We start from the raw sequence: 72,089 nt of genomic DNA, 5'->3' as shown, positions 1-72,089 counted from the left end.
GCCCTCCTGGCTCGACAGGCTTGGAGACTATTGACTAGGCTGGATAGTCTATGCGCTCGACTGTTAAAAAGTAAATATTATCCAAATGGCAAACTTGAAGATACTGTTTTTCCTGGGAATCTTCGTCTACATGGACTGTGGTTAGTCATGGACTTGATTTACTCAAGAAAGGCCTGATCTGGCGGGTTGGAGATGGAAAGAGCATCAGAATCTGGAGGGACAGTTGGATCCCGAGACCGTTTTCATATAAACCAATTTCACCACAAGGATTATGCAGATTGAGGTTCGTATCTCAGCTTTTGAACGAGAATGGCTCCTGGAATGTTAACATGCTACAGTCCTTCTTTTTACCCTGTGACGCTATGGAAATCATGAAAATTCGAGCATGTCTGAGAGGTGGTGCAGATGTGATCGCATGGGGGCCAACAACTAATGGAGTTTTTTCTGTAAGGTCAGCTTATGATCTGGCTTTTGATGAGTCTTGTAGAACTACAACACAAGCTTCCAGTACCGCACCTGATGGAAGGCGAGCTTGCTGGAAGTTGATTTGGAAGAGCCTGGTGCCACCGACGGTAAATAATTTCGCTTGGCGTGTCTCAGTGAACTCATTACCCACTTGGAAGAATAAATACAAACGAGGACTGGAGACTGAGGCAACCTGCCCTGTTTGTGGGCGAGAGACTGAAGACACTTTCCATGCTTTGTGTCGATGTCCCATTGATGTACAACTTTGGCGTTGTATGTCGTCGAGTTGGAGCCTGCCAAAGATTGGGGAGGTACGCAACACAGGAATGGAATGGCTACTTGAAGCTTTACACCCACTATCTGATATTCAGAGATGCATGCTGTTGACGACCTTATGAAGGGTATGGCACAACCGGAATGAATTAACACATCTGAAAGAACCAACGCCTATGGATGTTTCAAGGAGGTTTTTAATGAGCTATTTAGACTCTCTGTTGGTGCTGCAAAACTCTGAATGTGATCCAGCAAAAGGTAGACAAGTAATTTCTTACGAAGATTTCATCAATACCTCACACGCGACAATCCGCACAGGGGCAACACTGAAATGGTCTAAACCAAAGGAGGGATGGACAAAATTGAATATAGGTGGCTCTTGGTCTGATGGTCGAGCCGACGCCGGTATGATTCTTCGGGACAGCAGTGGCAAAACCATTTTCTCATCTTGTAGAGAGCTATTCTCTTGTAGGAATGCTATTGAGTCGGAGCTTTGTGCGTGCATGGAGGGGTTGTCGATTGCCATTCAGAGAGCGGAGCTTCCTATATATGTGGAGATGGACTCTTTAGTAGCAGTTAATATGATCAATGAGGAGGATAGGGATAGATCCATCTTTGCTTCTTTGGTGCGGGAGATCAAACTTCTGTTGAGTCTTCGGACGACTTTTGTGTCACATATTTCTCGGGACCAGAACTTTGTTAGTGATTTCTTGGCTAAATTTGCTAGGACAGAAAGTAGAACTATAATTTGGTTAAACTCTGGCTTATCAGAGGTACTCCATCTTTGTATTGCAGACTGTGGTGATTCTGCTATTTGAGTAATACATTTTTCAACCGCAAAAGAAAGTAGCTGAAGAGCCCGGTATGTGATCTTGCGTGAGTAGTTGGAGACCCCGTATGTGCGAGTAGTAGTTGGCAATCCTCGTATGCCCATGTTACCGTGTAGCAGCAGAAGAACATGTTGGGATCGTGCTCGAGTATAGTAAGAGACCCTCGTGTGTGTGAGTACCTAGTTGCAGAGGTGCACACGGTAGTTGGAGACCCGGTATGCGATTTGTGATCGGACATTGCAGTCTCTCAATATAGGAGCCTGTTGATGCTAGCGGGTGTGTGTGATAGGTAGTTGCCCCAGTCGGTTGCGATCCATCAGACATTGCCTCACTCTAAGACAATAGCCGGATACTACGTGTGGGCGCATGATTGGTAGTTGGAGACCCCAGCCGCTTGTGAGCCATCGAAAGTTCCTCTCAACACAGGAACCTCCTCTCAATACAGGAAGCATAGGCGCGCGTCGATGGGTAGTCGGAGATTGATAAGTCTGAGACGTATATATATATAAACTAGCAAATATGTTCGTGCGTTGCAACAGGAAAATATTTATCTTGCTCCTTGCCCAATAAGCATAACTCAAAACTTTCGATAGGTTTTTTTTAGGAATGGAGGATGTACCCCGGCCTCTATATCTGGACGATTCATGCAGCCATATTATTAATTATTCATAAAGATCATACAAGATGATACATCAATAAGGTTGAAGCCATCATCTTGGCAACACCGTTGCTACTCCTATCCCATTGATTAAGGCATGCCGAATGTTCAGGCTTAATACCAAACAGACATCGCACCAAAGCCTAACATCTAAAGCCGGGTGTCCCATCCAAGACACTACCTAGATTGGGTCCCACACCAGTCTGACACACTCCCAGTGAGCAGCGCACGCTGCAAGGGTCGTCACCTCCATCATCCCTCGGTCCATCCTCAGAGTAGAACTGAAGCACCGACCTTGCCAGGCCTCTCTGCCATCAACGCCACCATGACGCCAGACAACTTCCTCCTCCTGCGCGATTCCATCTCCGTGCATCAGACACCGAGTCTCCACAGCGCCACGCCGCCGAGATCCACCACCATCAATGTGTAAGATGAAACACCGCTCCACCAAAGACGTCGTCCTCTGGTCCCTCGATCCCGTGTGCACCGCCAAGAATGACGCCCCCAAGGGGGAAAACGCCACCAGAGAGCCGTCATCATCCGATCTACTGATCTAGGGTTTCCCCTGGAGGTAACAGAGAGTGGCCTTGAACTTCTCCACGGTGATGCCTTCAGGAAGAGAATGACACAGACAGCGTCGCCATCGCCGGCCTTGGCAATAGCCAATAGCAGGTTTTCACCCAGATATGATCGAAGACCTCCATCTCACGTGCACGGGTCGCCGCCATCCTTGCCAGGACCTGAATGATCCAGGCCGCCGCTGCCAGATCTCAGCAAGGAGAAGTCCCCCACCGAGACCCGCCGGCCAAGCAGGGGAGGCCGAGACGGCGCCCGCAGGACCAGATCCGTGATGGATCCGAGTCCGCGCCGCCATCCCGAAGCCACCCCCGCGCGCAGCCGCCACGGCCTGGCCGCCCGCTCGCGCCGCTCGACGCGCCCTTGCTGCATCAGCACCAAGACTCACTACTAGAAAAAGGGCTATAGATGATATGGCCACTAATGGCGCACCAGACATGTGGTGCGCCACTACTATATAGTAATGGCGCACCATGAGTCGGTGCGCCATTAGTGTGGTAGACACTAATGGTGCACCAGACCCACAGTGCGCCATTAGTAACAATTTTTTTTCCAAAAATTCTCATGGCGCACCTCCAACCCAGTGCGCCACTACTTTTTTTTGCAAAACTACTAATGGTGCACCTCAAGCTGGTGCGCCATTAGTAACAAGGGTTACTAATGGTGCATCTGTCTGTGGTGCACCATTAGTAACCTGGGACCAGCTAGATATTTTGGACAGCCACACCTACATACTCACTTTCCCCACTTCATTCTCTCCACCTCCTCCTCCAAGCTTGTGTCGGCTGCCTCCTCCTCCTCACCTCATTTGCACCATAGATTTATCAAAATTAAGTGGTTAAATTACCTTTTTTGATAGGTAAGTAAGGGGAAAGCTATCTTTATGTTGTAGATCTACTTTTTTTCTCCCTAGCTCGCTCGAACAACGTGCACATGCACTTTTTATGGCCTTGCTAGATCTATGTATGTTTGTGGTGTTGCATATGTTTGTGTTTGCAAGTACCGGTATTTGAAATGCGATAGTTGCCAATATTTTGCCGGAATGTTGATTCATTTCCGTTTCGGCGAGAATTTTGGCACTATGCATTCTTTTTGGTCCTATTTTTAGGGAAAGTCATGCCAAATTTTTTCTTGGTTCTAAAATATCATTTTGCTCTACCCCGCAGGCGACCATGGTCCGCATGATGACCGAAGGCATCGTGAATAGGTTTTTGAGCTCCGCGAAGGCCGAGATGCTTCAAAAGAACGAGATGGAGATAAGATGTCCGTGTCGAAGATGCAAGCTGAAGAGTCTTATTACGGACCCAGATTCCGGGCAGGTGCGGGACCACCTACTCTTGCGTGGTTTCATGGATGGCTATCGGTGGCAAGGTGATGAAGATGACTATGAAGTCGTCCATGGGGGTCGGGCAAGAAATGAGGGAGGGCAGCAAGACAACCACCGCGGCGAGGGCGGGCGAGAAGACGAAGAATCTCCAGGACATGATCACGACGATGATGCTGTACACAGTCATCATGTAGAAGATGCCGGACATGATGATGAGGAAGATCAAGACGAAGGGCATGATCATGAAGATGAAGATGCCGGAGCAGACGACGATGGAGGCTGGGTGCAAGACCCTCATATTCAAGAGCTGCTTCTCAAGCAGACGGATAACGCAAGAGCTGCCGCCCGAGAGAAAGCCAAGCTGGATCAACTGGAGATAGACACGCTTACTCCATTGTATGAAGGATGCAGGCCCGAGGATACCCGCCTGAAAGTAACGCTCATGGCTTTAGAGATGAAGGTAAAACACAAAATGACCGACACATGCTTCGACGAGAACATGTCATTCTGGCACGAATGTCTTCCCAAGGGGAACAAGTGCCCGACCAGTTTCAAGGAGGCGAAGAAAATCGTGTGTCCTCTGAATTTACCGCACGTGAAATACCATGTGTGCATGAACAATTGCATCATTTATCGGGACGAGCACGCGGAGTCTACCATATGTCCCGTGTGCGCGTCACTCGATACAAGAAGAGGAAGAAAACTCCTTGAAAAGTGGTGTGGTACTTTCCGATCACTCCTCGTCTGCAGCGGTATTTCACGGACCTAAGGTAGCAAAGCTCCTATGTTGGCACGCGGATTGGGAGGAGAAGAAGCGAGAAGATGACGGAAATGATCCGGAGATAAATAAAAAAGACAAGATGCTGAGTCACCCTAAGGATGCGAGCCAGTGGCAAGCGTTGAACTTCGAAGACCCAGAATTTGGGAACGATCCAAGGAACATCGTGCTGGGCGCGAGCACCAATGGAGTCAATCCGTTTGGCAGCCAGAGAAGCACACATAGCACCTGGCCTGTGTTTGTGTGGATGTACAACCTTTCCCCCTGGTTGTGCATGAAGAGGAAGTACATTCACATGAGTATGCTAATTGAAGGGCCGAAACAACCAGGGAACGACATCAATCTGTATCTGGGGCTGCTGAAAGTGGAGCTAGACACGCTGTGGAAAACGCCAGCCAATACGTGGGACGCCGCAGAGAAAGAATATTTCCCTATGAGAGCCGCACTGCTCACGACAGTGCACGACTATCTCGGTTACGGATATCTCGCGGGGCAGGTGGTCCATGGATTTTTTGGATGCGTGAGGTGCATGGATGACACAACGTATCGCCAGCTAGATAGAGATCCCGGGTCTTCGAAAACCGTGTTCATGGGACATCGAAGGTGGCTTCGCGACGATGACCCGTGGAGAAAACGCAAGGATCTGTTCGATGGTGAAACCGAACCCCGAAGACGCCCGCGTATGAGGAGCGGCGAGGAAATAGATGAGTTGTTGAGAAATTGGAAAGATTGCCCACTGCAGGGAAAGAAGCAAAAGGTGCCAGAGCCGGGAAAGAAGCGAAAGGCGCCAGAGCCGCTGCTGAAGGTATGGAAAACGAGGTCTGTTTTCTGGGACTTGCCATACTGGAAGATCCACTGTGTGCCTCATAGCCTTGATGTCATGCATATCACGAAGAACGTGTGCGAGAGTCTGCTTGGTACCCTGCTCAACATGCTAGAGAGGACAAAAGATGGGCCAAAAGCAAGGGCAGACTTGAAATCAATGGGCATTAGGGAGGAGCTTCACGCTAATGATGATGATGATGAGGCGAAGCAGGACACAGAAAGTCATCGCAAAGGAAAAAAGGCTAAGAAGGTCGGAAATGACTACCCTCCCACATGCTTCACTCTAAGTCAGGAGGAGATCGAGCAGGTTTTCACCTGCCTCGTAGGAGTAAGACTACCTTACGGTTACGCGGGGAAGATAAGCAGATACCTAGACCTAGCGAAGCAGAAGTTCAGCGGGATGAAGTCTCACGACTGTCACGTGCTGATGACGCAGATACTTCCAGTTGCAATTCGTGGAATCATGGACGCGCACGTCCGTGAAACGCTATTTGGCCTATGCAACTTTTTCGACGTCATCTCTCGAAAGTCGGTTGGCGTGAGGCAACTCAGAAGGCTACAGGAAGAGATCATGGTGATACTATGCAAGCTTGAGATGTACTTCCCGCCCGCATTCTTCGATGTTATGGTGCATCTGCTGGTCCATATCATGGAGGATATCATCCAACTCGGGCCGACGTTCCTGCACAGCATGATGCCGTTCGAAAGGATGAATGGTGTCATCAAAGGATGCGTTTGCAACATGTCACGTCCAGAGGGAAGCATAGCCAGGGGCTTTCTGACCGAAGAGTGCATCTCCTACTGCACGAATTATCTAGGCATCGAGAACCCCGTTGGTCTGCCCGTCAACAGGCACCTCGACAGGCTCGCTGGATGGGGTCACCGTGAGGGTCGCCGCGAAATGCATGTCGACTTCGAGGGTCCACTCGCCGACTTTGAAAGAGCAAACCTAGTCGCGCTACAACACATAGACGTGGTCGATCCTTGGGTGGTAGAGCACAAAACCTTTATTGAGAAGACGTACAATGACCGAGGCCAACAGAGGACGGACGGAGATATAATCAAAGAGCACAACTCATGTTTCACGCGTTGGTTCAAGCAGAAGCTTCTGTCGTACCCTATACATGAGGATTCTTCCGCGGAAGAACAACTCATATTCGCCTTGTCACAGGGCGTTGAGCACAACCTGATGACCTATGAGGCGTACAATATCAACGGCTACACATTCTACACCGAGGACAAGGACATGAAGAGCGATGGTTATCAGAACTCCGGGGTAACGATGGAATCCTACACCGGTAACAACAAGGACAGATACTACAGAAGGATCGAGGAGATCTGGGAGCTGAGCTACACTGGAGAGAAGGTCCCAATGTTCCGTGTCAGATGGGCCAAGAGCGTCCTAAAAGAAGACCGGTATTTCACCATGGTTATACCCGAAGCCAAATCCAAGACCGCGGGCGCAAACATCACCGCGAAAAATGAGCCATGGGTACTAGCTTCCCAAGTGGACCAATGCTTCTTCATTACCGACCCGTCAAAGCCAAGTCGTGTTGTCGTGAGGAGAGGCAAAAGGAAGATCATCGGAATGGATGGAGTAGCCAATGAGCAAGACTTCGACAAGTACGGCGACCCGAAGATCGAACATGATGACGACGATGAAGTAGAAGCAGACACCACAAGAAGAAGCAGGACCACCCTACCTAAAGGACGTCCGTTCCAAAGAAGAACTTCATTTGCGAAAAAGAAGGGCAGAAAGATTGTGAACAGATAGCTAGCTAGCTAAGATCGATTGTATTTAAATCGTAGTCTTCATTTCTTGATTGCATTACATGGGCACTTTTTGAACTCGTGAATATTTTTAAATTTCATGGGCACTTTTTGAATTCATGAATATTTTTTCAAATTTGATGAATATTTTTAAATCTCGATCGCTATCCCCCTCCATCTCTATCTCGATCCCCCCCCCGCACCCTCCCCCGCTAGCTTCACCGCCGCTGAGCACCCCCCGCACCCTCCCCCGCTAGCTCCACCGCCGCCGACGACCCACCGCACCCTCCCCCGCTCCACCGCCGCTGCCGACTCACCGCACCCTCCCCGGCCTGCTCCACCGCCGCTGAGCACCCCCATTTGATGATATTTTCAAATAACAAATTTGATGATATTTTTTCATATTCATAAAAAAATTATTACTGTTTTTATAAAAAAAATATTACTGTTTTTATAAAAAAAATATTAAAAAATAGCAACAAATAATAATAATAATAATAATAATAAAACATACTAATGGCGCACCTCTCGTGTAGTGTGCCATTGCTATCTAAAAAAACATTCTAATGGCGCACCGCTCGGGGGTGCGCCATTGCTATCTTAAAAACATTCTAATGGCGCACCGCTCTGGTAGTGCGCCATTGCTATCTAAAAAAACATTCTAATGACGCACCGCTCGGGGTGCGCCATTAGTAATCTTCCCCCTAGCTCTAACTCGCTCGACCCCTTCGTCCCTCCCTCTCGCCAGATCCAGTTCCTTCCCCCCCCCCCCCCGCGCGCTGCCCCGACCCACGACGCCGCCGCCCCCGCGCCCCCCACCACTGCAGCTCCGCCATCGCCGACGCCTCCGCGACCTCGCCGTCGCCGATGGCCTCCCCGCGTCGGCCCCTCGCCGTCTTCCTCTTCGACTACGAGGACCCGGACGAGCTCGGACGCCCTCGAGCCATCCCTTCAACGTCGCCGCCGCCACAGACCCCGACCCCAACCCCGACCCCGACCCCTCCGGCGACCGGCCGCGCCCGCCCAAGTACCTCTCCTCCTTCCTCCTTCCTCCCTCTCCACCCTTCCTCCCCATTCCATCCCTCCCTCCCCTCGACCGTGTCTTGTGTCTCAACACTTCAGGTTAATTGCTTTGCTATGACTTGTGATCTCAGGTTAATTGCTTTGCTATGTGCCACAGATAGCTCATGTGTTGCATTTGCCATGGCTATCATAGACAGACAGTAATGACTGTGTTCCTAGGTTTAGACAGACAATGTCTTTTCATGCCATTTGTTCAACATCAGATAGCATTTGTCATTTGCCACATGTTCAGTTCAGATGCAATGATGTAAATTGACATATGGAAGTAATCTGTTAATCTGAATTTTGTTACTGATGATGACAGGAGATTTGTGCACTGTAGTTTGTTAATCTGGACAGCTCAGTAGCTAATGCATTCAGTTAACCAAAGTTTAGTTCTTGTGTACTGTAATTTGTTAATCTGTTACTCCATTTGTTACTGAATTTTTCTCTTGGGGTTTAGTAGTGAGATAGAACATGCATGGTCCAGCATTCAATTGGAGTATTGCCTAGGTTCAATTAGGTTCAGTAGTGCTACTAGGTTTAATATCGTTGCTCCTGTGCTATACTTTGACAACCTGGAGTGCATTAGGGAGTAGTAGCCAATTAGGTTCAGTAGTTAATTGATGGTTTGATACATGATACATTTCATGCACAGGGTGCTAGAGCTGCACTTAACTTGCTAAAATCATCCCCTTGTTCTTACTGGTTATAGAAATTCATTACTTGTCCTATGTTTTCTGTCAGGGTATTGTTCAGGAAGCTTGCTTGAGTTTGTGTTCTTTAATTTGTAAATCTGCAGTTCTAGCCACATTTAGGATAAGTTGTTGTATATACTGTCATAAAGTTCAGCAAGAACAGGGCATCAACAGTGCTACTCTAGTATCTAGTTGGGGAGGGACAAATGGACAGGGAATTACTTGTGATGCCTCTGAATTACTTGTGATCACATTGAGAAAGACTTGTAAAGATGATTATCATCTTTTACAGAAAACAATTTCTGTAAACACGTCAGTAACTTTGCTAGTTTGCTGGGTTTTGTCTCCGACCATCGTGTTGTGATGAATTTGCAGGTACCCTGAGAGGCCCTTGAGTTTGCTGGAATGTCGATTAACTTCCATTTCGGCAAATTCGGGTACTCCATATGTCCTATTTTCAGCAAAGGTCATGCTGAAATTTTCCATGAATTTTAGCATGACTTTGCTAAAAATAGGACATATGAGGTACTTGTGACTAATGCATGGGCCGGGGTCTTAGTACTTAATTAAGTAGGATCAACTGCCCCTTTATTCTTGCTGCATTAAACCATAGGTTTTAGGGTGCCTCGGTGTCGATAAGAACCTAAATGATGAAAGCTTAGGCTTTTAGGGTGCCTCGGCATCGACAAACCCTAAATGATAAGACCTTGGCTTTTAGGGTGCCTCGGTGTCGATAAGAACCTAAATGATGAAAGCTTAGGCTTTTAGGGTGCCTCGGCGTCGACAAACCCTAAATGATAAAATCTTAGCTTTTAGGATGCCTCAGTGTCTACAAACCCTAAATGATGAGACCATGATCTTGTTCCTTGACAATAACCAACTTTTTGACCATTTTTTTCCTATTTAGAGTGAAACATGGCTCACAACGATGAGGCCAGCGGTTCGGGCGGTAAGCAATTCTGGGAGTTGTCCCAGGAGATGGAGGAACAACCTCACTGCTATGAGGACGCCGCGGAAGACACCGATCCTGACTACACAACCCCTAGTGGCGTCGGGGATGACAGCACTGATGGTGCCGCCGAGGATGCCACCACTGATGCTGCCGCCGAGGATGCCACCACTGATGATGGCAGCGCACGCACAGATGGCAGCCAATCGAAGAGGCAACGGAAGGACCGGCGCCCGAACGCGCTCTGCACCGTCAAGGAGGAATTTAATCAAGTGGACTCCAACGGGAATCCAACGGAGCCCAAACAAATAGTCAAGGGGTACTCGGTTCAGCTCGGGTGCATTCTCCGGAGCACTGTCTCGATCAACACCGAGAACCTAAGGCATAAGGACCGAGGGAATTTGCGCAACCTCCTCTTCACAAAGCTGCACGAACGATACAAGTTCCCCGCTAAATTTGAAAACACACACATCTCAGGGAATAAAGTGAACAGTGCCGCCCTCACGAGGATGAGCACAGCCCTATCTACTTGGAAAAGCGCGGTGAAGAGTATGATTGACAAAGGTGATAGTTATGAGAAGATCAAGGCGAAAAATCCTTTGATCAGCGAAGATGACTACAAGGAGTTCAAGATCAAGTGCGAGAGCAGCGCAACCTCCGAATCAAGTCAGTGGGGGGAAGAAATGCGGGGGTTGAACTTAGAGGAACACAAACTCGGCCCCGGTGGTTAAAGAGTGGCGGAGCCTATATGGGACAAGGAGGACGCGGAGCGTGCCGAGCAAGGCCTACCGCCCCGCTTCGAGAAATACCGTGACAAGCAGACCAAGAACTATGTCAGGGCCCGGTACAAGGAGGACCCGGTAACAAAGGAGCTTACCACGGATCCGAAGACCAGGGCGCTTGAGCTTGTTCTGGCGCAGGAGACTGAAAGCAGTAGCGCGGGGTCGTCTCAGAGCACCCCTTGGGACAGCACTCTAAATAGGGCGTTGAACGTAATGAAAAACAAGGATAAGCTCAGTAAGCCGTCGTCAGCTGGTCGTGTGGTCGGCAAAGGCTTGTCCACAAAATGGTCATCATACTATAACGCTGGTGGGCGAAAGGAGAGAAAGACCAGCTCGGAAAGCCAGTCGCGCGAGGTTCAAGAACTCAAGGCACAAGTGGCGCGGATTTCGGAGATTGTCCAAGAGCAAGTGCAACAACAACTGGGATCGACGCTCACCGGCATTATGCCTACCTTGATTCATGGGATGACGATGTGGATTGCGAGCGGCCAATAGGGGCCGCCCCCGATTCCCAGCTTCACGGCCAGCAACTCGCACAACATGCAGGCGGCGCCATTGGTGTCTCTGGCGGAGGCGGTATTGGTGTCTCCGACGCCGGCACATGCATTGGAGCTTAATGAACCCGGGTGTACGCCGGGCGGCACCTCGGCAGCAAGCGGCCCCTCCGTCAGTTGCACGCCCGCCGTTGGCGGTGCCTCGACATTAGCCGAGCTCGACGCCATCATCATGGTAACTAATTAAGCCTCTCAGCCGAGGACTTCATCTCCTTGCCTTTGACTGGGCATCCCTGACGCCTTACATGTTTTCGCAGGGCGCCACCCACGTTCCGTGCACTCTCCTGCACTTCGTGAACGACGAGTTGGTCGATGTCGCCAAGGGCAAAATCGTTCAACCGGGCAACCCCATGTTCCACGGTAATCTGAGGCCACCCACCGTGTATAGGGTTCAACTGGTTCGGGTGCTGCCAGGCTGCGATGAGTTGTTACCTCTGATTCGACCCGCCGGGGCCGACGAAGATGATCTGTTGACCCTCAGCGCCTGCCTAAGCTAGCCCCTGCTTTGGCCGAAGATCCAGATTCGTTTGGGGCGGGGGACATCACCCCAAAGACAACACCGCCAGTCGTGCCGGCGCCAAATCATGGCAAGACCGCCGCAACGCTACCGGACATGCCGGACATCCCTATGGCACAGCATCCGAACATGCATATGGCACAGGATCCGGATGACAACGACAACGACGACGGTACATTTACCAACGTCGATAAGTACTTTGCCGAACATGGGTACGATGAGGAATTCTTGGGGCATCCTTCTCAAGAAACCAACCCTACAAAGAGGATCGCGATCTAGCTGGTACCGCGGAGAAACCCAATTGCAACAGGCGTCGTCTGGCATTCAGTTCTCAGGAGACGCCTCCAGCTGCCGACTTCACCGAGCCTCAGATAGCCGAGGTGCGAAATATTATCAGCCCCAACACACTCAAGAAGGCGGTCTGTGAGCAGAACTCGGCCCCATTACAGCAGAAGAAGAAGGGACGGAAAAGAAAGAGTAACAAGGGTGCGAGCCAGCCGACACCGAGTACGATCCGTGCTCAGGACGGGCCACCTTCACCTAAGGATATCTCGAGGAGGGTGCATGTGGCGGGTAGGCTGATGCTACCGACTAATATGCTCAATGCTGCAACCGGTGCTATGCGGAGTCTGCATGACAGTGTTCTTTCTTTGGAGAAGCGGCGTCTCAGAGAGAATGACGTGGCATACCCGGTTTTCGTGGCCAAGGCGCCAGAGGGCAAGGGCTTTGTGGATAATGCCATCGGGGGTACGATTGTCTTGTGGTTTGATGACATCTTCGCTATGTTTAACCTTCATCCGCTGCACTACACCTTTGTTCGGCTATTTTTGCTGAGTATGGAGATGTGGATCATTAGAGACAAGACCCCGGACATCGTGATAGTCGACCCCTTCTACATGCGTGCCAAGATCTTGGGCAGCGCCGGGACCGGCAAGTCGCGAGTTCTTACCTCGAAGGCGTCATTCTGGCAAACCCAAATAAGGATAACTTCCTCATGCCTTACTTTCCCGAGTAAGTCGTCCCCTCAACCGCCCCGTAACATATGATTTCTTAGATTTCGATCGTTTTTTTAACATTCCGTGTTTTGTGCAGTGACACACATTGCACACTCATCCTCTTAAGCCCGAAATATTCCATGGCCACGTATTTCGACTCGGACCGTCAGTCGAAGAAAGACTACACAAATATCAAGAAAGTTCTTGATGATGTTCTCCCCGGCTACGCCAAATCTGGAGGCACCTTCACCAGGGCAATTCGTAAGTACGGCAAGCACGTGTTCACCCACAATACGATGTTCTACTGTGTCAAGAAGCCGCCTGGCGGTCAGAAGGATGCCTACTACGCCCTCCATCACATGCGGGTGATCGTACGGGACCATAATCACCTTCTGCTACCAAATAATCTCAAAGATTGGGCCGCGAGCTTGTCGGCAATCCAAGACGCGGACATCAGAAAAGAATTCTTTCGCATCCAGTCGGAGTTTGCGGAAATCATCCATCAAGATGTTCTTCATACCTCGGGGCAGTTCAACCTCAGAAATCAACCGTCCAACAGTGAGATAGACACAACGCTACAAATGCAGGCTGACAACGCCCGCGATTTCATGACCATCACGATAGACGGCGGCTTCATCCACGCTCTGGTCCCTTGAGTCGAGTCCAAAGTAGTGATGCTATGTGTAGTTCTGAAACATCGATTGGCTCATGTTGTAATTAAACTTTAATTAACTTGTATGTCTCTTTGGTTTGGATAGTCGTTCAACTTAGATGTAATCGATGCTATTAATGTCTTTCTTTTCTCTTCCGATCCTTTTGTTGCATACTTATATATTGCTTATGTATTGTATGTTAATTGCTACTAACGTTTTGTTTGGCTAGTGCATAGAGATGTCGTCATATATCGTGTACAAGGGTAAGGTTCTCGGAGTCTACGACGACTGGGAGGAGTGTCGGAGATAGGTTCACCGTTTCAGCGGTAACAGTTACAAAAAGTACACCACTAGGGCGGAGGCGGAATCTAGATACGCGCGCTATCTAGCGGGAGAGAGGAGGGAGCGTTGGAGGAACCGGATGAAGACCAGTTTCATCACGATTATGCTCATCGTGATGATCGCGGCTCTCTTCTATGTGATGGTAGTTTAGATGATCGATATCAACTTGTAATGTGAAGACAAACTCACTACACGCGGTCTCGAGACTTGTAATGTTCTATCTTTGTTCGGTCTTTTGAATTCGGAGACTAATATGATGATTTGTATTTGGAGACTAATTGTAACGCCCTCGATGCGGCTATATCTCCCACGTGTCGAAGCACGACTTAGAGGCATAACCGCATTGAAAGAAATGTCGCAAGTGAGGTAATCTTCACACAACCCATGTAATACATAAGGGAAAAAGATACATAGTTGGCTTACAATCGCCACTTCAGACAATACATGAATAAAGCATTACATTCATCCAAATACACTCAAGGTCCGACTACGGAACCAAAATAAAAGAAGACTACCCCAAATGCTACACAGATCCCCGATCGTCCCGACTGGGCTCCACTACTGATCAACTGGAAACGGAACAACATAAAGAACACGATCTTCATCGAGCTCCTCCTTCAGCTCGGTTGCGTCACCTGCACGGTATCATCGGCACCTGCAAGCTGGTTTTGGAAGTATCTGTGAGTCACGGGGACTCAGCAATCTCACACCCTCGCGATCAAGACTCTTTAAGCTTATGGGAAGGGTAAAAGGTATGAGGTGGAGCTGCAGCAAGCGACTAGCATATTTGGTGGCTAACATACGCAAATGAGAGCAAGAAGAGAAGGCAAGGCACGGTCGAGAAACTATGATCAAGAAGTGATCCTAGAACAACCAACGTCAAGCATAACTCCAACACCATGTTCACTTCTCGAACTCCGCCGGAAAGAGACCATCACGGCTACACACGCGGTTGATCCATTTTAATTAAGTTAAGCTTCAGGTTTTCTACAACCGGACATTAACAAATTCCCATCTGCACATAACCGCGGGCATGGCTTTCGAAAGTTCAAATCCCTGTAGGGGTGTCCCAACTTAGCCCATCACAAGCTCTCACGGTCAATGAAGGATATTCCTTCTCCCAAGACAATCCGATCAGACTTGGCATCCCGGTTACAAGACATCCTCGACAATGGTAAAACAAGTCCAGCAACACCGCCCGAATGTGCCGACAAATCCCGATAGGAGCTACACATATCTCGTTCTCAGGGCACACTCAGATGAGCGCTCCGTACAACTAAAACCAAACCTCTAGTTTCCCCGAGGGGGCGCTGCAAAGGCCTCTAGTTTGGACCAACACTCAGAGGAGCACTGGCCCGAGGGGGTTAAAATAAAGATGACCCTTGAGTCTGCAGAACTCAAGGGAAAAAGGGGCTAGGTGGCGAATGGTAAAACCAATATTGGGCATTGCTAGAGGAGTTTTCTTCAAGGCGAACTGTCAAGGGGTTCCCATTATAACCCAACCGTGTAAGGAACGCAAAATCCGGGAACATAACACCGATATGACGGAAACTAAGGCGGCAAGAGTGGAACAAAACACCAGGCATAATGCCGAGCCTTCCACCCTTTACCAAGTATATAGATGCATTAATTAAATAAGAGATATTCTGATATCCCAACAAAATATCCATGTTCCAACAAGGAACAAACTCCAATCTTCACCTGCAACTAACAACGCTATAAGAGGGGCTGAGCAAAGCGGTAACATAGCCAAACAACGGTTTGCTAGGACAAGGTGGGTTAGAGGTTTGACATGGCAATATGGGAGGCATGATAAGCAAGTGGTAGGTATCGCAGCATAGGCAAAGCAATAGAGCGAGCAACTAGCAAGCAAAGATAGAAGTGATTTTGAGGGTATGGTCATCTTGCCTGAGATCCCGCAAGGAAGAAGAACGAGTCCATGAAGAAGACAAACGGACGTAGCCAACGAATCCTCACAAACGCAACATTACCGGATTACCGAGAAGAAGTACACCGGAAAGAAAGCAAACAACATAGTAAACAACCACCACATAATCATGTCATGATGCACAATCAAGTATGATGCATGTCCGGATTAATGAGGCATGGCATGGCAAAGTGCACAAGCAATTCTACAAATTAAGTGGAGCTCAATATGCAACGAGTTGCATATTGACGGAACACCACATGCCTTATTTAGTTCTCTCTCATTTATGTACTCAACAAAATTAAATGTTGGTTAGCATGGCAATGGGTGAAGCAAAGTTAACTAACTATCTAGTCAAGTTTAAATGAGGCCGGAAACAACGAACAACAATTCCGGTAAATCCTCATATGCATATATTAGGTTTGGTACTGTTCTGCCCTAAACCATCTTTTAGAGTTGTTAAACATGCAAAGTGATGCCACCATATTAGACTAGACATTTTTCTACCCCATTTACATATAAAGAACCGAGTTACAGTTATTTAGTTATGAAATAAAGCATTTTAACATATTATTGGAGCAAATTTAATCAAACAGCATTTTAAATATTTTAAACATGCATGAAAGAGGCATATTATTAATCTACACATTATCCTAAGAACTTTTCATATATAAAGTTTTTACAAAAGATGCACGGTTTGAGAGTTACAATATGCAAGGAGCTTAGGGGTTATTCTGTAAAACTGCCAACTCTGGGAATTAGAAAAATCGTCCTCTCAGGAAAAAAACACAGGCCAGATCTGAGGCAAACTGGGCCGGGGGAAACTGCTGGTTGCTCACCATGGGCTGGGCCCAGTCGATGGAACAGGAGGCCGGGTAGGCCTAGAGCGGTGCTGGGCCTTGCAGGCCGATCGAAGCAGGGGAACGCTGGGTCCTATGCGTCGCGGGGCGACATTGGCGCTGGTTGGATCGAACGAGGGAGGAGGCGTGGTCAACGCGAAGCAAGCAGCAGCAGTTCGAGCAAGGAAACGAGGGAGCGACCGCAGGAGGACTTGGCGCAGCGGCCTGCCGGTGGTCTCCGGCGAGGACACCGGGCGGGGCGATGATTTGGGCAGAGGACATGAGGATCCGTCCCAGCGCGGCAGATCTGGCAGTCTTCGGTGACGAACGCAGCAAGCCGGCGGCGGGAGCTGCAAGGCCATGGCGGGGAAAAGAAATCAGAGGAGTGACCGAGAGGGAGGAAAGAAATAGGAGAAGGAGAGGAAGAGAGACGACGGGGTCCTGGCGGTGCTGCTGGTTGGCCGTCGGTGGAACGAGCTGCTGGCGATCTCCGCTGGCGATCCCCTCAGGATCGAGCAGAGGAGGCTCTAGGCAGCTCACGCGATGGGCAGAGGCGCATTGGAGGCCGTGGACTGCGCGCGGTTGTTGGGGCAGATCTCGAGGAGGGGAAGGTTGTCGGCTGTGGCTAGAAGTTTTGGATCGGGAGGGGATCCCAAGGAGGAGGAGATAGTGGGCTGGCGGTGGCGGAGGATGGGACAAGATCCCTAGTTTCTAGGGTTTGGTCTAGATTTAGACTAGGGAGTGTATATATATATAAGGAAAGAGGGAGAGTTTAGGGTCTAATCCGTCCCTCCAATTAAAATCGAGCGGTCGAAAAAAATAGACTAGGGAGTCCAAATGAGAAAACGGTGATATTTTGTAGATGTTTGGGGATGTTCCGGACCCAACGGTGACGACTGCCCGGGTCGGGTCTGGGACAACTTTCGGACGCGCGCGCGAGGAGGGCCGCGGGCTGACGAGAGAGGTTAGGTAGTGCCTGGCGGTGAGTGGTAGTGGGCTGTGCAGAAAGCCTAGGGCTGAGAGGAGAGAAGAGAGAGAGAGGCCCGGCGACTGTTTCCGGAGACCGAAAACGTCTGACGATAGACCGGCTATATTGTCGCTATAGTTATCCGTTGGGGCGTCAAACGGACTCCAAATGTGACGAAACTTGGCAGGCGGCCTACTGACAACAAAACAACACCGCACGTCAAAATTCAACCCATTCCGAGAGCATTTTCCGGCCACTTATAAAATACTATTCGGACGTGCCACGGGCGCGTGCAATTGTTTCTGGGCTCAGAACGGACAACGGACGGAGCGAGGAGACCGGGACGGAAGCAAATTTTGAAAACATGATGATGCAATGCACATGATGACAAGATGAAATGCAACACAAAAGCAAATGACATGGCAACGACAGCGAATAACTGGAAGACACCTGGCGCAACGGTCTCGGGGCGTTACACTAATCTTCTATTGTATTCGATGAATCCGTTGTTGCTGTGTGGTGTTGTCTAAATTCTGTCCAATAATATATTTTGTAACCTGTGAAAATATCAGAAAAGAAAAAATCCCTAATATTCATACTAGTGGCGCACCACTCAACACACTAATGGCGCACTGTAAAAATGACACTAATGGCGCACTGTAAAAATGACACTAATGGCGCATCACCCACTAGTGCGCCATTAGTATGCCAAAGCACATGGGTACATATGGCCCCCTCGGAGGCATTCTAATGGCGCACTATGGGCTATACCAATGGCGCACTGCGTGGTGCGCCATTAGTACACCAGATACTAATGGCGCACCAGTGGTGCGCCATTGGTATTTAATTCTAATGGCATGGTGCGAGTGGCGCACCAGTAGTGCGCCATTAGTAGGCAAAACTGGTGTGCCACTAGCATGCCCTTTCCGAGTAGTGACTCCGCCGCGCCGCCGCATGTCGCGCTACAACCGCACGCTAGGAGGGAAGGGCCCCGCCGCCGCCGACGCGCACCGAGCTTCGCCCGGCGGCGCCTTCTGGCGGCGGCGAGGGGAGGGGATGGTGTAGGAGGCGGGGGCAGGGTGGGGGCTAGGGTTCCCCCACCGTCGCCCGCGAGAGCGATGCGAGGGACGAGGGGAGGGGATGGTTTCATGTCATGTATTTCAACACATCACCCCACCTTTAGTGCATATCCTCCTTCTGACCCTCACCAACAATGATAGTTGTGTTTACCTCATCACAATGCATCCAAACGTGATCAATCCCACGACAATGAACTTGCCACCTCATGTCACACCTTTCATTGAGCCCACACAAGGAATTATTTCACAATGAAAACTTTAAAACACTAATATGATCAAAATGGATGTGATGTCTGCCCTCCAAGATTCACCCTATGCATACCCTCATATTCCTACCTGTTTTTGCACATGCCCGTGCTTCACTCATCAAATCAGGATTGGTCGGATCAATAAACTAGGTTGCGGCACATCGTCAGGGATGGAGGGCGCACCGAGGGCGAAGTGGGAGGAAAGTACGCAGAAGCCGGACGAGACATGGCAAGATTGGCTTGTTTCTGTCGTGACGGCTCATAGGCCCTGTTTGGTTCAGCTTTTATCGACGGATTCCGCTACCGCACAGCAGAATCTAAACCAAAGGGCGAACCCAGAAGAATCCGATTCCAGAAATCCGCTGCCAAAATCTGAACCAAAAGCGGAAGCAACCCAGGACGTGCTTTCCAAAATCTGATTCCGCTTTGGGCCAAAATCTTAAAAAGCTGTATCAGCTGGTTTGCCAAATGACCTACATCTTTTTCACATCAGATTTTCCACAGCTATTTTTCCACAGCTGTTTTTTCACAGCTGCTTTTAGAAATCCACAGCCGAACCAAACAGGGCCATAGTCTAGCTCTCAGCTGCTCTTTGTTCTATGGTGTGTCATCGTCTACCTGTGCGTGACCATGATGACATGCTTTTAGCCTTTTAGGGCCATACACATTTGGAGAATAAATTGCCAAAAACCATCACAATTGCGCCCGGTAGTGCCAAAAGCCATCGTTTTCATAATAGTTTGGCAAAAACAATGATTTTGAGTAATTGTTTGCTGAAAGCCCTAAAAAGGAAACTTGTCGACATTTTGACAAAAAACTGATAGCGGGGCCCATCCATCAGGCCACATGGCATGAGATAACAGTTGGGGATACGTCCATCGTTTACCCCATTTGGGGTCCATCCGTCATAGAAAGAAATCTCCCCACGAGCCAGTAGCCTATAAAAAACCACGCCTGATTGGGAGGCCAATGCCTGGATCCTCTGCCACGCATGGTAGTCGGGAGGTCCGACAACAGCACACACCAGAGCTCTGCCGCCTTAAGCTCTCCTTTCGTGCGCGAGGAATTGAACCAGGATGCTATAGCAGGCGGTTGCTCCTCTAACCCCTATTGCCGATCGAGGGTAAGAAAGCGGGGCTTCTCTGGCTGCAGTCGTCGCCAATGAGTGGCACAGCTGGGTGACACGAGAAAAACGCAGATGGCGCCTGCGTGGTGCAGGGGACGGGGCGAGGATGACATGGTATTAAAACGGGACAACAATGTGCGCCATGGTGTGTTGGTGTTGTGCGCCGTGGTGCGCTGGCGCTGGAGTACATGCCCGGAGGCACCCTGGCCAACCGGATCCACTCCACCACGCTGCTGCTCACCTATTGCCACCGCATGCGCATCCTCCATGACGTAGCCGTTGTGCTGGAGCACCCCTCCAACGTGCTCGTTGATAGCGACGACCGCGTGCAGCTCTGTGGCTTGGGGTTGGCCTGGGAGGGCACCTTCTTGGTCGTCGTCATGCCCACCTGTGGCGCGCCGGCAATGGGCTCGCTGGGGTACGTGGATACCTTTTTCCTCTACATGGGCATCGTGTCCAAGATTAGAAGTCTGATGTGTATGGCTTCGGCGTGCTGCTGCTTGAGGCCGTCATTGTCTCGCTAACTGCCAGAGTGCCATGCCTGGACAGCCAGTACCTAGCGAGAAGGTGCTGCCACTCGTGACGGCGGCTTGATTGGCGGGGCTCATGGATTGCAGGCTAGGCGATGACCACGATGCCGTGGAGGCGGGCGACATCGCACGGATCAACGTCAATCGCTTCAGGGCGCAGCTGGGGCTCTGGCCGATGATGGTATAGGTGCGGGCGGCCTTCGCGGAGAAGACGGCGAGATCCATCGCAGGGACGGACCATGGCGATATGATGTCGTCGGCGCCCACTGCATACCAGACGACCCAATTTAGTGCCATTGCGTCCAGATCGCCTTCCGTCCGGGGCCGATTAACATGATATTGTTTTGATCTAGGAGAGGTATTTAAGAACTGGGGAAGAACTCGGGCGTGATAGTTTGCATACTAACTCCAACGGACGGACGTGTTGGGATCAACTTCTCATAGATTTTTTTTTGAGAAAAACTAATGTATAAATAAAAGCGCAAGCGTGGCTCGCATCCCATAAGAGCCCATTAACGCACAACTATATGGCCCAAGGAGGGTTATCGTACGTGCGTGCAAGCCACCCCATCATGTAGGAAACTTTAGCGTAGGAAATAGATTGGTCCCTATTTTGCACTACTAGGAAAAGGCCTACTAATGGCGCACCAGTTTTGCCTACTAATGGTGCATCACTGATGCGCCATTAGTATCACGCCACTAGTATTTATTACTAATGGCGCACCACTGGTGCGCCATTAGTATCTGGTATACTAATGGCGCACCACCCAGTGCGCCATTAGTATATAACACCATGCGCCATTAGTATGCCTCCCAGGGCCATATTTAACCATGTGCTTTGGCACACTAATGGCGCACTGCGGATGGATGCACCATTAGTATACTTGGCATACTAATGGCGCACTCTATAGTGATGCGCCATTAGTATGAATATTAGGGTTTTTTACTTTTCTGATTTTTGCATAGGTTACAAAATATATTATTTGACAGAATATAGACAGTAGCACACAGCAATAGCAGATTCATCGAATACAATATAAGATTAGTCTCCGAATACAATTCATCATATTAGTCTCCGAATTCAAAAGACCGAACAAAGATAAAACATTACAAGTCTCGAGACCGCAAGTATCGAGTTTGTCGGAAGTAATACTAATCCTAACAAGTCCTACTAATCATCATCATACAACTTCTACTCGTTATTCATAACAATTCATACGATCATCATCTTGATAGTCATCGAACCAACCCTACTTAATTGTTCTTAGCACATGATCATCAGTATTAGGCAGGACCTAAATACTCTATTTAAGATAAAATAGCATAAAACAATATAGACCCTGACTCTCCATTATGGAGAATGGAGAACATCCTGTCTCCAATTCTTGCGCTTCGCTTCCTTTTGCTTCCAAGAAGCTCTTTACGACTGTCCATACATTTTTTCCATCCTTTGATTTTCATGTCTCCACTTCTTTCAGAAATCTCGTATGGACAGTTGAGATTCGTAGGACGACTTGGCTGTATGTTCAAAACATTAAGACTACCTTTCTGATACATCATATGAGGCACACAATTCTCTGGGATTATCTGTTGAAAAACATAGTAATAACTTCATAGTTAGCAATGATGTACTAGTTTTAGAAGTATGCAAAAGATGCACGGATGTCGTAATAGTAAAAATCTTACCAGGGTATCTCCATGGTAGTTACCGTAGTTGAACACATGCACTAGTGGCACGTATTTACCATAATGTTGAGGAGTTTGATTGTGGATAATGTAATTCTCAATGTCAGTACAAAATCCGACCAGATTATTTTTCTCCTTGTGAGTTGTTAATTCGGAGCCATCGGTGTAGTAGGTTTTGTCTACCATCTCCCGCACATTCTTTGAACAATAAAAATAAGCTGTCAATGGAAATAAGCTGTCAACTATTTTGAAATAAACAATATAAATTAGCTAATAACTATGTTTGAGAAACTCACATAGCGGTAGAACTGGAGGCGTATCAACAAGGACCCAAATGTCCATATTGTCTTGGTTGATGTCAGGATTACCAAGATCCATGGTGATAAGCATACCCTCATCAAAACCATACATCTTGCAAAATGCTTCCCAATTTTTGCAACCAAAATGGGTTACGCTCTCAGAATTATATAGATTTACTTCAAAGTCCACATCGTGATGAGTCCTTAGGTGAATTTTCTTTGTTTCAGAAATTTCATGGTCTTCAAAATCCATCCTCTCCAAGACATAGCGTCTTGCATGGCATGGGATAAGCTATACTCGAATTGTAAAAGATGAAAATTACACGTTGAAATAGTTGAAGTCATGCTTAATTATGAAAATAACACTTGTCGTCGTTGTGTATCGTTTCAACTTCGAAGGTCTCCTCGAGCTTAATGCTGAAGCGCCGATCATCGTCTAGGTGAGGCATGTCGCATAGACCTCGATCGTCGTGGCACCAGTCGCACTCCGCCGGGAGACTTTCATCGTCCGATGATGATGACGACATATCCTACGTTTATAATTCAAAACTACATCATTTAGGGTTTGTCGACATCGAGGCATCCTAAAAGCTAAGCTTTTATCATTTAGGGTTTGTCGACGCTGAGGCACCCTAAAAGCCTAAGATTTCATCATTTAGGTTCTTATCGACACCGAGGCACCCTAAAAGCCAAGGTTTTATCATTTAGGGTTTGTTGACGTCGAGGCACCCTAAAAGCCTAAGCTTTCATCATTTAGGTTTTGTCAACGCCGAGGCACCCTAAAAGCCTAAGCGTACATCATTTAGGTTCTCATCGACACCGAGGCACCCTATAGAAGCCAAGTTAAGTTTTCATCATTTAGGGTTTATCGATGCCGAGGCACCCTAGGTTGGGCCTAATCACTTGGCACTAATCACTTGGCTCTATTGCCACCTATGTTGGGTTTATCATCTAGGGTTTATCGATGCTAAGGAGAATTCTAAGTTGGGCCTAATCACTTGGCTCTATTGCCACCTATGGTTTAATGCAGCAAGAATGGCGGGGCAGTTGATCCTACTTAACAAAGTACTACGATACCCCGGCCCATGCATTAGTCGCAAGTACCCCATATGTCCTATTTTTAGCAAAGTCATGCTAAAATTCACGGAAAATTTCAGCATGACCTTTGCTGAAAATAGGACATATGGAGTACCCGAATTTGCCGGAACGGAAGTTAATCGACATTCCGGCAGACTCAAGGGCCTCTCGGGGTACCTGCAAATTCATCACGACACAATGGTCGGAGACAAAATCCAGCCACAGACCATATGGTCCTCTGCTTTCATATGGAAAAAAATCAGCTCGACTTATGTGAGCTTCCATTCTAGATATAATAGGTCACCAAACAAAAAATCATCCAGATATAATGGTACAGCAAAGAAACAACTTAATCCATGCCTCAGCTTATGAACAGTCATTACTTCAAATACAGAAGAAGGAACAATTTATTTGTGACATAGTTGCAAATGATGACAGAATAAAGCAACACCCTGCACTAGCCTAAAAACAAGTGAAGTTTCACCCATATAAGAACAACTTTATAAAATCAGAGAAGTTGCTAAATTTTTTGTATCCTTCATATACACTGGAGTACAATGCTTTATAATGTTCCATCATCATTACAGAAAATTGACAATTGTCCATAACAGTTAACTGAAATTTTTGCCTCATAGCTTGGGTGGGTTAAGTACTAGGAGACTTTGTAATGTGCAGTACAGGTGCAGTAACAGGCTTCTGAGTTAAGAAAACATTTCTGTTTGATTTTCAAACCACACACTTACTTTCAACTATAAACAAAACTGACTTGCTGTTAATGAAACTCATGGTGGAAGTAACTACTAGCAGCATGTCATTATCATGGTAGTCCACTATATATTTTTATGACAAAATACATCATTATCAGGGCACATTATGGCCATTTTCTTACATGATGCTAACTGTACCTAACTGATTTTTTTGACAGTAGCTCAAGTTTTTGACAGTAGCTCCTAACTGTACCTAACTGAATTTTTTTGACAGTAGCTCAAGTTTTTGACAGTAGCTCAAGTTTTTGACAGTAGCTCCTAACTGAATTTTCTGCTTAAAGGGAAGGCTGACTTAAGTGGCAAGATGATACAATTTGCGTAACATAACAATATATGCATCTTAATATAACACCATCTCCTAACAGAAATAGTATCCAGATCTACTAGGGGGCAAAGTAGAACTGATATTCTTTTGCTGACCTCTAGTACAAGGTATAGAAGAGGAGGTAAGAGAAGAAATAGTGACATTTCTCTTAGCAGGAGACTTTTTCTCTCTTCTAGAAACAACAGTAAATTTCTCCTCCTCTTCCACTACAGTATCATGCCAACTTAGACATAGGGAAGCGACATTTCCATTCGAGTCATGAATATCTAAACAGTGTTCGGTTTTCTTACTAATTTGTTCCCTGGATAATTCCAATTCCTTGAGAACATGAATAAAATCAAAATTATCCAGAGGTATATCAACACCCATCATTGATGCTCTAAACATAATCTCCTTAGCTACTTAATTCCCCAACCCTAGCTACTTAATTCTCCAACCCCTTTTCTTGTCCAAAATTCTCCAACCCCTAACCCTAGAACACATCAGAAGGAAATCAAGAGGGGAAAGAGGGGGAAGCGGCTCGGGTGCTCACTGGGGAGGTCGAGGGCGACTCGGGGTAGCCGGAGCTAGTCGAGGCGGCGCGAATTCAGCGTCGAGCAGTGGCGATGGTGGCCGACGCGGAGGAAATCGGCGGGCGTCCGAGGGCGTCCGAGGAGGCGCGGGGGCGGCGACGGAGACGGAGGCGCGGGGGCGGCGGCGGCGTGGGGGCGGCGACGGAGACGGAGGCGCGGGGGCGGCGGCGGCATGGGGGCGGCGACAGAGACGGAGGCGCGGGGGCGGCGGCGGCGTGGGGGCGGCGACGGAGACGGAGGCGCGGGGGTGGCGGCGGCGTGGGTCGGTGCAGCGGGGGGAATTAGCTAGGGGGGCGAGGGAGAGGGAAGAAGGGGATCTGGCGAGAGGGAGGGAATTAGCTAGGGGGGAATCTTACTAATGGCGCACCCGCGGTCGGTGCGCCATTAATAATCTTTTTTTTACATAGCAATGGCGCACCAGGCAAAGGTGCGCCATTAGTAATCTTTTTTTTACATAGCAATGGCGCACCAGGCAGAGGTGCGCCATTAGTAATCTTTTTTTATATATATAGCAATGGCGCACCAGCCAGAGGTGCGCCATAAGTAATTTTTTTTGCATGTAATAATTTTTTAGAAAATGAATATGAAACAGTAATATTTTTTTATAAAAACAGTAATAATTATTGTTTAACAACAATTGTAGTCTACACTTTTTTATTATTTTTTAAAAAATGAAGAGGGGAGAGGAGGCGGAGCTCACCGGGGAGCGGGGGAGGGTGCGGGGGGTGCTCGTCGGCGGTGGTGGAGCGGGGGAGGGTGCGGGGGGTGCTCGTCAGCGGTGGTGGAGCGGGGGAGGGTGCGGGGGGTCGTCGGCGACGGTGGTGGAGCGGGGAAGGGTGCGGTGGGTCGTCGGCGGCGGTGGAGCTAGCGGGGGAGGGTGCGGGTGGGATCGAGATCGAGATGGAGGGGGATCGAGATCGAGTGTCCTCATGAATATTCAATATTTTATCATATTGAATATGAAAAAATATTATCAAATTTGAAAAAATATTCATGAATTCAAAAAGTGCCCATGAAATTTAAAAATATTCATGAAATTAAAAAGTGCCCATGAAATACAACCAAGAAATGAAGACTACAATTTAAATACAGTCGATCTTAGCTAGTTATATGTTCATAATCTTCTTGCCCTTCTTTTTCGCAAATGGAGTTCTTCTGTGGAACGGACGTCCTTTAGGTAGGATGGTCCTGCTTCTTCTTGTGGTGTATGTTGCTACTTCATCGTCGTCGTCATGTTTGATCTTCGGGTCGCCGTACTTGTCGAAGTCTTACTCATTGGCTACTCCATCCATTCCGATGATCTTCCTTTTGCCTCTCCTCACGACAGCACGACTGGGCTTTGACGGGTCGGTAATGAAGAAGCATTGGTCCACTTGAGAAGCCAGTACCCATGGCTCATTTTTTGCGGTGACGTTTGCGCCCGCGGTCTTGGATTTGGCTTCGGGTATAACCATGGTGGTGAAATACCGGTCTTCTTTTAGGACGCTCTTGGCCCATCTGACACGGAACATCGGGACTTTCTCTCCAGCGTAGCTCAGCTCCCAGATCTCCTCGATCCTTCCGTAGTATCTGTCCTTGTCGTTACCGGTGTAGGATTCCATCGTTACCCTGGAGTTCTAATAACCATCGCTCTTCATGTCTTTATCATCGGTGTAGAATGTGTAGCCGTTGATATCGTACGCCTCATAGGTCATCAGGTTGTGCTCGGCGCCCTGTGACAAGGCGAATATGAGTTGTTCTTCTGCGGAAGAATCCTCATGTAAAGGGTACGACAGAAGCTTCTGCTTGAATTCGGATGTAACTTTTCGAGTAGATGATTTTTCATATAAAAAACTTTTTCATCCGAGTTCGTACGCAAAAATTATGCCCATTTTACAAATTCTCAAGAGATTTCGCAAATAAAGTCAAAATTCATATTTGTAAATTTTTACAACAACTAGACCACATATCACATGAGAAACTTCTTTTCTTTTATTTTTTTGACATTTTCATCATTTTTGTTTATTTTTTAAAAAACTGAAAAGGCGGTCCATGGGAGGGGGGAGGGTGCATTCAATGGAAGTGGTGGCCAAGTTACTAATGCCGCACCGTGGGAGTACTAGTTCAACTAGTAATGGCGCACCACTCCAACGGTGCGCCATTAGTAGTTTTGAAAAAAATTAAAAAAAAATTCACTAATGGCACACCGTGGGAGTGGTGCGACATTACTAGTTCAACTAGTAATGTCGCACCACTCCCACGGTGCGTCATTAGTAGTTTTAAAAAAATTTAAAAAAAGTTTTCTTACTAATGACGCACCGTGGATGTGGTGCACCATTAGTATTTGGACACTAATGGCGCACGAACACATGGTACGCCATTAGTATATAGTAATGGCGCACCACATGTCTGGTGCGCCATTAGTGTCAATTCCATCTATAGCCCTTTTCCTAGTAGTGTTGGTCCGAACTGTTATGTAGAACTATTTTTAAATATCAACCATTGGTGTTTATGATTAACATAAAATTAACGAATATAAACGTATGACTTATGGAGAACTATAAAAGTTTCCATCTTTTAATATTATGTATAGATATAGATATAGATATAGAATAGAGGTATAAATATAGATATAGATATAAATTTTGGTTGTATCACGCTACAATTATATAATTTTTATAAAGTTCTGACACTAGTTTTTTTGTACTAACCTATTAATTCAGTACATTGCAAGTTGTTGACTTTGGACTTTTCAAGAAAATCAATTTTCCGGAGCCAAGAAAGTCAGGGAAAATTCCAGAAGTTTCAACTCCATAAGCTTCCGGAACAACATGACCTGCCTAGGGAGAGACATGTGGGCCCATGCAGCCAGGTGGCAACGAGGGCCCCAAGGGACTCCGCTCCACTGCCTCTTGGCAACCATGCCTTATTTGTTCATATGTTTTTTTTATTTTTGTTTTGTTTGATTACTTTTGGCTTTTGGTTTAGGTTGTTTAATTTTCATTATTTTTTCCCTTTCAAAGAATTTTATATAAATATGTAATAATCTTCACAAAATTAATAAATGTTAACGAATTTTAAAAAATATTTGAGAATTTTCAAGAAAACCATAAATTTTAACATGTTCATGAATATAAAAATGTGCACTAATTTTTAGTTTTATAAAAATTTCATCAACTTAAAAAATTATGAATTTGAAAATATTCTTGGAATTTAAATAATATGCATGTATATTTCGATGTTGAAGAATTTTTAACTGTTCATGATATTAAAAATCATGAATTTTCAAAATATTCTCAAACTTAAAAATTATCATATATTTTTGAAATGCTCTCAAAATTTTAAAAAATGGTCACTACTTTTTGAAAAAGTTTGTGAATTGTAAAAGGAAAACCATAGAACAAAAAAAGAAAAAGGAAAATGTAAATGTAAAAGGAAACAGAAACCAGTAGGAAATTATTATGAAATGTAGGAAAAAGTAAACCGCAGGGAAAAAACTCGAATGAGGCCGAACCACCTAAAATCGTAAACCAAAAAAAGTAACAAAAAAGGGCAAAATGAAGCGCACTTGCCCCATGCATAAAATGTGGCGAAGCTGATGGGTGTATGATTGGGTGGCAATTTAACATGCCAAATAGGGAATCCCGTTCATGACAATATCTGTTAGAGCAACTCCAGCAGTGGTTTTACGGGGTGTTCAAATAATTTAGAAGAGGCTTGCAGGTGAGCATGTCCAACATGTCCCCTTAAAAACTCCCTCTATAACTAATTTTGGCAGTGACGTGGCGGGCAACGACGTTGGACGTCGGTGCTGAGTTACGGGAAGAGTTGTCTTTCACTAGATGAAGAGGAAGTTGGGTTGATTATATGGGGTCTTCTAATTTGTTTTTCCGCATTAACATGACTTGTTAGAGCATGTTTTTTTGGTCCAACTCTTTCCAAACCAGTTTTTTATACGGAAAGGGGACTTATCGAAGATGATCTTAGCTTGTCGATTTTGTACAATTTCAGGTTTACGAGGGTTTTTCGTTCTCTCTATTGTACTGTAATGCATCATTCCTTCAAGAAGAAAGAAAAATACCTACGGTCTTCATTTTGTCTTTTCAGACCAAGTCAACTCCTTGCCCTGATCACGACGAAGGTCACAAACACAATCATTGAAAATGGAATGGCGTTGTTCTCTTCTCATGGTACTAATCGAAGAAATGATGTTGCTATCTACCTGGACGAGTTACCATTAATTAAGCATGTTCAAATGGCGGCCTAAGCGAGTTAGATAGAGGACGCCACTCAACGATTCCACGCACCGGCTCCGCTATTTCGGTATCTTTTTTTTTGTTTTTTTGCGGGATCGCTATTTCGGGATCTTGACGCGCATGGACAGATCATAGACAGGGGATGATTATTAACACATGAGATCTTCCTGTTTCCAGGCAACACCGGAACAAACCGACTAAAGAACAACATGCACACACTATCACGACGGTCAATTCTGTCGGACCAGCAAAGCAGGCAAAGGAAAGGCAGAGGATCTGACCTGACCAGAACAACGTCGTGCCAGCAAGGACTGTTTACTATGACTAGAAATGCATCCACGAATTCCCACAGTTCATAAACTAGTTTTCCCGAGACACATGTTGGCTCAGGATTACGATGTGGATACATCATTAGTAGCAACAATCATCACATGGTATATGTGGCCAAGGTTCAAGCCGCAGCCCGCGGCCCGCCATCGTCCCTGCGTCGATTTTTCGTGGTATGCGCGCCGGTCTTCGTCATGCTTTCGAGTTTTTCGCCTACTTCAAGCACCGCCGCCGTGCTCCTAACATAGCCGCCGCCGCCGCCGACAGGTCGCCGTCGCCACTCTTCTTCGGTCGCCGCCGCCGCTATCCTTGTAGCCGCCGCCGCCCGTTCACCCTCTTCATCTTCGTCAAGCACCAGTCCGTCGCCAGCGTCGCCGTCTTCTTCTGCAACCACTTCGTCTACTTCGACCATGGTCGGCGACATCGGCCCCGTGCCGATTTACGCCACAACCGTCATCGAGTCAACTTCTCTGCTGGCCCTCCGACTCCTCGACATGGCGTACAGCTCGTGCAGCTTCCTCGTCTATGCATGCCCGGTACTGGCAACATCAATGCGTGCCTTCGTCCATAGCGTGTCCCCGGGTCTGGCAAGCCTGGTGCGGCGCTTCGTCAACTACGTCTTCGTCCATCTACTCATGCCCGGTGCTGGCAACACCGACGCGTGCCTTCATCTATGACGTGTCTCCAGGCTTGGCAAACCCGACGCGACGCCTCATCAACATCGTCTTCTCCCCGGCGCACCACTACTTATACACCAATGCGTCCATGACTAACTCGGCGCCTCCTTGCGCCCGCGGCTCCACGGCGACTTCCTCGACACCGGCTACCCCGACTCGACATCGACCACGACATTCTCCGCACGGTTACCTCAACCACGGCTACACCATCCTACGCCCTCGGCTACATCGACACCGGCACAAAGGGTTATCATCCGCTTGAGAAACTCGTCGGCTTTCTCTACAGTCAACGCGTCTGCGACGCGACACCATCCACGATGCTCCCGCTATGACTGCGGGGGGATGTCAGCCCGTCGGCTACTATTCTCTCCAGTCTGACCGTTCTTGATGCTTGTAACGCCCCGTATGTAACTTGCCATATTTGTATTCCAACTCTTGTCATTTTCGGCTCTAAGTTATGATTTCCCTCATGGTTGGGTTTTGTCTTCGTTTTGCATTTTGTCCATGTCATGCATCTCATATCATGTCATCATGGGCATTGCATTCGCATACATGTTCGTCTCATGTATCCGAGCATTTTCCCGTTGTCTGTTTTGCATTTCGGCACTCCTACGTCCTCCGGCGCCTCCTTTTGCCTCTTTTCGTGTGCGGGTGTTAAACGTTCTCAGATTGGACCGAGATTTGCTAAGCGGCCTAGGTTCACTACCGGTAGACCGCCTGTCAAGTTTCGTGTCATTTGGAGTTCGTTTGATACTCCAACGATTAACCGAGGAACCATAGAGGCCTTGTGTGTGTTGCAGCCCAACACCCCTCCAAAGTGGCCCAAAACCCATCCAAACCCCCTCCATCCTCTTGGCCATTCGATCATGATCGCGTGACCGAAAACCGCACCTTATTTGGACTCTCCTAGCTTCCAGAATCTATAAATAGGCCTCCCCCTCCGAAATTCCGGGTCCCGAAACCCTAACCTAGTCCCTCTCCGCGCTGGACACGTCCGGACGGTGCTGGACGCATCCGCCGCCGGCCCCAGCCAGTCGTGAGTCGCCATGTGTCCCACCGTCCGCTCCTTCGCGTCGCGGCCCGCCAGGCCCGACGCCGGCCCCCGCGGGCACGCTCCTCCGCGCCGCCCGCCAGCCGCCGCCGCCCGTCGCCGCTAGCCACCGCGCCGCTCGCCGCCGAGCATGCCACCGCTCGCCCCGCGCCGCTGGATCCGGCAAGCCCGCGGCCGGATCCCGCCGCTCCGGCCTCCTCCACGCCTCCCCGCACCTCACCGGCGAGCTCTTCCAACTCCGGCCGTCGTCTCCGCGAGATCCTCCACCGCCTCGTTTTGCGTGCCCGGGTCAACCCTAGATCCGGAGGTGATTTTTCTTCTAAGTCCTCGGATATGTAACTTTTTCAGGCCATGTTCATCGCATCATAACTCCGCATCCGTAGCTCCATTTTGGGCGTGCCATATATCAAATTGTTCGTGAGGATGTGCTCTTCATGTTGTTCCATTGCACAATGCTTGTTTGAGTCCATCTTGATGCCTAAAATGTTGTTGCAAGAGTGCTATAAAATGTTAGTTCCTGATTCTTATCAGTTTATGAGCATTTGTCATTTTTGCCATGATTATTGTGTGCCTCCTATGAACTTGAGCCCTACATGTGTTTTGGGCTATGCCATGCCATCTTTACAGGGGTGTAAACCATGTATTTTTGTGATCAATGTGGTGACTAGCACAAGCATGCAAAGTAGCTCTCGTGATGTTGCTGATTTCAGGGACTTAGAATTCTTCTTAGACTTTTCCCTGATTTTATTTTTATGCCATGTATTCATGTTGCTACAGAGTGATCCATGCCTCTTTTGAGCATGTTCAGTAAGGATGATTTTGAGATATTGTTATGTTCTATCCATCCATGTCTTTGTTTGTATTTATGGAGTATCCTAGAATGACTCAATCTTGCTCTACTTTTGCTATAAAATATTCCTGGCAGATTGTTTACATGTTATTCAATTTTGCCAAGGTTGTTGTAATTGATCCATGCATGCTATGAACTTGTTCTTGCTTTTCTTGGCTTCGTGATCATGTCTTCTTGCTGGGTGTATGCTTAGTTTGTCATGCAATGCCTTTTGGTGAGTGCATCGAGCTCGCAAACATGCCTACGTAACTCTGTTTTTGCCATGTCCAGTTTTCTGCTAAGTCTGAATCTGTTAACGAAACTTGCTATGTTTACATGGGTGCCATCATATTTTCTGATCCCTTTTGGCTTATGGTCAGTAAGGGACTTTTGTTATATGCTTTGAGTAGATTCATGCCATGCCTTGCTTTACTATGATCTGATCCTGTATCATGTTGTTATCTTGCTCTAAACATTGCTTCTTGATGTTAATTTCTGACATGTTATTTTCGCTAAGTCTGTGATGCTGTTATCTTTTGCACTTTTGCCATGCTTGTTTGAATCTGCTCTTGCGTGAATTAGCCGTAGCTCAGTGTGTTGGGAAACGTAGCAGAATTTTAAAAATTTCTACGCATCACCAAGATCAATCTATGGAGTCATCTAGCAACGAGGGAGAGGGGAGTGCATCTACATACCCTTGTAGATTGCGAGCGGAAGCGTTCAAGAGAACGGGGTTGATGGAGTCGTACTCGTCGTGATCCAAATCACCGATAACCGAGCGTCGAACGGACGGCACCTCCGCGTTCAACACACGTACGGTTGGGGAAGACGTCTCCTCCTTCTTGATCCAACAAGGGGAAGGAGAGGTTGATGGAGATCCAGCAGCACGACGGCGTGGTGGTGGAAGCAGCGGTGATCTCGGCAGGGCTTCGCCAAGCTCCAACGAGAGGGAGAGGTATTACGAGGGGAGAGGGAGGCGCCAGGGACTTGGGTGCGGCTTCCCTCCCTCCCCTCCACTATATATAGGGCCCCTTGGGGGGGCGCCGGCCCTAGGAGATCCCATCTCCAAGGGGGGCGGCGGCCAAGGGGGGACTTGCCCCCCAAGTCAGGTGGGGCGCCCTCCACCCCTAGGGTTTCCAACCCTAGGCGCAGGGGAGGCCCATGGGGGCGCACCAGCCCACCAGGGGTTGGTTTCCCTCCCACTTCGGCCCATGGGGCCCTACGGAATAGGTGGCCCCACCCGGTGGACCCCCAGAACCCTTCCGATGGTCCCGATACAATACCGGTGACCCCCGAAACATTCCCGGTGGCCGAAACTGGATTTCCTATATACAATTCTTCACCTTCGAACCATTCCGGAACTCCTCGTGACGTCCAGTATCTCATCCGGAACTCCGAACAACTTTCGGGTTACCACATACTAATATCTCTACAACCCTAGCGTCACCGAACCTTAAGTGTGTAGACCCTACGGGTTCGGGAGACACACAGACATGACCGAGACGACTCTCCGGTCAATAACCAACAGCGGGATCTGGATACCCATGTTGGCTCCCACATGCTCCTCGATGATCTCATCGGATGAACCACGATGTCGAGGATTCAAGTAATCCCGTATACAATTCCCTTTGTCAATTGGTACGTTACTTGCCCGAGATTCGATCGTCGGTATCCCAATACCTCGTTCAATCTCGTTACCGGCAAGTCACTTTACTCGTACCGTAATGCATGATCCCGTGACCAAACACTTGTTCACATTGAGCTCATTATGATGATGCATTACCGAGTGGGCCCAGAGATACCTCTCCGTCATACGGAGTGACAAATCCCAGTCTCGATCCATGTCAACCCAACAGATACTTTCGGGGATACCTGTAGTATGCCTTTATAGTCACCCAGTTACGTTGTGACGTTTGGTACACCCAAAGCACTCCTACGGCATCCGGGAGTTACACGATCTCATGGTCTAAGGAAATGATACTTGACATTGGAAAAGCTCTAGCAAACGAACCACGCGATCTTGTGCTATGCTTAGGATTGGGTCTTGTCCATCACATCATTCCCCTAATGGTGTGATCCCGTTATCAATGACATCCAATGTCCATAGTCAGGAAACCATGACTATATGTTGATCAACGAGCTAGTTAAGTAGAGGCTCACTAGGGACATGTTATGGTCTATGTATTCACACATGTATTATAATTTCCGGATAACACAATTATAGCATGAATAATAGACAATTATCATGAACAAGGAAATATAATAATAATCATTTTATTATTGCCTCTAGGGCATATTTCCAACACAGTGTTCATCTTTTGTCAAGCATCTTGAGTGGATCACTGCCATGTGCTCTTTTGCTATGTTAGAGTGCAGTAGCTTAGTTTCTTGTTGCATTTTAGATGGCATCGTGATGTTAATCACAGATTTGTGCCATTATTGTTTTGCTTGCCATTTGCAAACCGTGCATCCGTTTCCGGCGATCCTTATATCGATTTCGACCGAAATCAACTCATCTTTCCAGCGGCACTCTTGGTTTTCCAAGTTGAGGCCTGGTTCAATCTTTGCCCTTCCGAAGCACGCATATGCATTGCATATTACATCCCGCATATCATGCCATATTTTGCATCATGTTGCTTGCGCATTGCACCGTGGTTGATTGTGTTTCCCTTGCTTGTGTTCTTGCCTTGGGTAGAGCCAGGAGACGAGTACGTGATCGAGGAACCCGTTGAGTACGCTTACGAGGATCAAGCTTACGGCAACTCGGAGAACTTTGCAGGCAAGATGACCATACTCTCGAAATCACTTCTATCTTTGCTTGCTAGTTGCTTGCTCTATTACTATGCCTATGCCTCGATACCTACCACATGCTTTATCATGCCTCCCATATTGCCATGTCAAGCCTCTAACCCACCTTGTCCTAGCAAACCGTTGTTTGGCTATGTTACCGCTTTGCTCAGCCCCTCTTATAGCGTTGCTAGTTGCAGGTGAAGATTGGAGTTTGTTCCTTGTTGGAACATGTTTATTGATGGGATATCATTATTATATCTTGTTTACCTTAAAGCACCTATATACTTGGTAAAGGGTGGAAGGCTCGGCCTTATACCTAGTGTTTTGTTCCACTCTTGCCGCCCTAGTTTCCGTCATATTGGTGTTATGTTCCTTGATTTTGCATTCCTTACGCGGTTGGGTTATAATGGGAACCCCTCGACAGTTCGCCTTGAATAAAACTCCTCCAGCAAGGCCCAACCTTGGTTTTACCATTTGCCACCTAAGCCTTTTTCCCTTGTGTTCCGCGGACTCAAGGGTCATCTTTATATTAAACCCCGGGGCCAGTACTTCTCTGAGTGTTGGTCCAACTTGTCAGCCGCCGGTGGCCATCAGGGGCAACTCTGGGTTGGCCTACCGGAAGTTTGGACAATCCGGTGTGCCCTGAGAACGAGATATGTGCAGCTCCTATCGGGATTTGTCGGCACATTTGGGCGGCTTTGCTGGTCTTGTTTTACCATTGTCGAAATGTCTTGTAATTGGGATTCCGAGTCTGATCGGGTCGTCCTGTGAGAAGGAATATCCTTCGTTGACCGTGAGAGCTTGTGATGGGCTAAGTTGGGACACCCCTGCAGGGTTTTGAATTTTCGAAAGCCGTGCCCGCGGTTATGGGCAGATGGAAATTTGTTAATATCCGGTTGTAGAGAACTTGAAACTTAACTTAATTAAAATGAATCAACAGCGTGTGTAGCCGTGATGGTCTCTTTTCGGCAGAGTCCGGGAAGAGAACACGGTCTAGTGTTATGCTTGAACGTAAGTAGTTTTAGGATCACTTCTTGATCCTTGTAGCTTCTCGACCGTGCTTTGCCTTCTCTTCTCGCTCTCATTTGCGTATGTTAGCCACCATATATGCTAGTGCTTGCTGCAGCTCCACCTCACTACCTTTTCCTTACCCATGAGTTTAAATAGTCTTGACCGCGAGGGTGTGAGATTGCTGAGTCCCAGTGACTCACAGATCACTTCCAAAACCAGATGTAGGTGCCGATGATACCATTTCAGGGGATGCGACTGAACTCAAGTGGGAGTCGATGAGGACTCAGGACGTTACTACGTTTCCTTTCCAGACGATCAGTAGTGGAGGCCAGTTGAGGCGATCGGGGATCTTATGCATTTGGGGTTGTCTTTATTTTGGTTCCGTAGTCGGACCTTGATTGTATTCTGGATGATGTAATGCTATATTTATGTATTGTGTGAAGTGCCAATTGTAAGCCAACTCTGTACCTCTTTCTTATTCAGTACATGAGATGTGTAAATATTACCCCTCTTGCGACATGACTACAATGCGGTTATGCCTCTAAGTCGTGCTCCGACGCGTGGGAGATATAGCCACATCGTGGGTGTTACAATGCTCCTATTGTTCGCAACGCTACCGCTACGATTGCGGAAGGATGTTAGAGATATATTTGGGATACATGTATTTGGTAGTCTAGGATTTGTAATCCGTCTCCTACCATATCTCTAGAAGAGGCGTCTTGTCCTTCAAATCTTATACTCAATATATACAATAATATCATCCATCATACAATAAACTATTTCACCAATTCTTCTATCCCTTCTAACGCAGACCAAGTCAACTCTTTGCCGTGATCACGACGAAGGTCGCAACACAATCATTGAAAATGGAATGGCGTTGTTCTCTTCTCATGGTACTGATCGAAGAAATGCTGTTGCCATCTAGTACCTCAACAAGTTAACATTAATTAAGCATGTTCAAATGGCAGCCTAAGCGAGTTAGACAGTGGATGCTACTCCATCTCCATGGCATAGGCAGTTCAACGGTCAAGATTCCACGCACCAGCTCCGCTGTTTCGGGATCTTGACGCGCGGGGTGGACAGATCATAGACAGGGGATGATTATTAACACATGAGATCTTCCTGTTTCCAGGCAACACCGGAACAAACCGACTAAAGAAACTCTGCCTGACCCCAATAACAAAGCGACCGCCAACATGCGCACACACTATCACGACGGTCAATTCTGTCGGACCAGCAAAGCAGGCAAAGGAAAGGCAGAGGATCTGACCTGACCAGAACAACGTCGTGCCGTCAAGGACTGTTTACTATGACTAGAAATGCATCCACGAATTCCCACAGTGCAAAAACTAGTTTTCCCGAGCCACATGCTGGCTCAGGATTACGATGCGGATACATCATTAGTAGCAACAATCATCACATGGTATGTGGCAAGGTGCCTCCAAAAATATAATAAATATCTTCTAAAAAAGTACTAGCAACAATCCGTGGGGGAATAGTTGGGAAAAGGAAATATGTTGCAGTGCAACTAGCAAGGAATCTTTGCACGTGAAAACTGGAAAAAAATTATGCCCAGATAAAAGAATACTTTTGCTGCCAAAGGAAATGCTCGGATACTACAGTGCTCGTTGCATGTGAACAGAGACTACCAAACAAAATGCTCAGATAATAATATTCTGGTGTCCACTTTCTCAAAAGAGACCTGTAAACTCCTCACAAAAGATAAAATGGACATTAAATACTTTTTTCCAAAAGAAAGCTGTAGAAAAGGACTGTGGTTGTTAATTGTTAGATCAGAAACATGCAGAACCATATCTAGCTAAAGATATTTCTCTATTTTTACTGTCCAAATAATCTTGATAATTTTTCAGTTGAAATGAACTGTAAAGCAAAGGAGTCAGAGATATTCCCATTTTCAAAGCACAGACAAACTTGGAAAATAAGAATAAAATTAAAACTAGAGCCTAAATCATATTGAGAGTCTAGTTATGAACAGGTTAGAGATTGAACCAAAAATCATCCTATTCCAAATAAACTTGGCAATAAGCATGAGGAAACCTCCAGATATATCATACTCCCAAGGATCTGCTCTCAAGCAGAGCACCCCCTTCTGCATTTCCCCAAATAGCATCTCAGTGTATAACTACTATGAACAAGAACTACTAAGAACAGGTTGCAAATTCAATGAGCATGGTCCAAATAAGCTTGCCAATCAGAACGAGATGGGAACCAAAACATGCAGAAATATCAATCTCCAAGACTCTGTTCTCAACCAGAGCACCCACTTCTGCATTTCTCCAAATCGTATCTCAATGTCTAGCTACTATGAACAGGTTTCGAATTCAACAAAAAAGGAAACCAGCGATGGCTACATCCATCCATGGCGGAACACACTATAGCAGTATCAAATCTTAAGAACTTTGACGAAACTAAGGAAAGAGCAGGTCAGTTCGGATACTCCAACAGCTCGATCTTGCCATTCTCTTCTTCTTCTGAATCCTTCCGGTTGTCGAAGAACTTCGCGACGAAGGAACGAACGAACGAGATGTGCAGTTGCAGTATCAAATTGGAACAAATTCTAAGCAACTAAGGGAAAGGGGAGCGGGTTGGTTACTCCAGGGACTTGATCTTGCCATCGTCTTCTTCCTGGCGGTCGGCGTCCCCCTCCCCCTCCTCTGGCGGATCCATCCAGTTGTCGAAGAAGGTGGCGATGAAGGAGGAGCACTCCTCGGACCAGCTGCGGCGGTTGGCGGAGGCGCGCCACTGCTGGTCGGTGATCATCTCCGGCGAGAGGCCCCACTCCTCGAGCTCCTCCTTGGTGTGGTGCATGAGGAGGCTGTACTCGCCGCCGGGCCCGAGCTGCATCACCCTGAACTCGCAGTTCTCGAAGTTGTTGAGGCGCTCGAACTGCTCCACGGTCCACTTGAACCACTTCATCATGAAGACGCGCGAGGTGAGGCCGTGCGAGACGATCACCAGGTTGGTCTCGCAGGTGGTGCTGGGATCCAGCCTCCCGTTGTCGATGTCCCTCCACAGCGACTCCAGGAAACCTGCATTGCGACCGGCCGGTTCGGTTCATCGATCGATCGAATCGGAAGGGGCGGAAGGGGAATCGGAGCGGGCAGGGGGGCGGCTTACTGGCGACGCGGTCGAAGACGTCGGCGGCGGACTCGCCCTCGGGGAAGCGGAAGAAGAAGCGGCCGAAGCGCTCGCGGGTCTCCTTGATGGCGCGCATCCGCTCCTCTACCTGGAAGTTGCCGAAGTCCTGCTCGCGGACGCGGCACTCCTCGCGGGCGCCGATGACGCGGTCGCGCGGGAAGGCGGCGCCGATCCCGCGCAGGGTGGCCCGGGTGCGCTCGTAGGGGGAGACGTAGAAGTAGACCTTCCAGTTGGCGTCGGGGCCCCCCGAGGAGACGACGTCGAGGATGCCCCGGCCGGCGGCGCGCGCCTGCTCGACCCCGCGCGGCGTCAGCGGGATGCGGTAGTCCGGGGTGGTGGAGTAGGCCGACATGTCGAGGTTCCCCTGGCTCTCGCCGTGCCGCACCAGGATGATCCGCTTGGGCAGCCGCCGCGCGCACCCGGCCGCGTGCTGCCTCGACATCTCGCAGAAGGGGCACGACTCCTTGCCGCACCCGCCCGGGCTCGCCACCGTCTCGCGTGGTGAGAATGACATCGCTGGCGCCAGGGCGCGTGCCGGCTTATATAGAGGAGAGAGGAGGTGGTTGGGTGATGGAGAGCAACAAACTCTGGCAAGTTCGTCCTTGCCGCCGCGCGCTGATTGGTCCAGCTGCAGCGCCGTCTCTCTGGCTTCGGCCCCGCTGGCCGACTTACGCAGCAAGGAACTGTTACTATCAAGCACTCCAGACATTTCTTGTTACTGCAAGTTTGCAAAGCTACTGCACATGCTGCTCCTCCTGCAGTACATTTAAAACAATGGATTTCAACTTCCTTGGACAAATTTCCAAATTGTATAGGAGTAATGTGTTAATTTTTACCATTTCCATGAATTTTCCCATCGCTTTACAAACATGTATGCTACCACCGCGAGCCGATAAAAATTACTTACCACAGATGAAATGCTTACTACTACAGCAAGTTTTTAACATGTGCATTGCGTTATGGATGATTAAATTACCCTAGTCAAAGCATCTCAACCCATTATTGCAAAAGCAAGTTAAACTGCAAAAACGTGCAATAAGCTAATGACACGTTGCAATAGAATCCATTCCTTTCACCTATCGGATCGGCTTCCGAACACAACATCTATCTATGGGCATGCGATGCATTTTCCTCGGACGCCAGTGTTTCTTGTAATTTACTCCTCTTTAAGGTTAACCAAGCCGCTTGATTAAGGAGGGAAGATAACGCGGTGCAAGCAAAGGCACGTGATACGGCGCATAGCGTATCGCAGTTGCGTCGCCACCGATTCCAGTCCCATCGCCACCGCCGCTGCTGCTGCTTTTGTCTCCGAGAAGCATGTGCGACGCACCGCGAAAATACCTCCCACACACACATGGCGGCCGCAATGTGAAACGGGAGCCAATGATCGGCATCAGAAGCAGCCAAGCAGTTCCCTGCTCCACGACGCTCCGCCTCCTCTGCATGCACGACACAGCGCCTCCGGGTCGGTGCTTTTGTTTTGGATATGTATGCCGGATGATGCGTGTACCGGTGTAGGGGGCGTGTCCTGGGGCCTCACACGGCATTGACACCGAAAGCTCTGTTCAGACGCACAGCGAACACGGCCTCGGCCTGAACGTGGGCGCGCCCCTCAGGTGATCCGTCATCAGGCCGGCCCCATGCGTGAACACGTAGAGTACATCTTCTGCTACCATATACGCTTCAATTAATCACACACAAGGCGCACGCATTCAATGATCGACGGGCACATATACCCGGCCGGCCATGGTCAAGATGAACAATGGCAATCTATCTATTTAGCAAATTGGTTGGTCTATCAAGTTAGTGTGCCCAATTGGTCGGCTGTACTACAAGTTAAGCATTTTGTGGTAACTAAACACTACACACTACACACGGTAAAGATTGCTTTGCGTGCGAAAAGATTGTATAAGATTCATCATGAAGTAAAGCAACATATGTGTAGAATAAGTAACAAAGGATGCACACCATAAAGCTAGCAGGAACTGCTCTCAAAGGTTTGTTTTCCGGAGACAGGGTTGGTATCACTTGGAAGCAACCTAAAGCGTGCCAAATGCAAGTCCCGAAGTGGAGCATGAGTGGGCACTGCTAAGAACAGGCAAACCAGCCTTGAAAGCCCGCCTAGAATCGACTAACAGCGCAATACTTGTACATAAACAATCCTCCAGTCCATCAACTAAATATATGGGGCCGGGACCTGAACCTGCCCTACCCATTTTTAACAAGCCGCTGAACTGAATAGCGTGTCAGGCTCCGTATAATCACTCTAACCTCACAGTGAGGAATTGTGCAACTTCTTGGAGGTGATATGGGGGTGTTATCTCGGGGCAATTCCAGATGTGAAATGGCCAAATGGCTTGCACGTCAAAATAAGAGAAAAGACATCAGTAGAGCACCAAGCCTAGTCACAACCAGGTCCAGGCGTGCAGCACATGCAACCCCCAAAAAGGTTGACACGCTAGCTCGTGGGAGCAAGTCCTCTCCCCCAAGGAAGAAGAACATCTCATGTGGGGCTCCAAGGCACGGAACCGGATAAGAAGATCATGGGTCCAGCTCGGAACTGCATTGCTGTTTCAGCTCAACTTTCCTTGGCCACATGTCTTTGACGTCCAGCTATCCGTTAGACAGATCTACTAGATTTCGTGTTGTTTTAGACCGCCAACAGGGCATAAATGTTCTTCACATGTAGAAGACCATCTAGAGTCTATGTATTCTCTGCGTGTATCTTGCGGATCGTCTGAAGTCTGAACAGACTTGACTGGACAGACAGAAGAGAGGGACTGGACAGACAGAAGAGAGGGACTGGACAGAGAGAAGAGAGGGACTGGAACCAATGCCCCCAGGCGTCAGTGTCAGCATTGAAAATGTGATGGCTGTTGGTTTCAGATAACGAACTAATAATCCTGGAATGAGCGTGTCCAAAACGAGGGAGAAAGAAACAAGGAGGAAGCCACAGCTATGGGCCTATGGCCAACACATCCCTACAAAGCTACCTGCCTGTAATTTGGACATGCTGTGAATAGAACAGCTTACCTAACCTCGAGAGATCCACCGTTTTTTAGATCCACAATTGATGCCCTGGATGAGTTCCGTATTTAACAGATTTAGTGGAAATGTGGCTTAATCTTTTGGAAAGGTTGAACAAAAACACTTCTGTGTTGTCTCATATTCCCCGGGAGGCTGAGAGTTTTTGTTCGATAAACAGAGCATATAGTCCTAACTACGAACTTTCATAGCTCATACTTCAGAATAGAATCGGGTAGCTGTCTTCTTCTCTGTTGGTCATGGAGTAACCTTAAGGTAGATGGTACAAAACGAGCACTGCTATATCCGTCTACTGTAGTCCTGATTGGCTAGTACCGGATAATGCGCCTAATTCAGTTCATCATGACCTTTTCAATGGGCTGCTAATAGATGATGGTGCATGGTCAAGTTGAGGTAACAAAGCTGTCTCTTTGCCCCTCCCTATAAACGGATATAACCAAAATTTTAGATGGGCAGGCACTTTATCTGACTGGTTATGCACTCAAATACAGAAAAATTGACAGTACGAGAAGAAAAGGGCATTATGATTGGGGAAAGGAGAAAACGAAATGATTCTTCCTATCGGTGATGAGCAATATCATCAGGTCAACTGTATTTAGCACTATTGTCATTGCTACTACAGAGGTACAGGTACCACAGCACAGGTCAAGGCACAAGTCACTCTCAAAGAACAAATTAAGGTCATAGTACAGTTGCAGGGTGGAATATAACTTAAAAAGGTTCCCTTCATCAGCTGATTTTTGTGAGTTGTATGTCGAATTTACTGGCACCCACACAAGATCTTTATGTTAGCCACTCAAATCTGTGCGCGTTCCTAGTTGGATATTAGTTGGAACAATGCGATGTTCTCTGCACAACAGTAGGATAATATTAAACCTTCATGTAGCCAAAACAGTTCCTTCCAAAACGATAAAAACGCGTCTCCATCGTCCCATCATTCTCATCCCTCTTCTCTAGCCCGCGATATCACAGTTTCGCATGTTACGTGTTTATCAATGATCTATGATTTAGCTTGAGGGATTTTGCAACGTAGTTGAACTATCAATAGCTACTAATTAGTAGTTGGTGTCTTCACTGAGTTAATGGTCTAGTTGTTAACCAATGTATATCTTTGGATTGTATGATAGCTATGATCCATCATTACGAGAACAAATAGATATACCGTTCATATTACAGCATACCAAAGTGTAGCTGTTATGCCAAAAAAAAACAAAATACAACTTCCTTTTTTATACCCCAATTATTATCTACTTGTTCTCAATTGCAAAATTTTACAATATTTATTTTTCCTACAAACAGCAATTTAAAACTAGGCTTATCTAGTGAACTGTGCGGTAGGCAATTACACATCCAACTACTTAGTGGCAGAAGTTAAAAATGACACTACTTGTAATTTGTCAGTGCCCAGTCTGTAAAGGACAAAGGCTAAAAAGAAAATCATTAACCATCCCAGTTATTATGTTTCAATCAATAAATGCCCTGTTGGAGAGTTAGTTTTACCTTCTGCAGAAAATTTCTCATTAGCTGATGATTGGCAGGTAAACAATAAAATATAATCACTCAAATGCATTGCTCACATTTTTAGGGGCTACTTCATTCAGATTGCTGACATCATGCAATGTTTGAAGTCTTTTTTTAGTTTAATGTTTGAAGTTACCAAAGCGTAATCATCACAAGCATGTTCTAATGGGCTCATGGAAGTCGTCAGTTCTAGATAACGATATGCACAAAACAAATGATGGCAAGTGAGCATACTTCAACAAAAAGTGATGGTACAAAAAACAAGATTTAGTGATTACCAAGAAGTGTTCTTTCCTTATTTCCAACTCAATCAATTATGAGTCTGAGATCCGGCTGAAACAAGAACAGGCTTCCCTCTTGTATAAATTCCTTAATCCATATGTTGAGAATATCTAAACAAAATAATAATAATAAATCATAACAGTGCTATTAACAAATGCAAAATAGTAGAGCATGTTCCCAGAAAGAAGATACTTTTTTTCCATTCGAGAAACGAGGAGCACGACTGAAGTGGCTATACATACAAATCCATTTACGGATCTATATGCTCCGATTGGAACTGGAAGTTCCAGAACTGGATCTTCTCAATTCCACTATGCATCGTAAAACTAAATCACAACTTATTTTCCATCTTTAAAACGGAAGAAATGGAATGCCAAGAATTCACACGTATTTTCCTTTGTAATATATGCAGAATGGGTCCATGGGTGGGCTACTGAGAAATAAGGGCAACTCTAACGCGGATCACCAAATCGGACACACCAAACGTCCGCTTACGCATCCGTAGACACCGATAGGGAAACCGGCCATCCAACCCTATGCACCAAATATCCGCCCCTGTTTTCTTTCAGACGGTCATCATGTTTGCTTCAAAGTAAACAACGATAACGTCAAAAAATTTCTCATTAGCATTTGGCCGAACACTTGCCGGGCGTGGTGTCCACCATGGACGGCATCAACAGGGGTGGGGGATACCTGGCTGCGGACGGATCCGGAGTGAAACGGCGGCGTAGTCCAAGGCGGGCAGGAGCGTGGGTGGGGCGGCGGATGTTCAGCATGGCCTGAGCGGCAGCCAAGGTGGTAGAGCGGCGGCAGCGGATGTTCAGCAAGGCCTGAGCGGCAGTCAGGGTGGTAGAGCGGCAGCGGCGGCGAACTCGGATGGTGTGGATACAGAGCAAAGGGGAGGGACAGAGTGGGGGAAAGGGGTCCGGGAGAGGGGATTTGGGTGGGCCAGGGGTATCGGAAGCTTTCGTGGCGAAGGTCCGAACTCCCACAAACCTCCCACGAGTTAGTGGACGGTTTGCGGGATTTTGGATGCCTGGACGCGTCTACGGACATTTGAGCACCGCGTTGGGTTGCTAAAAATGTCCGGACACCCCGGTCCGGACGTTTAGGGGTGGTTTGGTGATCCGCGTTGGAGTTGCCCTAAAGAACTGTTTTTTACAACTTTGGGCTTCTTGTACAACTTTTTCATATCGATTGCTATGAATTTCACCAACAAAAGTAAAAAAAGCTGGAAACGTAAAAGTATGACTAACTAGAGGATGTAATCAAGATAATTCTTTTGTTTTCTGTGCTCAATAAAAGGCAGTTAAACTTGTTTACTGTGACAGTGTTGTGGGGAGCGTAAATTATCTGTAGGATTTAGCAAACAAAAGTTTCTTTCTAGGGCAATGTGTGAATGCTTAGAGTGCGGCCGCTTGGCTCCAGGGAGCCTGGAAATTTTGAAAAAAGAAGAAATCATGTTGATAAGCTTCCAAATTATTTGGAAAAAATCCAACATGAAAATATAGACATGGCCTACGTATCTACACATTTCATTCAAAAAACTTCTAAATTGTGGGTATACAAACAACAAAAATGCTAGACTTACGGGATCCCCTACGGACTGCTGCTTACGGACTCCTTTCCCACCAATAACTGCTCCCCTTGATTTTTAACTAAAGGACCCCACCCTCCCTAATCCCCAAACATAGTTTGACAACTCAGTCCGTAACATCAATCCTGTAAGGATCTGCCTGTAGGTGTAAATGGGGGAATATGTAATACTTCCTTCGTTCCATAATATATCGCGTGTATATTTTTTGAAAATTCCAACATTGCAGAGTTTGACCAAGTTTGTTGAGAAAAATATCAACATAAAAAATACCAAATAAGTACTCCCTCCGTAAAGAAATATAATAGCGTTAAATATAAGAGCATTTAGTGATCTAACGCTCTTATATTTCTTTACAGAGGGAGCACAATATAAAACTACCACTCATGATGTATATAATGATATTTATGGTATTGTAGATGTAGATATTTTTCTCTACAAACTTGTTCAAAGTTAACGACGTTTGATTTTTGAAAATATCTATATGCACTAGATTATGGAACGAGTTAAATACATTAGAAGTCTTACAACTTGCGCGCGACGATCAGTTTGGTGCACGAACTTGCAAAATACGTGTTTCTGGTCATTAAACTTGTGCGGGTGTGCAAATACGGTCATATTTCCCGTACGTGGATGTATTTGCTGCCTACGTGGCAATGCCAGTGTAGCAAGGGCCCATTGTCAGTGCCTAGTGCACGTGATGTTTTTTCTGCAAAAACACCCTCGTTTTTTTACTTTGTACAAAAGCACTCCAACAATAGTTGTTCGCTGGGTCCCAGCCGTCAGTATTCGCTGTAAAAACATTTGGCTGGAAAAAAAAGGGACGGAGCGAGTTCGAAACTACAAACTGTTGTAATGGCGCTAACAACCTAACCACCTCAACTGATCGTGCTTGCTGTTTCATTTGGACTACTAATGTATATCACCTCTTGGATAAAAGTACACATTCTGAATATATTTTCTTTTCTCTACATTTTCCAATTCAAAATGATTCAGATTCAAACAAAATTTCCACTGATTTGTTTGAAAGAAAATTACATACATTCCTTCTGCACAACATTTTCTTTTATCTAGATTTTTAATTTAAAATTCGAATTTAAAGAAAAAAATTATTTGATTTTTCCAGGAAAAAATTACGTAAATTTCATTCGGACCTGTATTTTCATTTATCAAGATTTTCCAATTTTAATATATTCGAATTCAGACAAAATATCCAGTGATTTGTTCGAAAGAAATTTGCGTACATTGATTATGAACTGTATTTCTTTTATATAGCTTATTCAAATTCAAACAAAAATTAGATGATTTGTCCGAACAATACTTACATTCATTCTGAGCCACATTCCTTTTCTCCAGATTTTCAAATTTCGAATTATTCGATTTGAAACAAAGTTTTTCTGATTTGTCCCCATAAAATGTGTATATTCATTGTGCACTATATTCACTATGCACTATATTCACTTTTCCATATTTTTAATTTTTAAATTATTTGAATTCAAACAAAAAATAGTTAATTTCTCCGAAAAATTTATGTACATTATTTTTTACATATAATTTTTTTATCTAGATTTTCGAATTTATAATGAGTTCTGTTGATTGTCCGAAAGAAATTGACGTATATTCATTATGAACTATATTTTATTGTAAATAGAAAAAAGAAAGAAGAATACATAAGATAAATTGTGTTTATCTATTTAAATGTCATTGTGGCTGATTTTTTTTAACTCATTGTGGCCGGATGGTTGGTGCTCCCACACGCGGCGAGCTTATGTGTTCATAGGTTCTTCTAAAAAATGTGGTCATAGGTTCGAACCGGTGCCTTCCCTTTTTTCTCGTTTTGGTTTCTATTTTAGCTTGTACTGTCTTTTTTTAAGGCCGCACAATATTTCTTATATAAAGCTAATTGTGCTCCAAGAGTGTGAACAGTATGTAGGTCAATTGGTTATCGAAGCGTGGCGGATCGTAGCAGGTGTTCTGTTCGAATCCCAATGTTCATTCATCATTTTTCATTTTATTTGAGGATTTTTTTGCATAAATAAAAAAATGCAAGGGTGCTTCCTGAAGAAAAAAAATAGTGCACACGGGTTACCCACCGCTGATAATGGACCCCTGCCACGTTGGCACGCCATGTATTGACATGATACAGCTGAATACGGTAGAAAGCACCGTATATGAACGGAGGGACAAGTTAGATGACCAGAAACACGTATTTTACAAGTTTATACACCAAACTGACCGTTGCGTGCAAGTTCTATGACTTGCAGTGTATTTACCTCTTATGGAACGGAAGGTGTAGCAAATAGTAGACATGTTAAAATCCACATATTTGTAGCCTAGAAATTAATATTCAAATTTACAGGCATGTAGTGAGCATCTACATGTGAAAAAAAATCAGAATTTCTGAAGCTCCAAACTGTCTTATTTTACAGATTTTTTATTGAAAAACCAGGCTGAGAGCCCAGGATCCATTTTTTGTTGAGAGTTTTTACGGTGCATCATACTACCGGAAAAAGTGGGTAGTATATAATTGATCCAACGGCCAATATCAATTCCTAAATTTTTTGCGCCAGGACATTTCGGTAATTAACTATTAGAGTTTGGGAGTAGTAATCGGCCGCTCTACGTCGAACAGCCTCCCTCCGCCGCCCCTCAAGATGTTCCTCCCATGCGTGATGCGTCCCAGCGACGACGCAGCTGCCCCGCCCCACCCGGCGGCCCTCTCCCAGTCTGCACGCACTTCGGCCGGCGCCCTGAGATCGCTTCCTCTCTTGCCCTCGTACGTACACCGGCGCCCACTGATCCAAGATTTTACACAAAGGCATAGCACTAGCAGCAATATAGCAGACACAAGCACATATCACGTAACAGCACCACACACGAACGGGCATCACACACAGACAACACGCAGCACGGCGGACAAGCACATCCACAAAGAGGACTACGCACGCCACATACGCCACCCGCACGCCGAGCAGCAGGCCGGCCGCAGCATGCGCTAGCAGATAACGGAGGAAAGTGGAGGTAGCGAAGAAGAGGGTAGAGGGGGGGAGAGGCGGAGGGCGTTGCCCCGGTATATGGATACGGGGCTCGAGGTGGCGTCCGTGCAGTCGTGGGGCGGTGGGCCGGCGCGGGGCGGGCTGGACGTTGGCGATGGCACAGGGCGGGCTGGCGATGGCCGGGTAGCCTCTCACGATGGCGACGGAGCAGGACGGACCTAATGAACGCTGACAACTCCGTGAAATTCCAGCTCTGCCGCCCGCTTGATTCTGAAGGCAATCTGCCTACGGGATTGGTTAATAGTGAACTACCCAAAACGTCCCTAATTACTCAATATACTACTGAAAATCTGATGTAGTATTGCCTAATCTGAACCATAGGAACCATAGAAATAAACGGCCCTAATTAAATTGATGTACCGTAAAAGGTCTCTTTTTGTTTCCTTAGGTGAGTGTGGCTATTGAGAAATGTTATCATTCATGACGATAAAGAGACAGCGTTGTTTTCCTTAGTGGAGAACAAAGTTGTTGAGGTGTCTTTCCGAAAAGTGACACAATGTCAATTCAAAGTTTCCAACTATGCTAGCGACACAAATGGAGTTAGTTGACAGGTGACAAGAGGTGGAAAACTGACATCCATACCCCCCTTAAAAAGGCAATACTTCCCTATGCTTGCATCTGCACTGCACCTTCCACCAATTCAGCAATGTCATATTGCAATCTCAGTAACCTTTTTCCGTCAAGAATCTGAAGTGCAGCCCAACGTAGCCATGCATTTCAAATCCTTAATCCGCGAGCCGAAACCTCTCAATGAACTACACCGTCAGATCCAATCAGGGGGGCACAAACCAGCACCAGACCTGCAATCCCACATCATCCGATCCCCTCCTCAACGAGACCCCATGTCCAACCCCCCCTCCAATCAAATCCGCTCCAGCTCGCGGGCGAACAACCAACAAGGAGGATGACGAATTCCACCCGAATCGGGAATGGAACCCTCAAACAAACGAGCACCAGCCACAAAACTGAAGCCCACGGTCAACAATAGCGCAAGGCAGAGGACCAGATAACTCCACCATGAAATCGCGAATTTCGCCCGAACCACACATAAATCAAACCGTCTGGAGAGAGGGAAAGCTCGCATCGCACGTACCTCGTGGCCGTGGCGTGGTCCGGCGGCTCCTCCGTCGACCGGAGGAGGAGGAGGATGGGAGGGAGGAAAGGCGCCCCTGCTCGTGAGAGGTCCAGAAAGGGAGAGAGAGGGAGAGAGAGAGGTGTTTGAACAATGGAACTGCATTATTTTTCTCTCTCTGGTTTTAAACCGTCTGGCTGGCGGGTGGGGTTGCGTGAGCACTGTGCGTTGGGCCGCGCGAGTAGAAACAAGACTTTTTCTTCGGGGGAGGAAGAGGGGAAATCGCCTTCTCGATGTCATGTGGGCCCGCCACGCGGCACCGGATCTCTGTGGGTGCGGGTAGGTGTTTTCCGTCACCACGAGGTGGATCGCACGCGTGAGAACGTCGTGCTGACATATTTATTAAAGAGCAATTATATATTAATATCAAACGGATACCAAGTCAAACTCTGCATCAACAAGATGTCTAAAAACATTCAGGGCCTCTTTGATTCATAGGATCACAAAAACATAGGAATTCAAAAAACGCAGGATTGGAATGGCATGTTCGTTACATCCCTATAGGATTTGAGTTTGTTTGATTGTATCAAGAAAAAAACAAAGGATTTCTTTCAAGAGGTTTGAGTGGATGCTAGAATTCCTGTGAAATGTAGTACAAATGAATCCTTAGGAAAAATCCTATAGGATTCAATCCTACGAATCAAACCATCAACATAGGAAAAATTCCTAAAGATTCTAATCCTTTAAAGATCCTATGAAAATCCTTTGAATCAAAGAGACCCTCATGATGCACACGACAAAAGGTAAAATAAAAAGGGAACCAAGAAAGAGAAAAAAGACCCGTCACGGTAATCAATCACCAGCAGTAGCAACATTCTAACCACCACTAAAGTAGCAAAGAAGGTTCTTTATCTTCATGAAGGAAACAATGCGTCGTTGCCCAATTAAAGATCTTAGATTTTCACATGAAGAAAAACCGCATTCCCAAAACAATGCCTTCAACAAGACCACCGCCAGGTACAAACCAATAAAGGCCAGACCATGAGCTTTCACCCTGAAAATCACGACTCGATAGCACCACCAACAAAGAAGTCCTCCAATGTTGCCGCCCCCATTTGTGGAGGCCACTGCTGCAAGTCACGTACCACCAGCTCACAGGAACTCGTGTCTGGTATGGACGGAAACATATCCTGCAAGTCAAATCTGATGAACTGCATTTGAAGCAAAGTCTTTATCGCATCCAAGACCTCGCCTTCGCCACTTGCAAGTCCTCCGATCCCTTGGAAATCTTGGTACAAACATGTTCGAAGGTGTCAACAAAAACAGAGCTTCACGATACAACGGTGAAGCTGATTATGATGATGTTGCGGGTGCATAAGACCGCCCCTATCCAATCAAGGTGTTCAAAGAGCGTCATATGCGTTAGTCCTTGTTTTCCTTCGAATGATAAGTTCGGAACTCGCCGATGGCCAGATCGAAGAGCACCGATCGCAGGTAGAACGATGAGTTCGCGTGAAGACCACTAGGGCCACCAGCTGGTCCTTCCCCTCCACCTATCCCAAAGCCGCCCTGCCACATCCCACACCAACCGCCAGAGTAAAATGTACCCAAAGGGACCCGCTTGAGCACCATGCACGTCCAGGAGACAACACTACTGACGGAGCGAATGCATGGCCAACCATCTACTGAGCCGTTGCCAAGGGAGAGCACCCCCAGGTCTAGCCCCTCCAGTTCCGGGCAGGGGGCTTGTTTGCTCGCATGAAGGGCAGCCACTATAGGACCAGATGATGGAGAGGAGGCCATGGCCATGATGTCCACTATGCAAATTTTATTCTCGTAGACTCTGTTGGGCCTGCAAGCGTAGAGTTTTGTAGGATATCGGCAAATTTCCCTCAAGTAGATGACCTAAGATTTATCAATCTGTGGGAGGCGTAGCATGAGGATGGTCTCTCTCAAACAACCCTGCAATCGAATACAAGAAATCTCTTGTGTCTCCAACACACCCAATATAATGGTTAATTGTATAGGTGTGCTAGTTCGACGAAGAGATGGTGATATAAGTGTAGTATGGATAGTAGATATAGGCTTTTGTAATATGAAATAATAAAAACATGAAGGTAGAAAGTAACAAAAGTGAGCACAAATGATATTTTAATGGTTGGAAACAAGACCTAGGGTTCATACTTTCACTAGTGCAATCTCTCAATAGTGCTAACATAATTGAATCGTATATAATCCCTCAATGTGCGACAAAGAATCACTCCAAAGCTCCTATCGGAGAAAGTAGGATGAAAATGTGTATCAACCTCTATGCCTAGATTACCCCAATGTCACCACGGGGGCTCGCAAGTTGATTACCAAAACATATATCAAGTGACTCAATAGAATACCCAAGTATCACCATGGGTATCCGCATGCAAGATATACACTACTGCACGATGTTGCTAATGCGACACTACGATCAGAGACCCTTCGATGAAACTGTGTGTGATGCAATAATCGCAAATGGTGGTGTAAAAGAACCGTCAAAAAGGTGCAAAACGTTTGCGATGTCGGAGCCATCAAACATGGTTCAGATTTTAGTTGCGTGTGCGATGCAGGGCATACGGTTCAGTTCAATGAACTATTTGCGATGAGGAGGAACAAAAGAAACGGGCAGCCAGATGAAGGCGTGTGCGATATACAGCATACGGTTCACTCGGATGAACTGATTTTGATGGGAGGAACAATAGAAACGTGCAGCTAGATAAAGGTGTGTGCGATTGAGGGCATATGCTTCAGAAGGATTAACTATTTATGATTAGGCAACAGAACAAAAACGGGTCAGCCAGATCAATGTGTCTGCGATTATTAGCAAAAAAGTGTGCGATTGATGGCATACACTTCACACGGATGAACTGTTTGCGATTGGCCACAACAAACTGAAACAGTTAGATAGATCAACGTGTGTGCGCTAGACGGGCACACACATTCTAATTAAAAAGAAGCATGCACAATGGTAATAACGAGCGTGCACGGTTGTTGGAACAAGACGTGTGCGAATGTTGCCTATTGCGGTGCACCCTATGGTGCAAACGCCATGTACGTGGCCGAGAAGGCGTACGTGCCCACGTTACGCCTTCCGGGAATAGTGCCGCACTTATAACCGTCAGTAAATTTTGAGCTTGTGTCCCGTCACATTCCAAATTGCAAACATGTTCACACCGATCAAAACCTAAACGGTTTCCCACTTAGGAGTGTATTAGTACTTGGTTATAAATACTACTACTCCAAGATGACTGCACATTCCTCCTCAACTCCTCATCCACAAAAACAAACAAGTCATTCATCATCGTTCCCTTACATCTGCCATGGCCAGTGTGAGTTCTGGGTCGAGAGATTGCCACTAGGGAGATGCGAGCATGGAAGTGGAAACACGTGAGATGTCCCGCCTCGGCGTGAACGCAGCCGGCATGTCCCGTTGCGCGGCCGTAGCAGCACAGAGGTCCCGCCGCGCCGTCAAAGCAGCATGGAGGTCCCGCCGTGTCGTCGATGCAGTAGACTGGTCTGGCCGCACCGCGGAAGCAGAAGAGATGTCCCGCCGCGCCGTGAATACAATAGAGATGTGCTCCCTCGCCGCGGCGGCCTAGGAAAATGTCTTGCGGGCAGGCGAGGACTCTTATAGGCGCATGCATGTGATCGTCCATAGCTAGATGGATCAGATCTCCGGCTGGGCGAGGTTGCAGGACGACATGAAAGCCTCTTTTGAACAGGCTACCGGTGTCATCCGGCAACTAAATGAGAGCAATGCAAAGCTCCGGGCCGAGCGCGAGCTGCTGAGGGCGAAGATCATCGGAAGTGCGGAGCAGCAGGAGGAGACCACTACCTTGTTGAAGAGGACAGGCGACATCATCAAGAAACTTATGGACGAGAATGCCATGCTGTGCATCGAGCGCAGAAGGCTGGTGGAGGAATCCATGGATGCTCTCAAGTAGCATCTTGAGGACAAGAAAGAGCTCATCGCCGCTCGCCACGGAGACTAGTTCCCGCGGCCTGCAGCAACACATCAAGAAAGTAGAGATCAGCGAGCCAGATCGTTGTCTTCCATCTTCTTTTGCCCTTGTGTATTTCGGGTGTTGCCGCATGTGGATTTTTTAAATTATGTTCCTAAATATGTAAGACAATTATTATACACCATCATCGTCCTTATATTCATCATGCTTTCTATAAGTTGCAGTCGATGCTATATAGGTCCGTCGGATCTTACATCAAGATCCATGCAAAACGTTCTTTTCAGATTTACATTTTTCTCTCTTAAATCTCAGTGTAGTGAGACATATAGCCACGCCGTAGGACAGGGGCTCGGACGCCATTAATGGAGACGTTGGGAGGGAGGTGCGCGGCAGGTAGCGGTCAAAGGGCTCTCCTCCTGATGAGCACGCGTAGGGGTCTGATCGCACGCCTCCCGTACTCAAATAGCTACACCGCACGGCACATCCTAGTCAATAAAAAAGGGGACGCGTGGCAACACGTAATTGGTAAGTAGAACACCCACGTTTTTCAATAATACTTGTGTTTCCGATTTGTAACGTGACAACACTTGTTCCAAAATGCCTTTGTTGATTGTTAATGTGTGCGCCTTTGCAAATCGGACAGAAAAATTACCACGACATGTTGGTGCCATGTCATGACACCATGCCAAGCTTCATGATTTTCACGCGTGTTTTGGATTTACAGGAATTAAAAAACCAAGTTTCTCAATCTTTCCGGCCGAGCCACGATGCCCAGATGTTTGAATTTCATTCCCATCTCTTGCATGGGACCTAGAAATTCACTCAAGGACACACATGTGATTTTTCAACCAACTTTGGTGCACTGGAGCATGTGCTTGTAGTTCAAATTTGAATTATGCACATTAAATGCCCAGAAACTCAATTAATGTATAAAAAAGGCTAACCGAACCCCGACAAATTCCAAAATTAAACACAACACTCCTGTTGTTCTATGTTGATGCTAGGAAATATTTGAAAGCAATAAGAGGCAACGAATATCGTTCCGTTCCCAAAGGCGGCACGTTCCCTACCGAAACCATCACACTTGTTGTGAGAAGTTTATACCCAAACCTGCCCCAAATGGGACAAAAAATTTATCACGACATGTTGATGCCACTCCATGATAGCATGCCAAGTTTCATGAATTTCAGACGAGTTTTGGATTTACTAGAATTAAAAAACCAGGTATCTCAATGTTTTGCCGGCAATCAACAGTGCCCTGGTGTTTGAATTTCATTCCCATCTCTTGCATGGGACCTATAAATTCACCCAAGGACACACATGTGATTTTTCAACCAACTTTGGTGCGCTAGAGCATGTGCTTATAGTTCAATTTTGAATTATGCACATTAAATGCCCAAAAACTCCATTAATGTATAAAAAAGGCCAAACGAACCTCGAAAAATTCTAAAATTAAACACAACACTCCTGTTGTTCTATGTTGACACTAGAAATTTTTTGAAAGCAATAAGAGGCAGCGGATATCGTTCCGTCCCCAAAGGTGGCACGTTCCCTACCGAAACCATCATGCTTGTTGTGAGAAGCTCTGGTTTGTGAGAAGCTTATACCCAAACTTGTCCAAATGAGACAAAATTTTTACCACGGCATGTTGATGCCGCTCCATGATAGCATGCCAAGTTTCATGAATTTCACACGAGTTTTGGATTTACTAGAATTTAAAAATCAGGTATCTCAACATTTTGCCGACAATCAATAGTGCCCAGATGCTTGAATTTCATTCCCATCTCTTGCATGGGACCTAGAAATTCACTCAAGGACACACATGTGATTTTTCAACCAACTTTGGTGCACTGGAGCATGTGCTTGTAGTTCAAATTTGAATTATGCACATTAAATTTCTAGAAACTCAATTAATGTATAAAAAGGCCAAACGACCCCCGAAAAATTCCAAAATAAAACACAACACTCTTGTTGTTCTATGTCGACACTAGAAATTTTTTGAAAGCAATAAGAGGCAATGGATATCATTTCATCCCAAAAGGTGGCACGTTCCCTACCGAAACCATCACACTTGTTGTGAGAAGCTTATACCCAAACCTTCCCCAAATGGGACAAAAATTTTACCACGGTATGTTGATGCCGCTCCATAATAGCAAGCCAAGTTTCATGAATTTCACACGAGTTTTGGATTTACTAGAATTTAAAAGCCAGGTATCTCAACATTTTGCCGGCAATCAACAATGCCCTGGTGTTTGAATTTCATTCCCATCTCTTGCATGGGACCTAGAAATTCACCCAAGGACACACATGTGATTTTTCAACCAACTTTGGTGCACTGGAGCATGTGCTTGTAGTTCAAATTTGAATTATGCACATTAAATGCCTAGAAACTCAATTAATGTATAAAAAGGCCAAACGAACCCCGAAAAATTCTAAAATTAAACACAAAACTCCTGTTGTTCTATGTTGACACTAGAAATTTTTTGAAAGCAATAAGAGGCAATGGATATCGTTCCATCCCCAAAGGTGGCACGTTCTCTACTAAAACCATCACACTTGTTGTGAGAAGCTATGGTTTGTGAGAAGTTTATACACAAACCTGCCCCAAATGGGACAAAAATTTTACCACGACATGTTGATGCCGCTCCATGATAGCATCCCAAGTTTCATGAATTTCAGATGAGTTTTGGATTTACTAGAATTTAAAAACCAGGCATCTCAACGTTTTGCCAGCAATCAACAGTGCCTTGGTCTTTGAATTTCATTCCCATCTCTTGCATGGGACCTAGAAATTCACCCAAGGACACATATGTGACTTTTCAACTAACTTTGGTGCACTGGAGCATGTGCTTGTAGTTCAAATTTGAATTTTGCACATTAAATGCCCAGAAGCCCAATTAATGTATAAAAAAGGTGAAACGAACCCCGAAAAATTCCAAAATTAAACACGACACTCCTGTTGTTCTATGTTGACATTAGAAATTTTTTGAAAGCAATAAGAGGCAACATATATTGCTTCGTCCCCAAAGATGGCACATTCCCTATCGAAACTATCATGCTTGTTGTGAGAAGCTCTGGTTTGTGAGAAGCTTATACCCAAACCTGCCCCAAACGGGACAATTTTTTTACCACGACATGTTGATGCCGCTCCATGATAGCATGCCAAGTTTCATAAATTTCATACGAGTGTTGGATTTACTACAATTTAAAAACTAGGTATCTCAATGTTTTGCCGGTAATCAATAGTTCCCTGGTGTTTGAAATTCATTCCCTTTTATTGCATGGGACCTAAGCATGCACCCAAGGACACATATTTGATTTTTCAACCAATTTGTATGCACTGGAGCATGTGCATGTATTTCAAAGTTGAATTATGCACATAAAATGCCTAGAAAACCCAGTTGATGTATAAAAATGTCCAAACGAACCCTGAAAAATTCCAAAACTTAACACAACACTCCTGTTGTTCTCTGTTGGCACTAGAAATTTTTTGAAAGCAATAAGAGGCAACAAATATTGTTTCATCTCCAAAGGTGACACGTTCCCTATTGAAACCATCACGCTTGTTGTGAGAAGCTCTGGTTTGTGAGAAGCTTATACCCAAACCTGTCCCCAAATGGAACAATTTTTTTACCACGACATGCTGATGCCGCTCCATGATACGATGCCAAGTTTCATGAATTTCAGACGAGTTTTGGATTTACTAGAATTTAAAACCAGGTATCTCAATGTATTGCCGGCAATCAACAATGCCCTGGTGTTTGAAATTCATTCCCATTTCTTGCATGAGACCTAAGCATGCACCCAAGGACACAGATTTGATTTTTCAACCAATTTATATGCACCGGAGCATGTGCATGTAGTTTAATTTTGAATTGTGCACCTGAAATGGCTAGAAAACCAGTTTAATGTATAAAATGTCCAAACGAACTCTGAATAATTCCAATTCTTTTACGACACACATATAGTTGCATGTTCACTGCGGGTAAAAGGTCTAGCAATTCAAACATCGTCCATTGCCGCTGTGACCCCATTATGTAATTCAAATCAAGATGAAAAATAAAGTAGATCCCACACCGCTTATTATCAACAACCATGTGAGATATAGTACAAAATATTCTGGAGCACCATCGGTGTATAGTACGCCTATGGCTTACGCGAGAAGGTGCGTCAACAATAGTCCACAGCGGGCGTGTCAAGCACACTAGCTCGCTCCCCAAATACTCCCGCCTCTGCATCCCTCGCAATCTCGAAAATATTACTGCCTCTCATAATCTCGAAAATATCTACCGCCTGGAAGGTTTTAATGTTTGATAGCACACGATTAGTATGTGCGGACCGTGTGCGATGTCTGTTACTCCCACTCTGCTTCAGTCCCTTGATTCAAATTTTCAGTAGCCTCGATATTTCACTCCCGCCTCTACATCCCTTGCAATCTCAAAAATATCCGCTCGCCCTTGATCCAAATTTTCAGTAGCCCCTCCTTGTTACTCCCGCCTAGTAAATTTTTCAGTTGCCGTAGTATTTCCTCAAACACCACCTTGCGCCCCCGCCCCCCTCCACACACACACCACACACCACACACTCCCCAAAACCTCTGCTCACACAGACACACACAACCCTCGAAACCATTGGTAGGTCGCCACCATCATCGACGCCTCTATCCTCAACCTCTTCCTGTGTGCCGGGGAGCTCGAGGAGCCAATGGCCTAAAAGAGGTTTATCGTGGCCTTTGCGCCCGATGTCGGCAAGGTGGCCACCGAGGTGTCCCCATTGTCCTCCGCGGGCTTGATCCGCCGTTGCCGGTCCCTCGATCCGCCCGCCGCCGCTCCCCTACGTCGGTTCGAGGACTTCCCCGTCCTCCCTCGGACCCGACAGTCGACGAGGTCCTACCTCGGGGTCCGGCAGCGGCGGTGGGGGACGTGGGTCGCCAAGATTATAGATCGAGAGACCCACACCCGCTAGTGGCTCGGTAGCTTCCACACGGCCGAGCTCGTGGCCATGGAGTTTGACCGTTGGCAGGTTCGCTACCACGACGCGATGGCTAGGCTCAATTTCCCCTTTGGCACATGTCCGGTCGACCTCGTTCTGCCGGAGCCAGGGGTGGTGAGCTCGGCTATGGCGCGGGAGGATTGCGAGGCATGGGAGCGCCTCGAGGTCGAGGCCGCCGACGAGGCCTATATGCAAGAGCTCCACCGGCAGCATCCGGAGCTCGTGGAGGCTAAGTGGGCGATCTTTGCCAGTGCGGAGGGCGTCGAGGTTATCACACTCTCCTCTAATGACGAGGTCGAAGGCGGCGGCGATGGCGGCACGGAGGGCGTCAAGGTGGGCCCCGAGGACGAGGAGATCGACGTCGACGAGTGGAGGAGTGCCTTCCCCAATGACCCCCAACGACGGCACCGGCCTGGACCCGGCTCACGGCACACCGTACATGACGAGGAAGGATTGGCTCGACCTCTACTTTGACCAAAAGTAGTTTAGCTTAGTTTAAATTTATGTTTTATGTTCAGTTATGCAAAACTATCTATGTTTATGTTTGAATGCGTGCTACTTTCGGTTGAACCTACTTTGAACTTCATCGAATTGAAGCTTACAACGTTAAGTTTAGGGGATCGACTAGAAAAGGCCAAAAATTAGTGGAGTGTGTGTGTGTGTGTGTGTATATATCCACTAAGGGTTTTAGTCCGTTAACTTTTAAAGGATCAGCTAGAGATGGCCTTATGACTTGTTTATTTCAGTTCTTCACAATGTGATACTATATATGTGCAACTATTTGCCGTGCAGTTCAGTTTCATCAATAACAGTTTCAACAATACCACTATGAATTATGATATTTGGTTCCTGTTAAGGATATTGCAGTTAACATGGCTGATAAGGGATTAATCGTCGAATCAGACATTTCATTGAATATATCTGTAACCCATTTATCAGTAGGTTAACTAGGGCCATATTTAATATATATGAGGCTACATAGCAACATACATTGTACTGAATGACTAAATATGCAATCCTAAGATACATAGCAACAAGGAAGAGTGTTACCTTAATGTTCTGATGATGTCTAGATATACATGTAAGAAAATCTTATATAATGGGATGGAGGGAGTGTTGTACTACATCATTTTTCAATTGTTGTTTATCTAATATTAACTTGGTGTTTTTAGGTACATATATCATTGCCAAAGTTCCACAATTCGACCCTTCTGGGACAATGAGATATTCATGAACCAGCATCAAGTGAGGAAACTGATAAAGATTGTTATTAAAATGGGTCCAAAGACGTCAATCGAACTATTTGTTTACACTTTATGCAAGACAACAGTGAACTGCAGGATGGTAAGTAAGAACATGTAGCATTCTTTTTACTGCCCATAATGAGTTGTGTTAGATGACAATGTCTGAATCTTTTTTCCTTTGCAGTGGATGCTGAAGCAGTTTACTCAAGATTACCTCTCAAACTTCATGATTGGCGGCCGACCATCACAAGGGGTTGGACTAGAGTCCTGCATGCCTTCTGGATCCAGGAGAGCACAATAGGGCCGTTCCACTTCACCTTGTTCAGCAACCAGAATGTCTGTCGGCTCTTTCTTTACCATCTGTAATACTACAAGTATAGAACCCCGGTTCATCATTCTTTATTTGGTGCTTACGTAATTCTTAAACATATGTACCTATGAATAGAATAATGCATTGGTTGTTTGAACCTAATGGATATGAATAAAGCTAAAGCCTACTTTCAAGTTTAAATTAGGTACAATTTTAAATAGCAGCAATTAAATTAGGGCGAAATTAGGGTGTGCAGGTCATTACGGTGCACATGGTTAATAAAGCACAGCGTGTGCGATATACATCATAATCCGACACGGTTCACGGAGAGGAAACATGTGTAACAATGCACACAGTTGCCGTTTGCAAAGCGTGTGTGATGTCAGACACTATCGCATATAGTGCGCGAAAACTAAATGTGTGTGATTGTCTACCTATCGTACACGATTTATAATCATGAACTATTTGTGATGTGCCAGGCATCGTAAAACTCCCGTGCCTGGAATCTGCCTGGATTTAGGTAAAACCACAAAACTCCGATTGCGATGGAAATGCGAGCACAAACGAGTAGCAAGGATGAAGCGTTTGTGATATTTGAGATATCGGAAATGATTACATAGGGACAACTGTATGCATCAAGGCTCCCTATCCCCGATGGTTTCTGGGTCGTGTGGGAAGGACCCCCTATCGCTGTCACTCACTAGGCGACGGTTCCAAATGCCGTCACGGAAAGGGGTTAAAAACCGTTTGTATAGCACCGACGCCTACTAGTGATATATCAAGCGATCTCAAATCCACTATTCAGTCCAACATAACGAAACCTTAAAGAGCAACACTCAATCCATCAGAACAAAGATAGACAGGGAAGAACATCATATGATTCCACTGTATTAACAAAGCTCATGGTACATCAAGTTCATGCCAAATCAAGATCACGAGGGAGAGAGAGAGAGAGAGATCAATCACATAGCTAACGGTACATAACCTCATCCCTGAGGGTGAAATACTCCCTCCTCATCATGAAGACCCCCAGGATGATGAAGATGGCCACCGATGATGATTTCCCCCTCTGGTAGGGTGCCGGAAAAGGCCTCCAAATGGGATCTCTTCGGAACAGAGGCTTACGGCGGTGGAGTCTCTGGGGGTTTCTCTATTTATAAGAATGTTCAGCATTAATTTCACGTTATAAGGAGTTACAAGGGGCCTACAAGGCAACAACCCCCTCCATACCCCCTAGGGCACACTGTGTTGCCTTGTCACCACCTCGTGGGGTCTTTTGGTCCTTCCACGAAGCTTCGAGGGTCTCATATGTTCCAAAAAAATCGTCAAAAAGTTTCGTCACATTTGGAATTTGTTGATATGGATTTGCTGGAAAACACAAAAATAAGTTGAAAACAACAACTCACACTGGGCACTAGGTTATAGTCCATAAAAATCATATAAAAGTGCACCAAAACCATATAAAATTATTGCAAACATGACATGAATACTTCATAAATAATAGATACGCTGGAGATGTATCAGCATCCCCAAGCTTAATTCCTGCTCGTCCTCGAGTAGGTAAATGATAAAAGAAATAATTTATGAAGTGTGAATGCTAGCATAGTGCATAAGTTTGATCAATGATAATTCTAATCACTTTTTTCTGACATCATTATATATCATAAACAGTAGCTCATTCCTCATAAAACTTCTCATGGTCAAGTAGCAAGCTATTCACATGTTAAAGTATAGAGCATAAGCTTTCTTGAAAACCAACAAACTATGTTTTCGGTCATTAACAATTACGATTCATCTTATTTTTAGGAAGGGTCTATGTAAGAGCTTTGGTTTAGCAAATTCCACATACTCAACTATCATTTATTCTTTCATGATTACTGACACTCAAAGCATATTTTTAGAACAAGTTATTTCAATCAGACTCAAAGGAAGATAGGGGCTTAATGTTTCGCCTCCCAACTTATTTATTTCAGGGATAATGTCAACAAAAATAACTCATGATTACCTATATTCAACTAGATATATGTGCCTGGGTCATTCCCTACCACATGATACTTTCCAAGTGGATAATAATTGGGGTTGAAATGAGAATGAATACTATTGACTCTTGCATAAAAGTAAAAACTGAAAAGTAAAAGATAAGCCATTCGTAGAGGGGAGCAGAGGTTGTCATGCACTTTTTTCATTTGGATGTGCAAGCCCTTAATGCAAAGGAACGTCACTTTTATATTGCCCCTTATGGTAGCAATGTTTATTATGCAGTCCGTTGGTTTTATTTCTTTACCATCACAAGTTCATACAAGGCCTATTTTCCCTTGCAATAAACTATCATACATATTTAGGAGCAATTCTATTGCTTCTTGCATCGATGACAACTTACTTGAAGGATCTTGTTCAATACATAGGTAGATATGGTGGACTTTCATGACGAGAAACTGGGTTTAAGGTTTTTTTTGATGCACAAGTAGTATTTCTACTTAGTACGAAATTTTGGCTAGCAAAAGATTATGAGCAAGCACCACATGTTAGAGGATCCATGACAATATAACTTCTATGTGAATATAAACAAACATAACCCATTATGTTGTCTTCCTTGTCCAACGTCAACCATGATCAAGCTTGAAAATAATTAATGGGTGCTCACAATCATAGAAGATATCCAAGATAATATATTTATATGTGACATCTCTCTTACTTCAATATTCATTCATGAATTGTTCAAGTGACTAATGTTGTGTTTGCTAATTTTCAATAAATTTTACCACTTATAATTCTTATATGTGAAGTCATTACTCCCCATGGGACAAGCATATGAAACATATATATATATATATATGATATTCAATTCATTCAACAATTTACTCTTGGGATACAAGTGAAGCACAAGAGTGAACGGTGAACTACTCCAAAAGATATAAGTGAGATCAATGAGTAGTCAAAGAATTAAGTCGCTATGTGAGGACTCTCCCCAAATCAAAATTTTAGCACCAAGCATTTTATTCAAACAGGAAAAATGAAAAGACGCTGCAAGCAAAATACATATCATGTGATGAATAAAAATATAGTTCCAAGTGAGGTTGCTGATAATGTCGATGACGAAAGAGGGGATGCCTTCCGGGGCATCCCCAAGCTTAAACGCTTGAGTCTTCCTTGATAATTACCTTGGGGGTTCCTTGGGCATCCCAAGCTTAGGGTCTTGCCACTCCTTATTCTCCTCATATCGATATCTCACCCAAAACTTGAAAACTTCAATCACACAAAACTTAACAGAACTTCATGAGATAGGTTAGTATGATAGAAATAAATCAATCACTTAGGTACTGATGTCGCTTGAAGTTACGTCGGTATTTACCCAAAGAGGAAGGGATGATGCAGCATAGCGACGGTAGGTATTTCCCTCAGATATGAAACCAAGGTTATCAAACCAGTAGGAGAACCAAGCAACACAACATAAACAACACCTACACACAGATAACAAATCCCCGCAACCCGATGTGTTAAAGGGGTTGTCAACCCCTTTCGGGGTACGACGCCTCAAGATAGGCAAACAGACGTGAGATAAATTTGTAGTAGATTGATAGATCGAACGCCAAATAAAATAAATAAGAATAAATTGTAGCAAGATATTTTTGTGTTTTTGGATTAATAGATCTGAAAATAAATGCAAGAGAAAAGTAGATCTCAAAGGCAAATATATGAGAAAGAAGACCCGAGGGCCGTAGGTTTCACTAGTGGCTGCTCACGAGGAAAATAGCAAATGGTGGGTAAACAAATTACTGTTGGGAAATTGATAGAACCTCAAATAATTATGATGATACCCAGGCAATGATCATTATATAGGCATCACATCCAAGATTAGTAGACCGACTCCTGCCTACATCTACTACTATTACTCCACACATCGACCGCTATCCAACATGCATCTAGTGTATTAAGTTCAAGGAGAAACGAAGTAATGCAATAAGAACATTGGCATGATGTAGACCAGATCTATCTATATAGAGATAGACCCCATCGTTTTATCCTTAGTAGCAACGATACATATGTTTTGTTTCCCTTTCTTTCACTGGGATAGAGCGCCGTAAGATCGAATCCACTACAAAGCACCTCTTCCCATTGTAAGATAAATAGATCAAGTTGGCCAAAAAAACCAAATATCAAAGAAGAAATACAAGGCTATAAGCAATCATGCATATAAGAGATCAAAGAAACTCAAATAACTTTCATGGATATAAAAAGATAGATCTGATCATAAACTCAAAGTTCATCAATCCCAACAAACACACCACAAAAGAGTTACATCATATGGATCTTCAAGAGACCATTGTATTGAGAATCAAGGGAGAGAGAGAGAGAGATGAAGCCATCTAGCTACTAACTACGGACCAAAGGTCTACAAAGAACTACTCACGCATCATCAGAGAGGCACCAATGGAGGTGGTGAACCCCATCCGAGATGGTGTCTAGATTGGATATTGTCGTGGAAATACCACGACAGATGTCCTAGGGTGAGGACTTAGTCGTGAGGCCAACGCATCTACGTGGTAGCTTGAGAGGGGTTGAGCAGAATCGAGAAACACAACACAAGACAGGGACTTAGACAGCTTCGGGCCCCGGGAAACATCATCCGGTAACAACCCTACATGCTGTTTGAGGCTAGGTTTCATTATCATCACGAGGTAGTCACCGTAAACCGGCTCTCCTCTTTGTGTCTAGCCCTAAGATTCTTTCTTCTTGCTTGTAGCTTGTCCCTTATTTGGGAGCCCTACCCCTCCTTATATATGTTGAAGGGGCGGGTTACATGTAGAGTCCATCTCGGACTAAGACTTAAACTATTTTGACTTCCCTTCCTGGGCTTCTTAACATCTGCCGGTTTAACATTGTCTACCGGTTTAACATTATCTACCGGTTTAACATTGTCTGCCGGTTTAACATTGTCTACCGGTTTAACATTGTCTGATGGGTTATGATTGACTTAACACCTGCCGGTACTACCATCTGTCTTAACTCTGCCGGTTTACCATCTTTCTTAGCCATCTGTCTTGACTCTCTGTCTTAACTCTCCGCCGGTTTACCAAGTCCCAGCCGGTTTACAACTCCAGCCGGGTCATACCGCGGGGTATATCCCCGACATTAGCCCCTAGTTTAATTTGGATTTATCCATGTTAAATTGATCCTGAGCATCTTTAAATCCTTGTCATTTCCTTTTAGAAAATCCATGTCAATAGACCAGCTTCATAATCAATTTGCTGACATTGGTTTGTCATAGATAAATATTGTGAAGAATAACTCCTTTGACTTCAGCTCCCAATGCTTAACAAAAATATTGGCCTTTGAAATACTCATCTGATCTGCAGCCGGTTTAAGAATGTAGAACTTGCCGGTTTGAGAATGTAAAACTGTGCCGGTTTAAGACTTGAACTTGCCGGTTTGTAAATATTGATGGCACCAGGTCATAATTCTAGTTAACATCAAGCTTGAAAATATACCTCTTATATGCCTATCACTTGTAGCCCCCAAGTCTTAAGAAGGTAACATAGCAACAGCTTAAGACTTGCTTCAATATGAATGTCACAATCTTGAACAAATCCAGGTTGTTCATTTCAATCACCAGTCAGAACTGAGTATTCCACATATGTAGCCCCCAAGTGCCGGGTTGTCATTCTTGCATCAACCTGGGACTTGAAATTGCTAACCTCCAAGGGCCGGGTTATTATGCAATAATGAGTAGAGACTTTGTAAATATGATCATGTAAACTTGAGCAGCAATATGTAGCCCCAAGGGCCGGCTCAATAAGATAATATTGAGCTGGGACTTGATATATTCTTCAATGAAAATAACATCATATGATGTAACCCCCATCATGGGGCTTGAACCCACATCCACAAGGTTAAGAGCCTTGTGCTTTACCAACTGAGCAGTGGATCCTTCAATAATAGATGAAAATATGTGTACCTTGAATTGTTGACAGGAGCAATTGGTAGCCCCCAAGGGCCGGCTCATTACGATGTGATGAGTCGGGTCTTCAATAAGTGAGCAAACAATGACTTTGCATTAGCCCCCAAGTGCCATGGTGCATGCTGGCAGTGACACGGGACTTGCATATTTGATGTAATCTCAATTTGAATAAATGTAGCCCCCAAGTGCCGGGTCGTAAGCCTGCAGCGACTCGAGACTATTCCTTCAATTGTAGATTAAACCATATCCATTGATAAAATAATAGCCATTGCGCTGAAGCGACTTTGAAAACCTTAATCATAATAGTGGTTATTGACAACCATAATAAATATCCAACCATGTTGGCTATTAAAGATTTGAATACCTTACGAGTTGATAAATAAATCCGGAGTTGAAGTACTTGGCGGCTCTTGGCCGATGGCAACTTAATGCGCATTCATTGTAAGCTGGAATTCTTATAACCCGGCGGGCGGGTCATAATGCCCAAACATATAGCCAGGGTTTATAACCAAGGCTGTAATTGAAGATAATCAAATATGACATAGATGATACCTGTGACATAGAATCACCTCGTTGGTTTAACCAACTTTTGTAGTGAGGGTGGTAACCCCAATCTTGAGTATTGAGAATTCCTTCCTTAATTTGCCGGATTATGATAATAAACCACACCGGAATATAATAAACACCTGATTTTCCTTATAATACTGGCGACTTGTTAGTCAAAACCAGACCGGGTTAATGAATGCCGGATTATAACTGATCATGTACTGACAACTTGTAGTTGAGAGCCAAGCCGGGTTAAGGACGCCGGTTTACCAGAAGATATTATGAACCTCAACAAAGGCGAAAAAACTTGGCAAATAGAACTAAAAAAGAACATGCGAGGCTTTTCACGAGCTGCCAGGCTCCGAATCGAGGCTTTTCATGGGCTGCCAGGCCGCTGAGTTAAACCATTTAACAAAGCCTTTTAAGATGGGCCTCCAATTAACCAATCGTCGTTTTAACTTTGACAAGTTCAGGGTCTGTAAAAGATTGACTTGTCAAACGTTCGGCGGGTCATACCAGGATTACCTGGACGGGAGTGGCTTACTTGATGAAGGCAGGTTAACCCGGGGTTTTAGGTGAATACACCAGGCTTCCAAGCCGTGGCTTGATAGCCAATTACAAGGGTCCTTTCAAACTCTTTGTTGCTTTGCACAAAGAGCCCCCAAGTAACTTTTTGAATTGTGCTCAGTGGATGCCCATGTTTGAGTTTGTGCTTTTTGCAACACTCTCTTTGGCCCCGAAGTGAATTCATGTTGGCCTTACGCCGATTAAGAGGTGTAGCTATGGTTTAGATATGACCAAGCCCTCTAGTGATATCCCTTTGTGATTTCAAACCGATCAAGTGATTTTCCTAGTGGCCTTAAGCCTATCAAGATGTGTGACTATGGTTCGAACATAGCCCCCAAGTGATATTGTGAGCTGTGCTCAAGGGATACCCATGTTTGAGCTATGCTGTGCAGCAGACTCTCTTTGGTCCCTTTAATTTTTCCTGAGAACTCGAACTTGCGAGAGATTATTCTTTTTGAACCAGAAATTCTTGACCGGCTACTGAGAGCTTCAAAGATTTGCAAGAGATGATTTCCTCTTAAACCGGATTTGAACCAGATACTAAGGGTTTCAGCGCTGTGTGGGAGACGGGATTTCCCTTAAACCGGATTATAAACCAGAAGCGTCATTGTGAGCCGGAATATTTCTGACGGCCTTTAAATTTTCATCAATACGGCGGTGTCCTCCGGAACCGGGTTATTATCACTCCCTCCAATGACCCGGAGTTCCCGAGTTATGTCATTGTAACCTCCGAGTCTTAAGATGACTCGAGGAGTTGGTTTGAGACTCTCCATACTTGACCGTAATATGAACCGGCATATATTGGAACAGCGGATTACTGGACTATTGTTGAAGCTTGGCGGGTTATGAACGACCTTGTCCATTAATCCATCCGATATAGGCAACGGCCATAATTTGATGGTCTCCTTTGTAATTATAAATTCTGCATAAGAATTTGCACAAACGAGAATAATTGTTGTCGAAGAAAAAAAATATATCAATAAAAATTGACTGGATGGATATCACCTGATATGCTTGGCCGGAAATTATCAGCCGCGAGGTTGATGATGATCATGCTAGAGTTGAAATCAACTGCGGGCAAGTTGTAGATGCTCGCAATCAGTGATATGTATGCGATGATGAATACTGAGCTGACCAGACCCCTTTACTGAGCAGTCAACCCCTCGTTTCTTTTCCCTTTACTGAAACCCCAAAACTGCTAAGGCAGCAGTCAATGCAACCAGCAGCCAGCGAGGCCAAAACGGCGAGCGGGCAGAAGAAGGAGCGACACGATGGCCGGCCGGCTTGCGGTAATACGGCAAGTGATGAGACTATGCAAAGGAGCAGTGGCTCTGAGGCGTAACAGGCGGGCGTGACCCAGTTGGCGGAGGAGAGCGGTGGTGATTGCTCCTGGAATTTTCATACTGGGATGAACTAGAATTTGTACTCCATTTTTCAGAATAGTCAGTTGAATTATTCAATATACACAGAGTCATGGTGATTTGACCTCTTCTCCCTGTGAATTCTATAGATACTGCCCAATGCTCCAGTAACGGCATTAGGAGAAGCATAGAAGACCCCTTGAATTTTTTTATGCACACATGCCATAGCATACATCGCGCATGGCTCCCAAATAAAGTAGATATCAAATCCTGTGCAAAGGTATTGGCTGTTTCCTTCATGTAAGTTCTTACTGTATGCTGGATTGCCCTTCATCATTTGTTCCAGTAATGGGATTGCTCTTTCACAATAATCCGTTCAACATCATTTGTAACTATCCACTCGAAAGGGTTTATGCATGAGACCTCCCTGTCCAAGCCATTGCAAAAACAAAAACTCGACTGTAACAAAGCGTCAGTTTTATCCTCAATTGCTTCAGAGAACAAGCTGACATTGACTGTAATAACGTCCTCCGGCTCAACGTGAGACCACAGGGCGGCTTGATTCAGTGCAGACAGAGGTGGCGGCTTACCAAATTTTTATGGATTCACGGCGGTTTGGAACGGAAAATTAGTCCTGCATGGTCGGGTCAGAGTAAACTCCAGTGGTTCGTCAGGCGAGCGCAAGGCCGGGACAGCTCAGCAAGACGGGAGGCCATGGCGAGGAAACGTGACTAGCCACGGCAGTGGGTGGCTATGGCCAAAGCGACAGAGAGGAGCCGGTACGGCGGCTTAGGCAGCACCACAATGACTTTGGACAAGGCAAGGCGGCTCGACAGGCAGCCTGGCCAGCGTCGACTTAACACAATGGCGACCGCGGCGGTTTGGCACAGCTGCAGTGGTGGGTCAACGGCAGACCCCGGCAGTAAGGCCGGGGCGGTTTAACGCACCAGCGAGGCCGTGGCGACCAAGCGTGAGCGGATGCAGCCGGCGGCTCACGGCGAAGGCGGCTCCAAAGCAGAGGCGGCCCACACAGGTGGGTTTGTGATAGAGGGCGCGGGGTGACTCGGAGGAGGCGAGGCAGAACACCATGGGGCGATTCACGGCAACATAAGAAACGGGCGGTGAACCGGACAGAGGCGGACCACCAATAGTGGCCCTTCCACGGCGGAGGTGGAGACCGCGGCATCGACTCCGATTCGAAGAATGGCGACTTCAGCGAGTTATGGATGACAGCGGTTCGAGGAAACGGTTTCAGGCAACTGGAAGCTTTGGCTGCAGAGGCCGATTTGACCCAGCGGGACTCGGCAGAAGCGACGATTTGACAACGACGGTTTGAAACCATACGTTGTTGTGTTGCTCACCTTGATACCGAAATCGGGTGGAGCTAGCTGGGGAGCGAACCGGTGCGCGGCTGCGTTGAGGGTACGAGCCGGCAAGGCGGCGCAGTGCGGAGGGGCGCAGCGAGGCAAATCACAGAGGGACAGCTCGAGGCGCAGCTTCGGGTCAAGGCCACAACAGCAGGGCGGTTCAAGGCGTGGGTCGAGCTACGGCGGCTCTGAGCGGAGGAAGACGGGTCCGCGGGCGTCTCGAACTCGCCGCGGCGACTCGGCGCGAGGAGAGGCCACTCGGGGGCAATGGAAGAAGAACTGCGGTGACTCGGCTTGACGCATAATGAACCGGTGGGGGCGAGGCTGAAGCAGGAAGAGGCGCAGTGGCCAGCCGGCTTGACGAGAGGCCACAACGGTGAAGCTTCAATAGGTGCAGCAAACGGCTTGGCGGGTCGCCGAAGGCGGCGCAAGCCGCGGTGGTTCGGAGTCTGACGGCCCGTGGTGGCACCGGTGGCTCAAGACTACTCGGAGGCGAGAGCTATGGCAGGAGCGGCGAGATGTGGCCAGATTGGAGGCGATGGTGAGGCGGATCATGGCCCGGAGCGGAGGCGGTGAACCGGCGGGCGGCTCATCCTCAACGGGCCATGGCAAGGGGCTCGAGACCATCGTCTTGGGAGAGACGATGAAGTAGGCCGGTCGGAGGAGAGGCAGCAGCAGCTTGTTACAATGGTAAGTAAGGAGCAGGGCACCAGGTCAACCTGCAGTGGCGGGTCAACCGGCGCGTGGTGAAGTACAGCAGAAGCAGTTTAGTGGCTTGGCCTCCATGGCGGCGCTGCTGGCGGTTTTGGAAGTACAAACGAGCTCGATCCGGCGCGAGGCGGCAGCTTGTAGTGGTGATGGTAGCCCGGAGCAGGAAAACGAGTCCAAGGCTGAAGTGGAGCGAGGCCGGCTCGTGGTGACTCGCAGGCGTGATCGCAGTGAATAGGCAACCCGAGGGCATGCCGGAACTAGCCGGTGCAGTGATTCGGTTTGAGCACGCGGGTAGCGGGTGGAGTCAGCTAGGCGACGGCCTCGGAGACGGTTTGTTGGGAGGCGCGTCAGAGGGATGAAGGCAACCACAACTCTGACTGCGGCCAGAGACGTAGGCGTCGGCTGCGGCTCATGAAGGTGGTCAACAGGGCGGGTCAACCCGAGGCGTCCGAGTCCGTGGGTAGTTCGCTTTAGTGGGAGTCCTTTGGAATTGATTTGGCCTCCACGCTTCAAAGTAGAAGGAGCGACAGTTGATTTCCTCGGGACTCGTAACATGAGTCAGCGATAATCCGGCCGATCGGATTGCTGCTTGTGGATGCAATAGCAATCTGACCCGGCCACTGCTGACAGTTTCGGTTGACTGCCGTAGTACCTCGGCTTCGGTGAAAAAATCTCTTCTCGCTCTTGGCGAATTAAGTTGCAGTAGAAATTGATATTCTATCTGATTGGACATCTTGGCGGTGCAAAGAATACCAAACCCTAATTTATTCCTCGTCTTTCATCTTAAAAATCTTTATCTGAAAAAATTGCCAATCCTTTGATCCCTGGGAAGAACCCTCCAAGAACTCATCATCACCGTGCGTGAGCCCCACAGTGGGCATCAACTGTCGTGGAA

At 46.4% G+C, this 72,089-nt stretch overlaps 1 protein-coding gene and 1 pseudogene across 3 annotated transcripts; one reads left to right on the top strand and one right to left on the bottom strand.

Moving 5' to 3' along the window:
- The first annotated feature begins 20,386 nt into the window (after nucleotides 1-20,386).
- LOC147990132 (salt tolerance receptor-like cytoplasmic kinase 1) lies at nucleotides 20,387-21,107 on the top strand (annotated as a pseudogene).
- A 17,554-nt stretch (nucleotides 21,108-38,661) lies between these two features.
- On the bottom strand, nucleotides 38,662-50,316 carry LOC125548078 (phosphoglycerate mutase-like protein AT74H). Of its 3 annotated transcripts, none has more exons than XM_048711765.2 (4): nucleotides 50,167-50,316; nucleotides 44,420-44,533; nucleotides 39,555-40,330; nucleotides 38,662-39,466 (listed from the first exon to the last, which is right to left on the bottom strand). In XM_048711765.2, the coding sequence occupies exons 3-4, from the start codon at nucleotides 40,282-40,284 to the stop codon at nucleotides 39,027-39,029; spliced, it is 1,170 nt and encodes a 389-aa protein (XP_048567722.1). In that variant the 5' UTR covers nucleotides 40,285-40,330; nucleotides 44,420-44,533; nucleotides 50,167-50,316; the 3' UTR covers nucleotides 38,662-39,026. The 3 variants fall into 3 exon arrangements, with proteins under 3 accessions (XP_048567722.1, XP_087369766.1, XP_048567735.1); XM_087513640.1 differs by having other exon boundaries at nucleotides 39,555-40,332; nucleotides 44,438-44,533; XM_048711778.2 differs by lacking the exon at nucleotides 44,420-44,533 and having other exon boundaries at nucleotides 50,167-50,309.
- Nucleotides 50,317-72,089: the final 21,773 nt, after the last annotated feature.

Source organism: Triticum urartu, chromosome 1A, assembly GCF_056163025.1.
Source record: "Triticum urartu cultivar PI428250 chromosome 1A, HENAU_Tu73, whole genome shotgun sequence".
NCBI lineage: Eukaryota > Viridiplantae > Streptophyta > Magnoliopsida > Poales > Poaceae > Triticum > Triticum urartu.
Note: the sequence above shows the minus strand (reverse complement) of the source record. Positions and strands in the feature narration are given on the sequence as shown.

Coding starts and splice junctions, on each gene's coding strand:
- LOC125548078 (XM_048711765.2), bottom strand. CDS start 40,284: ATGTCTGGAGTGCTTGATAGTAACAGTTCCTTGCTGCGTAAGTCGGCC. Junction 39,467..39,554: donor CGTCTTCGACCGCGTCGCCA/GTAAGCCGCCCC, acceptor GTCGCAATGCAG/GTTTCCTGGAGTCGCTGTGG.